Here is a 71,928-nt window from a genome sequence, read left to right on the forward strand (position 1 = left end):
ATATACAGTTACAGCAACCATAAATGGGGGATAATTATAGTTTCATAAAAATTAATGTTGAAACTGTACTGTACTGAAGCTGCATGTGTTTTTATTGAGACATATGGAGGAGCCAGGCTGTAAGGTGATTAATGAAAATTGAATTGAAAATATGAATAATGGTGGTATGCATTAACTAGTTAAACAAGTGAATGGGGAATTCCCAATAATAGCTGGAACAAAGTCTACATTTTAGGATTTGTTGTTAGCCATTTCAAGCAACTAAAAAGACAAAGGATTGAGTGTTAATCTCATTGTCTCAAAGCTCTAATTTTCTCACTCTCTACAACCAAGTACCGTGCAAGAAATTAAAGCTGCATAAAATATAAAGGGTGCTTTCAATCTATTCTATAACATGCTATTCTATTTTTTATTCAATTATTTATTAAAAATTACAAAACTATTGTAGAGATTTATTAAATAAAATGTTATCCAAAAAATTTATAATTTATTATAAAACTTAATTAAAACATGTGTTAGTGAATATATTAGTATTAATACTTCTGAAAATATTATGACTGAACAGTGATATAAATACACTCTTTAACGTAGTACAATATTTCTTTTAATGAAAAATGATAAAAACGCGCTCAACACATTTTTTAACATGCTTATTTCTATTAGTTAAATTTATTAGAAATTTCAATTTGGATCTCACATCTTAATTACTCTTTGTGCCTCCAAAATTTTGGTTCTTCTATTTTTTTTTTTTAAAGTAGGCATTTACATCATTATGTATTTTTTTTATATTATACCGTTATGTGTAGTTGAGTAATTAAAGTTAGTTTAAATGGAACATTAATATTATTTTGAATGAAGCATTATGTTTTACATGAATATGAATGAAATACTATAGTTAAGAATATTGTAGAAATTTGTAAATTAATAAATGAGAATAATATCATCCAAAAATATAAAATTAAATGTTTCTTAATAGGTATAAAAAGACTAAAAGACCTAAAGTTTTGGAATGGAGAGAATAATATTTTTTTGTGATTTTATATTTTTTTTAACTTAAAAATAACTGAAATTTAAATTTTTTAAATATAAATTAATAAAAATAAATATATCATTTTTTATACAAATTTATTAAAATAGTTTCACTCTCTCAATAAATATATTACTTTTATTGACTATAAATATATGAATGATGTAATTTATGCTGAGAAAAATTAGAAAAAAATTATATTACAATAAAAACTGAAAATATCAGTTATTTTTCTTTTTTTAAATATTAAGATTGTAGTTTTTAAACAGAAAATATATTTTAAAATAAATTTTAACCAATAAAAAATACATTAAAAAACTGCGTACTAGGAGAGAGTGTTATTACCACACCTATTCTTTTAATATGTTTTGTATTATTGATTAAAAAAATTTAAAAAATTATTTATTTATAAAAAAAATTATAAAAACAACAATGATCAGGATTGATCTTCATATGATCTACTCCAACTCCTTTCTCCCTAGTTGGTATGCTAATCCTGTGGTTCAATGTTAAAATACTTGTTGAATATGAAATGAGAGTACTAATGCATAATTTTATGTAATTTGAAACAAATTTAAGTGAATAATAGGAAATGGTGAAACAAATGTCAGAAAGTTTATGATATTTCTCTTAAGGATTATTGTGCAACCACAAGGCAATTATTATAAGCTAATGGCACCGGCAAATAGACATATAGGTCTCTGAAAAGGAAACAAACTGATCAGCGATCTCTATCATGAGGTAAAATGGGCAAACACATGCTAACAGTTCAAGACTAACTCAAAATTTTCACCCAACTCAAATTCTAGTTATAGGCTAAGAGAAGTGTATTGGAAGAAAAAAAAAAAAAAAGAGTTAAATGAATTTGTCACGTTCAAAGTTAAATATTTTATTATTATTTCTCTTCTCATATTTTACTTTTTGAAAATTAATCTTAAATCAAAATAAATATAGCAGCTTATTGTTTTTGTTTTTGAAGTAATGACAGACAGCATCTTAAGTTTGAGTTGGAGTTCCCGACGATAGATGACAGAAAAGTTAGAATATGCAGAAGAGTGTACAGGTTTAAATATAATTACAATTGAGGGTGCGTTTAGATTCATGTCAATTCATAGGAAATGCAAAGTGGCAACATCTGAGTAACGTGCTTTCATGTGCAAGGTGCTTCTACATTATTCTTCTATCTAAAGGGGATTCACTTATTGGATGGTGGCTGTGGTGTTCGAGTTAAATAGGTAGTATACCATTGTCCAAATTATATATATATATCGTTCATAAAACAATAAACAATTCAAGGGTTGAGATGAAGCTATTGTTACCTGTTTTATTTATTTTAAAGTATAACATGTTTTTCACCTTTTTCCCTATTAGGTTATTGACATATTTGTCCCTTAGAATTTATGTTATTGACATACTTGTGCTTTAGGATTTAGGTTATTGACAATTTGGTGAATATATGGCTCATTGTTTGTCATTTGTGGCAGTGATTTCTTGAGGCATAGGTAGATGTGGTGGCTGTTACCGAAGTGGTTCACGGTGTGTCGTCTGAGGTCTTCAAGATATTCTTCGATCCTTTTATTTCTTTGTCGTAGGTAGGTGTGTTCATCGTGAGGTCTCATTGTCGGTCTTCGTTTAGTGGTATCAACAATGGTAGTCTTTGGTCTTCTCACTTGCACATTTACGTGTGATTCTCCTTATGGGTTCAAAATCTTACAATATGCTGCAGATTTTTTAGAACAAGTGTAGATGGTTTCAATGGATATATATATTTAGCTTTAAGCAAGTAAAAAATGTGTAGATTTCCACCAACAAAGTCTAAATCCTACAGCCTTCGTAAGGATCTACAACATCCATTAGTTTAGGTTTAGATGGATGGATTCACGATCATTTTTCAAAATCTCCAAAACACAATTTTTATTTTTTTTATTGTTTAACTCATTAAGGACATTTATTCATTAAGAGTGAAAAAGTCATTAACATTTTGTTATTAAAAAAACAGAAAATGAAAATGAAAATAACCTTTCCATTGAAGCTGCTATATTATATTTGATCACTTCGTAGTTAAAAAAAATTAAGACTCGCTTTTTAATTATTTTTTTTATTATAATTGATCTAGAATGTTAACACAATTTCATTTCTTTAATTATAGAGCACAATTTTACAACAAACTTTTTATTTAATAAATTTTACTCACAATTTTATAATGTTTAACTATTAATAAATGATGTGTTAAAAAAAAGTTAATCACGATAAAAATAAATTACAATCCAAATTAAAACCTTTAATATTAGCTCATTATAACAAAAATTATTGAGTAAATATCCATTTTGATTCTTAAAAGATGATATAAGTGACTAATAGATCTTTTAAAAATTTTAATCTCTTTATATAAGTCAGTCATTATACTCAATTATCAATTATATTAATCTTATAATCAACCAATAATTAATTATTATAGTGATACACATATTTTCTTTGAGTTAACATAAAAGGTCATTATCATTAAAGATAATTGAGACAAAAAATTCAATTACAGAAATTTTATAAAGTCTAACAATAATATTTCATTTTAATTAAAGTACCTATAACCAAAATATTTAAATATAATAAAGTATTTATTATTGATTAAAAAATATCAAAACTTTGCATAATTCATACTACAAGAAAAAGTCAAATTTTCTACGGATTATTTTCCACGGACCAAAATCCGTCGAAAATTTCCCACGGATTTAGATCTGTGGGAAATTTCCGACGGAATTTCCCACGGATTTTTACATGAAGGAATTTTCGACGGAATTTTCGACGGATTTAAATCCGTGGAAAATTTCCGACGGAATTTCCCACGGATTTAAATCCGTCTGAAATTTCCGACGGAATTTCCCACGGATTTAAATCCGTCTAAAATTTTTGACGAAGTTTCCCATGGATTAAAATCCGTCTGAAATTTCTGACGGAGTTTCCCACGTCTGAAATTATTAAATAAAATTTAAGCCAATTATTTTTCAAATGCAACCAATCCTAATCGCATCAATACACACAACAATGCACTATATAATATTTTCATTATTATATGGGTGTTTTCAAAATATAGATAAGATAAATATAAATCAAAGTGTGTGAGGTATGACTTATATTACCTATATATAATTATATGTTTAGGTTATTATAAATTATAAACTAATTAGCGTAAATGTGTTTTTTGTTACTTATATTGAAAAATACCAACACATGACGTTCAAATTTAAGAATAACACATATTTTCTTTAATTTTTAAAAATCACTCATCTCTTTGAAAATAACGTTATTAATTAAATAAGGGGGAAAAAAGTTAAATTATGTTCTGCAAATCATATATATGTATCTATCATTTATTTCTAAATTACATCCAATACTATGTCATTTTGATGAAAACTTTCATTGATCTTCAATTTTGAAAATAAGATTTTTTTCAATTCATTTTTAAAATTATTACTTAAATTTAATATATTTTTTTAAATCACAGTGTGCATGATATTTAAAATAAATTTCAAAAAAGTTGAAATAATGAAGTAAGAGATCAAATCTCATTTAATTATTGATATTTGTATTAATAAATTATTTTCTCTTAATAGTATATAAACAGTATTATCTTATATAAGTAGTTGTATGTGCCACTTAAATAAATAAATAAGAAAATTAATACTCACTTAAAAATTTGAGAAGAGATATATGTATGACGTTATTGAGAAAAACTTCAAGTAGAGGTTAATGAAATTTTTTCTAGATTAAATCTTCTTTATTTAAAACTTAAAACATTAAAGTTAAAATAATTACACTAAATAATTATTTTTGTTCCTAATAATTTATTGATTTAAAACTCTCTCTTTAAGTTGTAGTAATTTCTTAAATTTACATTTTATTGATTTCTGAATTTTATATTTAAGTAAATCAGTAAAATACAAAGTAACGAGTATAAATATGAGTATTTAAAAATTCAATGAATCTATATATTTAAAAATTCACAAATTGATGCATGGAGATCATTGTGGTTGGCAACCATCAGAACTGTGTGGTTACATAGAAATAAGGTCATTTTTCAAGGAGCTCCGTTCAATCAAGATCAAGTAACCAAAGACATTTTGTGCACATCTTGGCAGTGGCTGGATTCATTTACCAATCATTTTAAGGTGCCTTTTTCTTTATGGATCACTAATCCTGGCTTAGGAGTCATGATGCAGTGAAATTGAATATAAAATTGTATGTTGGTTTGATTAATGTAATTTGGTCCATATGGGTTAAATTACACTTAATCAGCACATTGTAAATATGGGGTTGAGGCACCCCTAGTGCCACAAATTAAATGAAATTTGCTGTTTAAAAAAAAAATAAAATAAAAATATAGAAAGTAGAGATAAAGACAGAGAAAATGAATAGAAGAAAAATAGTTAAATATATAGTTGTTTGATTATCTATAGTAATAGATAAAGGGAAATATACGTCATCTTGTAACTGATTTTGTCTAAAAAAATAATAGATAATCATACCCTTAACTAATTTTTATTTTATATATTCTAATTTTATTTGAAATAATATGATTATATATTTAAATAGTTTAATTTTAATAATTTTTTAAGTATATTTTTGTCTTTTCACTTAAAATATTTGAATTTCTATATTTTAATTTGAATTATTTTTTAAGTATATTTTTGTCTTTTTGTCTTAAATTTTTGAATTTCTATATTTTAATTTTAATAATTTTTTTATTTCTATTACTTATTAATTTTTTTTATTTTAAATATTTTATAACATTAATAAAATTTTATAATTTTAATCTCTCTAATTTTATCTTACTTTTTATTTTATAAATATAATTTGGATTATTTATTTTATAATTAAATTAAATTTTTTAAATTTTTTATGAGTTTACATTCTAAGAATGTATTGAAATTCCTCAATATTTAATTATTAGATAGCAACAACATGGATATTCTGATTATTAGACATTATGTTATAATTCTACTACTGATCGTACTATATGTTATTTTTAAATTTGAACTCCTAAACTTTATTTGTTATGTATGACATTTTATTTTGTATGAATGAACTTGTTTTGATTTACATAATTATGATTGATTTAATATCTTTAAATAGAATAATTATTTAATAAAATTTTGAATTTTAAAAAAATAAATTTTCACAGAATTTCCCACGGATTTATCCGTAGGAAATTACGCACGGACAAATCCGTGGGAAATTACCCACGGATTAGTCCGTGGGAAATTACCCACAGACAAATCCGTGGGAAATTACCCACGGATTAGTCCGTGGGAAATTACCGACGGATAAATCCGTGGGAAATTTTGTGAAAAATTATTTTTTTGTAAAATTCAAAATTGAGGAGTTTCAATACATTCTTAGAATGTAAACTCATAAAAAATTTTAAAAAAATTGATTTAATTATAAAATGAATAATCCAAATTATATTTATAAAATAAAAAATAAGATAAAATTAGAGATTAAAATTATAAAATTTTAATAATGTTATAAAACATTAAAAATGAAAAGAATTAATAAATAATAGAAATAAAAAAATTATTTAAATTACAATATAGAAATTCAAAAATTTTAGACAAAAAGACAAAAATATACTTAAAAAATAATTCAAATTAAAATATGGAAATTCAAATATTTTAAGTGAAAAGACAAAAATATACTTAAAAAATTATTTAAATTAAATTATTTAAATATATAATCATATTATTACAAATAAAATTAGAATATATAAAATAAAAATTAGTTAAGGGTACGATTATCTATTATTTTTTAGAAAAAATCAGTTACAAGATGACGTATAACTTTATATTAAATGTGAATTTTGTAAATTCAACCGTTAAATTAAAAATATTTTACTCTTAAATCATATATACAAAATGTTATATTAATCGAAGATGATTTCTTATAAAACAAAATTAAATCTGTTGAAAAATTTATATTTTCGATGAGAAAATTTTTGTAGGAAAAACTATATTATTGATGAAATATTTCAGACAAATTTATATTTGTCGAAAATGTAAGAACTGATTTTAAATTTGATATGAAAATATTATGATATTATTAGATAAGATTTTAAGTTAGTATTTTATTAATAGTTGATAATTAAAAAATAAAACAAGGATAAATACATTTTTTGAATTTTATATGTTTGATTTAAGATAACTTATAAAATAACTCTTTGGTAAAGTTATTCCACTCAGTAACTCATGGCGTGTGTTGAATTTTATCGATCTAATTAATTGTTAAATTAAAAGTTACTAAATTTTACTAATAATTAATATAAAAATTAATTAGTTTTGGAATAAATTATTTGTGAATTAACAATATAATTGAAACATTAATTATTTTAAATTATTTAACTAAAATCTTATTGACAATTTACTATATGATCTTAATATTTTTGTATAATTAATATCTGGTTTTACTATATGATCTTAATATTTTTGTATAACTAATATCTGATTTTAAATTTGATATGAGAATATTATATATAATTAGATAAGATTTTAAGTTAGTATTTTATTAATAGTTGATAATTAGAAAAAAAAACAACAAGGATAAATACATTTTTTGAATTTTATATGTTTGATTTAAGGTAAATAAATATATTAAATTAATTAATAATTTATTTAAAATATTAAAATTTAATTTATAAGTATGTATTAAATAAATGTTTATAATTTTTTAAATTATATTATCATTATAAATTATAAAATTAAATAATTTAAATTATAATTTTAAATAAAAATAAGTAGACGTTAATTATAAAAGTAAGTACATATAAATAAATAATAATTAAATATATTATTATTATTATTATTAATTATTATTATATGTAATATAAAATTATTATATATTATTATTATAATACAAATATGAGATTGTATGACTTAAATGAATTAATTTGTACAAATTATACTGACAACATACATATACATTTCGGTAGCTTACTTATAAGAACTTCACAGTTAAGCGTGCTTGACCTGGAGTAGTACAGGGATGGGTGACCTTCTGGGAAGTTTTCCAGGAATTGCACAAGTAAGGATAAAACACACTAAACAATGAAATATCGTGAAATAGAACCGTTGAGAGGCCAAATATGAGGGTTGTTACATTAATAAATTTATTAAAATTAAAAAAAAATTATAATTTTCGGTAATCCGTGGGAAATTACCCACGGATAAATCCGTGAGAAAATCCGTGGGAAAGTTACCCACGGATAAATCCGTGGGAAAATTCGTGGGAAAGTTACCTACGGATAAAAATCCGTGGGTAAATTTCAGACGACCAATTTACCGACGGATTTGTGTCCGTCGGTAATCCGTCGGAAATGCCTCATTACCCACGGATTTTGGGCATTTCTCACGGATTTTTGCCGTCTGAAATACCGAATTTTCTTGTAGTACCAAGTTAGAAGAGAGACAATAGTTAACTGAGAAATAAAATATGTGTTAACTTGTCACTTAATTATTAACTATTTAAGAAATTAATAGAATTAATAATTGAATATAATAAAATAATTAACTTATATAATAAAATTAAAATTTAAAGATTGAAATATTATAAAAAAAATATTTCAAAAATTTATCAATTACTTCATTCATCTTTCATGGAATAAATTAAGTATTTATTTAAATATTATTTCATTTGAGACTTTAAATTAGATTTTTTTCATACTAAATGAGATTAAAAAAAAATGGCGAAACAAAATCAGACACCTCACGGAGTAATACTCGAGTATCTTTCCAAAAAGGTATGCATATATAATACATCACCTATATACTATCGGTATAAATTTTTTTTACATAAACAACTAATTATATCTTTTAATTATATCATGTCATTGTTAAAAATAAATATATTTATAATAATATAACACAATTAAAAAATATAATTAATTACTAGTATAAAAAATTTTATACTAACAATATATAAATGATTAACTCATATTATAATGTGAGACCATACTTCAAGCAACGTTACTTCATTAAAGTATACCAATTGAAATAAAACTACGCGCAACTAAACTTTTTTTTTTTTAGGGTAAACTTTAACATAAATGATTAGAACAATATTCTACTTTTTGATAAATAATATGTTTTGTTAAAATTAACTTCAACTTTTTTTTTATTTAACTTAGAGTCAATCTAGAAGAATTTTCCAAGATACACCTAAAAGAAATTAAACATTTTCATAAATTAAAATTGCTTAATACACTTAACTTTTAAAAATATTAAACGAAAAAGATTTTAAAAATATCGAAGTAAATAAATTAATTTTAAATCATGAAAAAGAATCAAGGCACTTTTTTTTCTTAATTTCTTACCTTGTAACTTTTAAAAAAATATTATCTCAATCAAACCTAAACCTAAAAAGGTAAGTATTATTAAACTAACATGTATTCATGATTCTCATCTTAAGCGTTGAGCCTAACAATCTATATTCTGAATTCTCTTTCTGGACGGAGCGATGAGTGCGGCGTTTTCCGCCACTCCTTCCGCCGCGCAAGTCCTCTCTCTGTTCCGCTCCCTCTTACGCGTCGCGCGCGAGTTTCCCGATTATAACATCAAGGAATACACCAAACGCCGCACCATCGATGCGTTTCGTGAAAACGCCACCCTCTCCGACGCTTCTTCCATTTCCTCCGCCTTCTCCCGCGGCGAGTCTCAGCTCGCGCTCGTTAAACGACAGGCCTTCGTGCACTCTCTCTACGCCCCTCCGCTTCGCAGCGTCATGGAACTCCAACAACCCTCCTTATAGTCGCGGTAATTCGTCCACAACACAGGGTTTAGGGTTTAGGGTTTATGCCTCTTTTTCTTTTTGTCGATTCACCACTTATTCATTATTGCTAATTCGCCACATGTAATAGGTGTAGTATGTCAAACTTGCTAAGAATAGTTTTGTCTTGCTATTGCTGCAGGTTCTGAGTATGACTCTGTTGAGCAGAGGACAAATTGGAAATGTGTGTTTCCTTACTCTGCTTTCGCTTATCGTGAAACTCTCAACGATGTGAAATCGTTTTGAGCTTTCATCTTTCTCTAGGAAAGTCAACTGTCATCTTTTTAGGACAAGTTTATGTATTTTTTTTTTTTTTTTTTAAAGTTGAGTGGCACTCCCTAATAATTGGCAAAACCGGTTTTAATTTGTTAGAATGAGTTTTTTAATTGGATGACATGTAAATTTGACGTTTTGTTTGATTTTTTATATGACATGTAAAGGTAGGTTATTCTGGTATTGGCTTTTACATTGAACTAGCAAAAACACTATGAAAGATTCCCATATTCCGTTTGACTTTAGTTAAGCCTGTAATCATTTATTTCACGGCCAATGGATATATTATGTATGTATGCATGTATGTTAGCCTGATGTTTCTTTTAGGTAGGAACTTGTGTAGTTCTTGTTCAGAGAAGTAATCCTGTGGTTTTCATACAATGTGAGTCTGATTAGTAGAAAAATCAAAGGGAGAAATTGCTATCCCTATGTTTTACTCTAGTCTATTCTCCGCGCAAAACCTATAACAGAACTAGAGACTCCAACAGAATTAGCTAGGCTTCTTGTTGTTATAAGGCTGTTTTTGTTATGTGAGGCTTCCGTACTATTGTTTTATATAATTAGTGTATCAATCTCTGGATAAATTTGTGGAAACTCAAATTAAAAAGTTTAAAATACTAGCTTTAACTAGAAATGTCTGGTATCTGATTAATTAAATAATTTTTGAAAAAGAAATAGGAGGGTAAAAAGATAGAGAAGTATATTGAGTCGAAAAAGATCTAAATATCAGGTGTTGTTGAAGATATTGTTGGGAGAGGTTGAGGAATCAGAGGCCAGGGATAGAGGATCACGCCAAAAGGATGGAGGCAGTTACTATTTTGAAAACCAAACCCACTTGCCGGTTAGATTGGAAAACTGGTCAACTGGCCAAGTGATTGGTTCTAATACCATTAAAGCAGTTTAGGGTTTAGGGTAGAAAGAAAGGTTGACGAATCGAATGGGGGAGGAACACAATAGCAGTGTTGGATATAGGTTCTAACAAGACCTTGATTGTTGTGATTCTTATGAAAGAGATTAAAAATTTCAGATTGACTAGTGATAAGGTCGAGCAAAGTATACAAGTGTTGAATTTTTTAATTGCTGATTGACAAGATGAACTGTGGTATCCAAGTAAACAATCAGCTTCTTTATACCACTAGTCTTGATGACTTGACCAACCTCTTTTATAAGCATTATAGCAATCAAGGTCTTGCCAGAGCCTGTATCCAACATTGCTTTCGTGTTCTTTCGCTCTGCAACTTCAAACACCTCTATTTGATACCATCCGGAGGGAGTTCAAGTAATCAAGTTGGAAAATGTGGATTCTAGACATGTAGAATCATCAAATCTTGGAGTTTTCGTGTTTTTTATTCTGGTCATTGTTATGGCATGATGAATCATCCATGTCGAAATTCATGCTCATACTAGGACCAAAATAATAAATGAAAGCTTCAATATGTTGATGATTTTCTATGCCTGAAATCAGCATTTTCCATCTTATCCTAAGAGGTTTCAGATAGAAGGTATTTTTGAAGTTGCAAGGGGAGGAACACAATAGCAATGTTGGATATTGAATTTGACTAGACCTTGATTGTTGTGATGCTTATGAAAGAGGTTGGTCATGCCACTAAGACTAGTGATGTTCAAGAATTTGATTATTTACTTAGCTCCCATAATTCATCTTGGTAATCAACAATTCAAAAATACAAAACTAACTTGTATAATGAGAATTGTATTCCTTCTCCTTGCAACTTCAAAAACACCTCTATCTAATATCTTCTTGGTTTTCATTTATTACTTTAGTCCTAGTATGAGCATGGATTTCAACATGGATCATTCATCATACCATATTTGGGACCAAAGTAAAAACATGTAAGCTCCAAGATTCGATGATTCTCCATACCGGAAATTGCTATTTCCAACTTTAACTCCATCAGGTCTCAAATAGAGGTGTTTTTGAAGTTGCTAGGGGAGGAACAGAAAACAATGTTGTAGAGGCTCTGGAAAGACCTTAATTGTTGTGAGCTTATGAAAGAGGTTGGTCAAGCCATCAAGACTAGTATGCAAAGAATGATAAGGAATTCAAGGATACTAACCCCAAATATTTCAGCAATCAAACATATGCTTATCTAAAATCGTGTTTTTTCGGGGATATGGATCCTCTATATAGTTGAAAGAAAACCATGGAGTGTAGGTCAGTCTTCTTATGTACATTTATTTTATTTTATTTTTTCTATTAATATTTTATTTCAGTAAATATATATTAATGGTTGAGATTCATGCATTTGCAGAAGATCCTAATCCCTCTTTTCGGCTATTCGCCTTCGGCCACTTAAGTGTCGAATACATCCGACCATATGATATGAGCACCAACAATTGGCGATCCAAAGGCAACCTTTCCAAAATTTTAGAATCACCTTCAGTTTTAGAAGGAATTTTAAGGGTTTGCATGGTAGATGCATCCCAATCAAGGGTTTTTAGATTCATCAACGTAAGTAATCTATGTGCTTCATATACAACTCCGACGAAATTTGTTCCCATTTGGTAAAGTACGAGAGAAGCTCTCTCTTTGGTTGACTATGAGAGTAGGATACTAGCATGTAACCAACTCAAATGAAGATAATAGGGTCTCTTTCTCTCATTGCCAAAATCAACAAATAATTTTGTTAAAGAAATAGCAAGAAATGCAAGACTTGTGTGACCAAAATTGCATTTTCTAGATAAATAAAATCATTGTAGCTTGGTTTATGTTTTTAATGACTGTCTCCTACCCATGCTAAATACTTTTACTCATCAGAAAATATATTGATGGGTATAATTGAAATTCTCAAAACAATTCAAGTTATGAGAAGGCAAAAACTAATCTCAAATCACACAAAAAAGGTTAAGGGCTACATATGCTAATGCAACAATAATATTGAAGAAAGGAAGAAAAAGACTTCAAGTTATGGTAAAGAATGAATAGAACAATAAAAGTTGAAGATAAATTAAAAAAAAAATGTATTATTTTAAAATGAACATAAATGATAATCAAATTCAAAACCCAGGATGGTCAGTGTTAAGAATAATAGTAGCAGAGTAAAAAAATATATAGAAAACTTAAAGGGTGAGAGATACATGCGGTGAGTATTAAAAGCAAACAATTCACATTTCAATGTCGAACCTCTCGCAAGTCTTTTTTTTTTCTTTTTGGTATCCACTCGGTTAGCGTCGGACTCGTTAGATTTGTTTTAGAGAATAATACATACCTTCAGAGACTTAATTAAGGCTTTTAAGATATAAGTTGTTAAAGGCTGCTAATGCTAAAGTAATGTCTTGTGTTAAGGTCAATGGTGTTTAATAGGTTAAGCGTACAAATATAATTTGTTACATACTTGGGCCTCTCTTACAGTCTTACCGAGTTACCGTATCCAATGACAAGTGTGTTACATGAAACTCAAGCATGGAAACAACTTGCAATTTTCTTCCATAGTTTTTTCATGATTACTGGGTGTATCCTTCTGTATCAAACCAATTTTTATTGGTTGGCATAAACAAATAAAAATTCCTTTTCTCGCCAAATATTCCCTATCTCACTCTATTTTTGAATAATTCCATAGTGCGAGGAATTCCTCGTTGTTCATGTTATCATCATCATGCATGATTCTACAGTAAGAGCATGTTAAATGTTTTTCCTTTTGTTCTCACCTTCTCACCGTGGGTAGCAAATCACGTCGCTGAAGTATTCACTGGAAGTTTTTTGACTACAATTGGTAGCTGCAGAGAACCTTGAAATCAAGACAGAACACACATCTCTGAGTCGTAATTATTCGAAGCTTGCTTGTTTAGGATTGCATTGGCTTTCTTTGGTTGATTATTGAAATTGAAATTGAATGAGTATATTTCTAGAAGGGTGGATACACAAACTTGTATATCTCACTGGAACCAATTATGGTAAAATAATACTAATACTTTAGAGGAACTAAACTGTGCATCATACCAATAAAGTGTCGCTCAATTGATTATGCTGTGTGAATATTATAAAAGGACGGTCTAGCTGTTATAAAAGGAACGGTCAAAACAGGATAGACAATGGATCTTTAGTTCAAAACACTCCTATGAATCTTGAGCAAATAAATTAGTATTAGTATGAAAATACAATGATGCAAATATAGTTCCTTTTGTGCAAGATCTCCATAAATTTGCTAGGACATTTGATTTTCAAGACACAAATTTGATACAATTTTGCATCTATTTTTGAGACTTGATACTTCTGCGTCAACAATGGTTAATAAGCGAGTGATGAAAATGTAATCACTGCTGCGCAATGATAATTTTAAGATAATACCAAATTTTAATTTTCTTATCAGTCCCTTAAAACTTCATTGACTTTTATCAGAACCAACAACCAGTTAGACACTCAAAAGAACTCTACCAATCTGAAGTCCAATCAAATTCTCCTAGATTACAATTAAACAATACAAATCAAACAGAAACTCAGTCTTACATGATCCATGCCATGGTCCTTCACGTCAAAATTTTCACACCTTTACTCTTCTTCAAACCACTTCTGTTTTCCATCTTAAGAGGCAATGGAGCAGAGAACAGGAGCCTCTCTTGGTTTGCTTGAAGCTGTCCTTTCACCACATTTCTGCCATCATTTTCAAGAATAATTCTAGTATTCCTCTCCCCATCATCACTGCTTCGCGGCAATGCTCCACTCTCCACCACCAGCACTTCCTCATCGTCCTCAGCACCCTGAGAAGAATCCACACCATCATCAACTGCACCACCCACATTCTCCAAAACCTCTCCTTGCTCATCACTAGATGAACAAGTTCCATCTGAACAAGTCACATCCCCACTATTATAAACCTCATAAATATTCCCATTCTCTGCAAACCTCACACTCTTCTTCACTCTAGGCTGAACCCCTTGCCTATGAAGGAGGACCCCGTTCTTGTTTGGGGACACCTCATTCCTTCCACCAATCAAAACATTGGTTACTCTTGCCCCATCATCACCACCATCATGAATTCCCTCCTCAGACCCTGAATCCTCTTCATGATCAGCAGAAACCTTACACAATTTACTAAGCTTCTCAACCCTACCCCTCAAATTCTGCAATAGCTTCCTTCTCTCATCATCACCAGAATTTCTTGGTTTGTGAAGAACTTTCTTACCAGACCTCACAGTCTTTGCTTCTCTTACACAAAGCACGTGCCTTTTCAAAGCAACCTCTTCAATTGAGTCCAAAAACCGAACCAAATCTCTGCTAATCGATCTTTTCCCATCCACAATCATTGGATCACAATCCTAGAATCAAAATTGAAACTTTTTTTTTAAAAAAGAACAAATTCCTAAAAAACAAAATTGAACCATTCCCATGTTGGTATTACCTGAATGGAGTCGAGTTCGAGGAGCAAGTTCACGGCTTTGAGGGAAAGGGATGCGAAATCGACATGAGTGTGGTCGGAAAGTGAGGACTTGAGAGCGTTGAGGGTGGATTTGATGGAAGCGAGGTGTTTGAGGTGGGTTAGGGTTCTTGATCGGCGAGCGAGGAAGGAGCGAAAGTGGGTTTGGATGACGCGAGCAGCGGCGTGGCGGAGGGAGTGGCGGGTGTAGTGGTTGAGAGAGGCTTCGAGGGATTCGATGCGGTGGAGGAGGGAGGAGATGGTGGAATGGGGTTGATGTTGGTGTTGAAAGTGGTGGTTTTGAGTGTGAGTGGAAGATTTGGTGTAGTGTTGAGTGGGAATGGGAATGGGAATGGGAATTGGAGTAGGGTGTGGTTGAGGTTGAGGTTGAGGTTGAGAGAGGAGTGAAGCAATGGCTTGTAGAAGGTGGTGTTGGGGTGGATTTGAAAGGGGTGTGCAGCAGGTGTAAGAAGGGTTGTAGCAGTGGCAGTAACAGTGAGTGGTGGTGGGAGGAGGGGTTTGGTGGTGGCAGTGAGAGGCCATTCAGGAGAGAAATAAGGGTTTCTGTGGGTTTTGGACTTTGGCTGCTGCTGTTGGTGGCTGCCTACTTGGTCAATTCAAAGGATGTTTTTAAAAGACTCTGATGTACTGTTTGGTTTAGTATGACATGTCAAGAGTTGCTATGCAGTCATATGTTTAAATTTTACTAATTAGCTTCATTACAGATTACTTGTGTTAACTTATTTATTTGGTCGTTATAATTTTTTTTTATTTCATTTCTTTCTTATTCAAATGCTTATTTGCTCTTTTTTATTTTTTCAAAATTTGAAGATAATCAAATAAAGAATTTGATAGGAGTTTTCTTTATAAAATCATAAAAAAATGTTTTCGACACTTATTATGAAATATTATGGTTGAGGAATATTTGTGAGTATAACAATAATTAAAATATTTTATTTTAAAGTGAAAAATGAAGTTTAATAAATTAAAATTTAATATACTACTATAAATTGATTCAAATATAAGAGAATATTGAGTTTAAAGATAAATTTAATTTATGAAAATAAGAGATAAGTTTAATTTAGAAGCATCATTAAAAAAAAGAAGAAGGAAATAATGAAAGATGCGTACGATATGTAGAATTATTATCAGAGCACCTTCAATGGAAATTGCTTAAGATGTATCTTAAAGACAAGGAACATTACTTACAAAATTGTCATTGGAGTAATTTGAAGTGACAAGAAAAGTTGAAAACTTTTTAGATCTGTTGCTTCCAGAAAGAACAGTACTTAGGTTTCTGAAATGCCAAATGGAGGGCTGTTAATGGTTCATCCTCCAAGCTGAAAGCTTCAACAACACGTCTCGGACAACCATGCCTCAAACGCCTCGACAGCCTTAGAACTACATAGAGGAGTGCAGTTCAGAACGGAGGAGCACAACGTCCCTATCGTCGGAGAAAGCCTTGGTCATGATGCGCAGATGAACTTCTCTGGAAAACCCACCTTGGTATCACAAATTTTGGAAAGGAAAAAAAAGGAAAGGTGAACATTAAAAAAAATGGAGGAAAGTATGGTAATAAAAAAAAATGAAAAAGTGAACGTTGAAAAATTATAATTTTTTTATTTGTTATTCATATTTATATATTATTCATAACATTTGTTTTTCTTTTAATTTATCAAAAAAGTATAATGTGAGTTGTCATAAAGTGTAATATGAATTGTTAAAAAGTGAAGATACTAAATAATTTTTATTGAAGAAAAATTGTAAAAATATAAAATAAATTACTTATAAATAACATAATATAATGAAATTTATTTAAAATAAATAAGAATTATTTATAAACAATTGGCATTACAAATGGTCTTGAGATGTTAAATAGTCATAATGGTGGGGAAGTTGGTGTCCACTTTTTGGAATGTCGTACGTGTGACTGCATAATCGAGGAAGAAAAGGCTTCTGTAGTAATGGCCAACGCTCACATCATCCAATAATTTTCCATGTGGCCATTGGCACTATCATTGCCTCAAGCTAAGTTTTTTTGTTATTATTATTATAAAAATCTCTTCCTAATAATCAGAAACTAATTTATTATGAAATATAGATATCGCTGAAGTAAATTTTTATCTCAAATATTTGAACTTGTGATATTTTTAGAAAACTTAACTGAACTTTGTTCATTGTTCTTACATCAAGCTAATATGATGTTTCTGATCTGATTGTTCCTTGTAATTTTTCTTACCCTACGCTTTGAGTTTCATTTATTACATTGCATTAAAATAATCCATAATAATAATTGGTCAAAAATCGTGAAAGATAATAGTTTTTCAATCTATAGAAATTACTAATAAAATTAAGTGGCCAACCCTAGTAATTTTATGAGAGATATAATATTAAGGTCGTTTTATGAGAGTTATAATATTATAAGTGTTTGTAAGATATTTTAATACATTTTTTATTGGTTAAAGTTTATTATAAATAACAAAATTATAAACTTGACATATTAAATTAAAAAGTGAGACTTACAGAATATTTTTTTATTTATGAACATCAACACACAAGAGAAAACAATAATTAAACTTTTAAAAAAATATTATTTTTTAAATAAAACTAAAATGGTGCCATACTCAATTTTATATTGTTATCTAATCACAAGTTATCATGAATAATAATTTTATTAACTTTTATAGCAATTATCTTAAAAAACATAGAAACTATAATTTTTTATTAACAGTGTATAATTTTTTTTAACCGGCAATGTATGACCATTAAATCTTAAAATTAATATGTTTAATATATTTTAGAATTTATTTTTATTAATTATGTATAAAAGATTGTAGAAGTGTATAACAATGGCATTGCAAGATTTTGTTCTTAGTGATAAAGTTATGATGGATCTCAACTCATAAAAGAATGCAGAAGTGTATAAAATCAAATGAAACTTTTAAGTAATGTATATTCTATTCAAATGTAGAATGGAGGTGCTAAATAAGTGATGCTCTTAAATACATGGGGAAATTCAACAGGCACTGGATTGTGTTTGATCAGCTGCTAAAATAAGTGATGGTTGTGCTGCTTTCTTCTTCATAGCAGCATGCTTTTGTCCTACAAGATGAAAATTATAAACGATATCACTATTACACACCACATTACATATAGTACATATCCTAAGTGCTTCAGCTGCTGCCCCACCATCAATAACCCTTTTTTTCTTTTTATGTAAACCCTCTACAGTTTCAACTGTTTTCCTCTTACTCTTATTCCCACTTGCAGATTTCTTCTTGTCGTTTGGTAATTGGGGTCCTATTATAGGATTAGATGGCTTAGATGGTTGAACTTGGGTTGGTGCCAATGATTCTCTTAGTTTACCCAAGTTCTTCTTGTGCTTCTTTCCTAATTTATGTTGGTCCAGTACTTCCTTGCTCGTGCATTCTATCTTGCAAACTTCACAATATGCAGATTGCACAATCTTAGTTTTAGCTTTCTTTGGGTTTTTCTTCCTTGTTCCATTGCCATGAGGTTGAGTTGTGGTATTAGTCTGCAATGTGTAGTTAGGAATTGGCATAACCAATTGTTGTGAGCCATTGGATGGCATAGGGATTCCCTGCATGGTTATATGGATTTATTTCCAACTCAAGATAATACACAAAGCAATTAAAAAAAATGAATGGAGCATAAGGGACTTGCATAAAAACTTTTATGAACTCCAATGTACTATTCAAATCTTCAAACCAACAGAACAATATTAACAATAACTAGTATAATCAACCCAGAGTCCAGTCAAAGATTTTCTTTACAGTGTTAAAGAATTGTTCAGCAACCAGATTTCAAATGCATGTTGAATGTAGAGGAAGGGAAGGGCAATAATGAACTTCCAAATAAAGCTCAAGCAACATGATACCTGTTGGCAACTTGAATAAATTCAAAACCACTAACAACTCATTTTAAAAAATATACAATAGAATGAAAATTTACATTCCTTTAAATTTGTTGTGTCACCCTTGACTTCTGAAGCTGATGTCTAGATAACATTTCAAAGCTTTACACTTTTTCCAATTTACTAAAACAATATTCCAATTTACTAAAACAATAACATCTAAAACACACATTATGTTTATTAGATCCACACCAAACACAATCAATTGTATATCATAATGTCATGATCACGAAATTTTAACACATATAACTACACTTACATACAGGATGAAGTATAAGTATGCTCTCATAAGAGGAATTTATCATGACATATAATCATGAATGGACAGTGAAAATTAGATTCAAGTAAAACAATGTTAACTATCTATGTATGGTTGCATGGTCAAGATTAACTCCTCTCATACTCAACGACCCTGTATATATGTCCAAGGTCATTTCAATATCTGAAATACAATACCATTGATAATATGCAATCTCGCTATAGTCAACAGTGTACATTTTAATAACAAATCAACATCTATTGGTCACTGTAGGAAAATAAGAAGATACAATAAGTATGTCGGAGCATTCAAATGATCAACTCTATAAATTCAAAATATTGACAATATTCTGTTTTCCTACTCCAAATAAAAATCCATGTTTTTCATAAGCATCAAAGAAGAAGAAAAGTTGAAATAAAAAGTAACTAGAAGGAAAAAGTTAGGAACATAAATTGAATAGCCCAATAAAATCATTAAACCAGGCTCCTTTCAATTGGAATATGGTATCACGCAATTCTATATGGATTCAACACAGTCCATGAGCAAAGCAAAGCAATCATCACCAACAACATATCAATTTTACACAACACTTCAACTAGCTTCCCATAGACAAGAACATGATCATTCCAATTTTGATTTTCAACAACTTCATTAAATTACTTTGAATATACAAGCGAAATTTTAAAAAATGGACCATCACCATGATTTTGGGGCCAATGTCAAGGATTCTGTGTATGTTTCAGAAAATTAAATTGAGTTGAACTTAAAATTTCAAATCAACTTTAAAAGAAAAGCAACAATCTTGCTATTAATCGAGATTTCTTTGCAATTCACATTAAAGACAACGAAAAAAAAAAGAAGCTGCCCAACATTTACTTGCTGCGTTTGAGATCAACTAACAGAGGTTACAAAACAAGATGCAAACGTGTAACCAAACATAGCCAATTGTTATCGAATTTGTCCACAATTTTCCGTGATATAAAGGATTGAACAAAAACCAACGTGACAGCAACAATTATCAAGAAAATAAGCACAACTCTAATCCCTGTCCTAAGCACAACAAAGAATCAAAGTCATCCACCAACATTATCCAATTCCACCCTTTCCCTCTGCATTCCAAACCCTTTTTTCTCTATCACAGTCGTTGACATGCCCACATAAAAAAAATCAAATTTTTAGCTGAAAAAAAAACAGAAAAAGCGACTCACAGGCGCATAAACAGCGGGATCAGTGCCATATTGCCTGACAACGTCTCTAGCAGCCCAATCCTGGGGCAAGTAATAGCCAGGAGGCGTCACCAACAAGTTGGAATCCGCGACGACATGGGTCTGAGGGTAGGTGAAATTGGGAAGGGGCGCATGATCGACGTAGGAGAGATGGTTGAATTGGGGGGTGAAATCAACCCCGGGAGGGTTGAGAGGAGGAGAAGGTTGAGAGAGAGAGAAAGGGGGTTTAGGGTTTTGAAGATGAGAGTTAGCGTAATGGACAGTGACAGGTGGTGGAAGAGGATATGGTGAGAGTGCTGAAGGTTGTGGGTAAGAAGGGAGTGGGATTTCGGTTTGCAGCGAGTCAGGCCAATTGTAGTGTTCCATGCCTTTCTGCCTTTCAATGACATGAACAACGAGCCATTGAAGATGGTGGAATCTATATATATATATATATAACAACTTTAAAGAAATTATTATTATTATTATAATTGTAATAATATGGTACATAAATTTTCTTTTACTAATATATATTACAATACGTCTTGAATTTTATTTATTTATTTATTTAAATTTTACCTAGCTCCATTACGTGAATGGTTACATTGGATTAACCGATTACTATACAAATAAATTGGTCCTATTGGTCAGGTTTAACTTAATTTTAAATATTATTTTAGGCTGTTTTTTTTTTCTACTTGAAATACATGATTTAGTTTTATTACAAATTTTAAATATAAATATTTGATTAAATAATATGAGATTTGTTTCATAACCGTAGTTTTGGACCGTATAAAATTTTCTTTCAAGAATACTATGAACAAAAAAATTAATTACAAGTAAAATTGCTATCTGTTATAAAAAATTTTCCCACACAAACACACATAAATTAATAAAAATATTATATGATTCATAATTATTATTATTTTTACCAATATTATAAGATTTGACCAATAATTGTTTTAGTAATGTTATTTAATCAATGAGTCATTGGTGAATATTTTTTTTTATGTTACCAATACCGTAAGATTTAATTTGTACTTGCAAGATTATGTTCGAGCTAAAAAAGTTTGGTAGTTGTTGTAGCACGAGAATGTCTCTTTATTTTATGTGATCAAAATTTTGATAGTCAAATGATAAGTAACTTGCGAAAAGTTTTTTATGGAAGGTTGTCAAATTGGTCTAAAACTTTTGCCATTGCCTATCATATTTGGGGGAGAAGAAATGAAGCAATTTATCATAATCATTGGAAAAACAATTTTGCAAATTGTTAATGGAATTTATATTGTCATTTTAGATCTCCATAAAGTCAAAAAGCATTATAGTGTGTTGGATCATATTATGAGTACAAATATAAACCACAGTAATGGGTGTTGGAAGAGCCTTCCTCATGGCATTCTCATGATGAATTGTGATGATGTTGTGTTTCATTCTAAAACTATTGTTACTTATGGGATAGTTATTAGAGATGATAGTGATAATTTTATTAAAGCTTTCTCTTTCGAATCAGATTTAAATCGATTATCAATACTAGTGATGGGGAATGTTATATGACTTCAAAATGGCGAAAGACATGAAAGTTGATGCCATTATGGTGGAGTCTATCTACCTCATTGTGATCAACCTTATCAATGATAGAAATATGGAGATGAAGGAGTATTGTGATCGATCTTCTAGTGGAAATTAAGGAATTGAATGCAGTTTTCAACTTCTATACATTCATGCATGTAATGAGTAAAGTGAATATGTTGACTAACAAATTTGTTAAATATGGGGCTTCTCTTCGATTTGATTGCTTTATTTTTAATAAGGTTCCTAATTAATTTGATTTGATTTGATTACTTATATGGAAGACTAGACATATATTGTTCATTAAGGAATTTTAATTAATTTGTGGATTTGGAAGTCTTTATCCTATCTCATTCATAAAAAAAATAGTTAATGATTAACTCAATAAAGTTAGTCATGAGTTATTCATGAATCATTGATTAATTTTTATAAATCAATGTCTTATATAAAATTTTATATAATATATAAATTTGCACATATATTTAATTTGTCACAAATATAATAAAATGTAATTATAACTTACTAGCAACTCGTTAACCTAAGAGATCAAGGTTCACTCAATAACTAATTACACCAAATTAACTCAATTTTATACTAATGATCACAAGGGTCAAAATTTCAAAACACTATTTTGAATATATTTTTTACTTGAGATAAATAATGTAATTTTTTTTAAATATAAAAAATTGATCCAAATTGATAACACACAATTCTTTGTTGATGATTAAAGAGTTGAAGTTGGTGGAGAAATTCAAATATTTGAATTTTTTTGTAGAGTTGACTTAAGATCACATTAATTATGAAATGACTATCATTACTAATGAGTTCTTGGAGCAGTGAAGGATAAATGGTTGCAGGATCTGAAATTATTGAAGACTAGAGATGTGTTAGACATTAAGAAGGCAATGGGAATTGAGTTGGGTGGAGATGAAGACTAGTGAAATTATTGAAGACTAGTGATTATTGGAGAAGCTTACCCATTTGTATATATCAGGGAGATAGTATGGTTGCATAGAGTGTCTTTCATTATTATCTTAAATAGGGTACAAAGATTCACTTTTAGGTTTTGACAAAGTTTATACTAAGCATTGGAGACAAATTGAAGTTGAGTTTTGTTTATTACTCACAAACAGATGGTTAGTCAAAGAGGATTGTTCAATCATTGAAAGATTTATTGAGAGTCCGTGTTTTAGATCATCTTGGTAGTTAGGAGGAGATTTTTCATTTGGTGGAGTTTACTTATAACAACAATTTTCATGCTAGTATTAGCATGACACCTTTCGAGGCCTTGTATGGGAGAAAATGTAGAACTCCTATGTGTTGTTTATCTTTTGGATGTATTTGATGTATATTGTACATTTTTACAAGGATTATATGTAACCACTTGAGGAGCTTTATATTTTCAATTGTATTAACAATAATTGTTTTAAGATTTCTACACCTCATACATATATTATTGTATGAATGTCTAAGTGACTATTACATGAGAACTCTAGTGTAGTTGAGTAATTATGTTTTTTGCTGCGTAATTATTGTGTTATATTAAGTGTAGTGATCTATCATGTCATTATATTCCATCTCAAATATTAATTAAAGTTATACATTTAAGTTCAAATTTGAGATCACAAATTAACTTGGAATGGTATTTTGTCAATTAATCCACACACCAATGCTTAACTTGTTTAGTTCTTTTTAATTTACTTACTTTTTTTAAAGACTTACTTTCTCTAAATATTATTTCTCCTCTCTAAATTTTAACTTAACAAATTATAAAATAGTAAACAAAAATATTTTTTTATAAAATTAATTGTCATTAGAAGACTTATTCAATCCGTTTGTTTAAATTTTAAAAAATATTTTTTTAATAACTTATATGTGTTGTTTGATGCTTCTTAAAAAAAGTAAAGAGCCTCTTATTTAAAAAAAAAATAGACAACACAAAAAAATTAAAAAAAAATACTTATTTTTATTAAAAAAAAACATCTTTTGGAAAGAAAAAAAAAACATACTCATAAAAATAATAAATAGTGATTAATGTTAAATTCATAAAATTTGAGCTATACTCATTTGAATAATATAGTTTAATCTTATATTTAAGATTAATGTTGAGTTAGTAAAATTTGAACTTTACTCATTTGAATAATATATTAAGTCTCAAATTTAAAAAAAAATTATTCAATTAAATAAACGAGTTTCATCAAATGCTAAATGTGTCATGTTTGAATAATTCAAAAATAACTAAAGCTTATTTATATGTTTAAACAAATCATTGAATCAACACTAACCCTCTACATGATACAGATGATGAAGGTGAGTTTGAGGGGGAGGAGGATGGATTAGAATATGTTTATAAATAAGACAATCGTGATTGGTAGTGGTGAAAAAAATGAATTTTGAGTGAATATATGATAGGTCTCTCATCCATAATACTTATCATAAAAATTGGGGAAATTAAAGTGGATTTTAGTTTAAAAATTTTAGTACCCTCCTGTCTCTTTAAACTACCCATCTCCTTCTTTCTCAAGTGTTTGAAGATATATATATATATATATATATATATATATATATATATATATATATATATATATATATATATATATATATATATATATAGTTTATTCTTGTAATAAATATATAAATCTAGATTTATGTATGATAAAGTTACACATTTATAGGTGAAAGATAGGATTTGGTATGAATATAACCGGTTATGATTCCAAACGAAACAAACCATATTTGATTATGCTCAACTATATTCTATTATGAATATCTTTATTGTGTTTCTTCTTCAAATATGAAATAAACCATATTTGATTATGCTCAATTATATTCCATTATGATCATATTTATTGTATATCATATTCAAACGTTTTGCATAAACACCATTATTATGTATGACATTTGAATATGTTCCGTAAGGCTGATCAGCCATGCGAGACGCCTTGAAGCGCAATTCCCATCGAGCGACGGGTAGAATCCTTTGCAGACGACTTAAATACGCGACGGGGTATTGTAAGTGGCAGAGTGGCCTTGCTGCCACGATCCACTGAGATTCAGCCCTTGTCGCTCTGATTCGTCTCTCCCACCTAAAATAATATCTAAGTTACTTGCATGTCCTAATATTGAGGTTGCAATTTTTTTTGTGAAGGGACATGACTATACGATTGGCGGCACGTGTTTGTTGCCTAAGTCTTTGGTGGATTGTTGGTGTGCCCAAGTCATGTGTTATTACTGTTTTGTTGATGGTGTCCCAAGTCATTTGAGTTATTATTGGTGGGTTGATGACTTCCACAAGTCATGTGAGTTATTGTTGGTCTGTTGATGGTTCCCCCAAGTCATGTGTGTTATTACTGGTGCCTTGACGGTGTCCCAAGTCATGTGATAGATTGTTTTTGGATTGATGCTGCCCCCAAGTCTTGTATGGATTATTGGTACCCAGGTGTTGTGTTATTGTTGGTGGATTTTGATGGTGGCCCCAACTCTTGTGCGGATTATTTGTACGCAAGTGCTGTGTAACTATTGGTGGGTTGATGGTGGCCTCAAGTCATGTGGGTCATTATGGCTGGTGGGTTGGTGGTGCCCCCAGGTCATGTGATTTATTGGTACACAAGTGTTGTGTGTTACTGTTGGCAGGTTGATGGTGCCCCCAAGTCATGTGGGTTATGGTCGGTGGGTTCATGTTGACGCCAATACTTGTGTGGTTATTGGTGGTGGGTTCATGATACTCAAGTCATCTGTGGGTTGAATGTGGCCAAGTCTTGTGTGGGTTGAATGTGGCCAAGTCTTGTGTGGTAAACAAAGGGAAAACCCACGATAAATTAGATCCTAAGAGCATAAACCGTCCTTGGGGTGGGCTGGGCAAGAAAAAAGTAGACTAGGTTTGGTGCAATTTTGGGCAAGGATTATGAACAAAGGGAAAATTGGTTGGACAAGAGAAAGGGTAGGCCATATTTGGTGCAAATTCAAGCAAGGATGGTGAACAAAGGGAAAACCCACAAAAAATCAGCTCGTAAGAGCATAAACCGTCCCTCGGGTGGGTTGGGCAAGATACAAACTAGGCTAGGTTTGGTGCAATTTTGGGCAAGGATGATGAACAAAGGAAAAATGGGCTGGACAAGTGAAAGGGTAGGCCATATTTAGTACAGATTCGGGCAAGGATGGTGAACAAAGGGAAAACCCACCAAAAATTAGCTCGTAAAAGCATAAACTGTCCCTCAGGTGGGTTGGGCAAGAAAGAAAGTAGATTTAAATATAGTCATGTATATCCCTTTATGTTCAACTATATTTGAATATGTTTGTTTATAATATTTCATCATATTACAATATACTATAATTGTATTACATTATATATATGAAGAATGGACCAACACATTTACCATATTCCAATAGATTATCACCTTAATACATTATGTAGTTAATAAACGTAAGGATAAAATACTAATTTTATATATTATTAATTTTTTACATAAAATCTAACTTACTAAAATATAATTTTAAAATATTAATTCACTTCTATTTCTCCCCTTATTTCACTCGCCAATCAACTATAAATTTCACTCTATTCCATTCTATCTTTTATCTATTTCTTATCAAATTAATTTTCATTTATTATCTTCGTCCAGCACTCTACTTGGCAGAGGGTATTACTAAGAACGTGAAATGCTTTAAGCCCAAGTTTTATGCTTCAGATGTCCTTTTTACAAAGGCATCTTACAACACTCTTCAATAAAGGAATTATGCAGCTTTGTCAAAGTAAACTTGTTTCAAAAGTACATAATTAATTAAAGGAATATTGATTATTAATACAAATCAAATTTTATTTAAAAATGGATTCAGATGTTGCGCCCTTCTTGCCACCTTATTTTCCTTTGAACCGTTAGACTCAAATGTTTCTTGTAAAATTACAAAACTTTCGCAAATATGATATTAAGAGAATGATTAATCAAACATAACAAGTTTTCCTAGTACATTCATAACAGAGTGGAGCACAAAGCAGAGAAGAACATAGTGACTCCCTACTTCCCCACCATTTATGTCAACTATTATGAGAAAGTTAAGGAGTAAAAGAAAAACTCTTACAAAAAATAATAAAGAATCAAACTGGCTGCCTCAATACTTGTCTGATGTTGCAGTGTAGTTGCTCAATGATCTTATCTTATGCGACAGCAGGCATGTCTTTAAGCCATGGATCCAGTGGCTTACCAATTGCGTAAACTATGAAGCCAATCTCCCTTAACTTATCAGCATCCACAATGTTTCTGCCATCAAAAACAAATGCTGGTTTTTGCATGTTCTCAAATATCTTCTGGTAATCAAGAGTCTTGAACTCATCCCACTCGGTCAGAATGCAAAGGCCATGTGCATCCTTTGTTGCTTCATATGCATCCCAAACCACACTCACTTTCTTCACAGTGGTGGGACTTGTCGGCTGCAGGTGAATAGGATGGTCCCAATCAAACTTGTTCATGGACAGATCCCTTTGGATTTGGTCCTCAGTAACTTGTGGGTCGTATATGCTCAAATTGGCCTTGTCACCAAGTAGCCCTTGGCACACATCAATGGCTGGGGTCTCCCTTGTGTCCCCAGTGTCTTTCTTGAAGGCAAACCCCAGAATAGCAATCTTCTTGTTTGAAACTGTGTTGAACATCGATGACACCACACGGTTCACAAAACGGCTCTTCTGGTAATCATTGATCTTGATAACTTGTTTCCAATATTCTGCCACCTCAGGAAGGCCATTGCACTCACAGATGTAGACAAGGTTCAAGATATCCTTCTGGAAGCAGGATCCACCAAAACCAACACTAGCATTGAGGAACTTGGGTCCAATTCTTGAGTCTGTACCAACAGAATAAGACACCTGTTGAACATTTGCCCCAGTAGCCTCACAAAGAGCTGACATGGCGTTAACAGATGAAATCCTTTGGGCCAAGAAGGCATTGGCAGCAAGCTTAGACAGTTCTGCTGACCAGAGATTTGTGGTTAGTATTCTTTCCTCAGGGACCCATTGAGAGTAAACATTCTTCAGTGCTTGAATAGCTTTTTGGCCCTCTGGGGTCTCCCTTCCTCCGATAAGAACCCGGTCTGGGTTGAAAAGATCTTGGATTGCAGTTCCCTCAGCAAGGAATTCCGGGTTCGACAGAATCTGGAATTTGATTCCCTTGCTATTGTGGGTCAGAATTTTTTCTATGGCCTCAGCGGTTTTGACCGGGACTGTGGATTTCTCTACAACGATCTTGTCGGACTTTGAGACATCAGCAATCATGCGAGCAGCACTTTCCCAATATGTCAAATCTGCTGCTTTGCCAGCTCCAAGACCCTGAGTTTTAGTTGGGGTGTTGACAGAGACAAACACTATGTCAGCCTCAAAGACGTGCTTCTCAACATCAGTGCTAAAGAATAGGTTCCTGCCACGGCATTGCTTTACAACACCATCAAGGCCAGGTTCATAGATAGGAAGCTGGTCACTGTTCCAGGCTGCAATGCGGGATTTAGAGATATCAACAACAGCCACTTCAATGGATGGGCACTTAAGTGCAATGACTGCCATTGTAGGACCTCCCACATATCCAGCACCAATGCAGCAAATCTTCACCATTTTGCTTTTCTGAATAACCTATCCAAATCATGGTTCAAACAGATCAGTAAGAACGCTTGCTTGCAACAGAAGCCAATTTTATCTTATACGACTATCATTTTGCAAAATAGCATTAACACAACATAATATAGAAATGACTAGATTTTGCAAATTGCAACTATTATCATCTTGGAGAACAAAGGAGACACACGACTGTAGATGCTTTGTCTTAATGAGTTCAAAGAAATATTATAGATTTAATTATTCTTTTAGTTCCTATAGTTTCATAAACTTCTTCACCTTTTAGTCGATATAATTAAAAGGTTCCATGTTAGTCCCTATACATACCATTTTTGGGTCCTTATAGTCTCTGTTGTCTATTTCAAGAACTAAAAAGTAAAACTTGTAAAACTATAGGAGCTAAAGAAACAAAATGGTATATATATGGACTAAAATAGAATATTTTTAATCAAATGGATTAAAAGTAAAGTTAATGAAACTATAAGACCAAAAAGGTAATGAAACCAATATTATATTAACAAACAATATACATTAGGAATAGGCCAAAACTTCTACAGCAAGAAGGTTCCATTAAATTTCAATGAGTTCAAATGGTAGATTCACTTAATTTTGAGACATGATAGCAAGACCTGGCCACGAATGGCCAACAGAACTGCATGTTACAATAGTTCCAACAAGGAAAAGCAACAAGTACGCATTCCCAACATGTTGGAATCAACATCATGTTAACTGTTGTATATCAGAAAAAGGAAATCAGACTAAGCGGGGGTGGAAGATCTATCCAACAGATGAAAGTTATGACACATATCAAACAGGGAGCTATACAAGAGCTTATAAGAAACCAGATCTAACACACGCATGCAAACGTTGATGATTTGATGATGAAGCTTCAACATGAGTGTAAGTTGACCACTCATATCAAAGCGGATCTAGCACCAAGTGCAGAACCATGAGCTAAATGCATGTGATTTCAATCCCAAAACCCACTAATCCCGACAGATCCACAGTCAATTTACTTCAAAACAAGTTGACAACCAAAATCCCACAAAAGCATCGAAATTGAACAGAAAACAACATAACAAAGTGAAATTGCCACAGATCCGTCTCACTTTCATACAAATCAGAACCAAACCCACCAACCACAAGAAACAAGCATTAATAACAAGAAGCAAAACTCCACCACCACACACAAAAAAAGAAATACTAATATTCAAAGCATGAATGCGCGATACAACACAAAAAAAGCAAAAAATTTGACATGATACAAAGCAAAAACAAGAAATGGAAGTGTTGGAATTTCACCTTCGGAGAAGAACGATGAATCCCTTTGACTAAGGGAGAGAGAGAAGAAAATCGTGTTATATGGAAGAAGAGTGTTACAAAGGTTATATATACCCAACGAAAATCCACCTTCCCAACATGTTATTACTAAAATGGACACGCTTACGGTCGGTGTTCACAACCTTTCTATTTTTTTTTTTAATTAAATATTCATCTCAGAGAAACTAAAAAACACTGAAATAAATGCACATTAAATACCATATAATAACTACTGATATCACATGCTTAATTAGGATTAATTTAGGAAAAAATTACTTCTTCAAAACATCATTTTAACAGCAGGTACTATTTAATTGACAGAAAGATCTAAACCTATTATATTGGAAAATGAATGTATCATGTATGTGCTGAAAGGGAATATTATTGAGTAATGAACCAAAAAGAAATATCTCCCATATATATATATATTGTACTAGTTAAATTTGTTTGAATTGTTGTTATGAAAAAGGGTAAAAGTGGAAGTTGAAGTGAGTTTAAAGAAATGGGCATGGGTTGATGGTTTGTTTTCCTTGAAACGCAACTGGCAAAGAGGGATTTACAGCTTATTCCACGCGTTTTGCCTCCATTCCTTATTCTCCGTCAACTTCAAGCATCGGATGGGTCATGGGCTCATTTCATTTCCACATATTTCCATTTCAATCAATTAAATATAATCAATCCATTTGGATTGAAATTTTATTTAAATTCAAATTAATTTGACTTATGAACATTCTTTCTTAAAGCTGCGTTATGTCACCACTCACCACCTACTACATATCTCACAATATTCATGCCTAATTATTAATTTATTGGAATATATCTTTATTATAAGTACGATAACCACTTCTCATCATTATATGTATGAGTTTAGTTTGTTGTTTTTGGTTTTGTAAATAACTTTTCTGTGTCTATATTAAAAATATGGTTTCTGTTTGAGTTGTAAATTAAGTGGTGTTTGGTTTCCATTTTGTAAATCAATTTTGTCTTCTCTCCACGTCGAACAATAATTTTAGGTGAAAGCTATTATTTGTTGTTTTCAATTGAACGTAATTTTTCACGAACTCCAATGCAAACACGCACTAAAAAATTCCCGCGTTGGCTACAATACATTGTATTAGTTGTACCGCGTGCAAGGGAATGAAAGAATATGCATTAGACGTAAAGAGTGTGCGGTTCAAGTGTTGGATTGATAATGGATTATAAGAACTTTGGGTAAAAGCTACTAACTGATCATAAAAATAAATAAGTACTAAAACTCGAAACTTAGTCAACTTCAAGGGTGTTTATAATTTAATTTTTATTCACTTTGAAGAAAAAGAGCATCTTATAAGAAATCTTTTGTTAATTTATATCGGTTACATAAAAATATTAATTTTGAACTAATGTAATATATATCATTTTTCTTAAGTTTTGTTTTTATAAAAAGAGCATAACTTTTTATTGGATCTTCTTTATAGGGTAGAACAATATTTTCAATTATAATTTTGTGTTAAAGTTGGAGATCAAACTTTATTTCTTATTTAAGGAGAATAAGTGTTGATCTACTTGCATTAATGACCATTGGATTATATATATTTTTAGTCCTTAATTTTTTTTATTAATTTTTATTTTTAGTCGCTTGACAAATTTTATTTAATTTTAATTCCTTAAATTTCTTTCCATAAACACATTTTTTAATGCTAGAGACTATAAATGTTAATGCAAAAAGAAAATTTAAGAATTAAAAGTGAAAATCCACAAAAATTAGAGATTAAAATTAGTAAAAATTTTGTTTAAATACTAAAAATCAAAATTTTCAAGAGTTTAAGACTAAAAATATTTTATTTTTTAGTTTGGATTGAATTAATTACGGTCTTTGTTTTATGTTTTTCGTTGGTTGACAAATAAATGAAGATTTATTAAGTAGAATAAGAGTAAAGTCTTGAACCATTACATGAATTCTTCTCTTGCCTAGTTTTTCATTTAAGAAACAACACCCATTAAATAAAAAAAATATATAATGAATATAGGAAAACAAACTTGTTCAAATCATTAAAACTCGTTATAAATCAGAACTTAGAATAAATTATAAATTAAAGTTTAAAATAATTTCAAATTTATTTGAAGATAAAATAAGAAAGTTAATTAATATGTTTGCAATTCAGTTTATTATGAAACCAAAGATGAACATGAACTGAATAAAAATATAAGTTAATTTCAATTTTAATTTAATGGTTCAAGAATCAAGATGGTTTAAATCAATTGAAAATGGTAAACATTAATCAAGTTATAAAAACGAGATGTATACCGTCAATTCTTCAACGTCCTTAATCTTGTCATTCATCTACCACAAGTTTAAAAAATTTCAAGTTCTAACTTTTCTCTTACGTCTAAGTTAACAATATAAAGTACATCCATATTTTCCTTACAAAATAAGGAATAATAGATTATAATTTGCTTCATAAAAAAACAGTTAATAGTCACATTCACACAGCACAAGCTTCCAAGTATAGTCTAATTTAATTTTTGGTATTCCATCTCTTGTTTCTATTTCTTGTTTCTACTGGGTGATTTTTGTGTGCTTCGCATATAATAAGGATTTTGGTTTTGTTTTTTATGTCACGATAGAAGGAAAAAAATTAGTACAATTTTGTTTTAGATTTTCTGCATCTATCCTAATTCGGATCCAATTTACTCTAAAAAGAATTTTGATGCTAAATAAGTAAATATAGACATTTTCTCCGAATAGATATATTTTGAGAGATTTACTTCTTCTGTTGGACTCAATTCCTATTGATATAATGGAATTTAAATTATAATGGAAATTTTATTTTTATTTACTTATGAGAATTAAATAAGATATTAAAGAAATATATAACAATTTACGCGTTCTATTTTAAATAATTGAGTTAATTTTTTATATATAATAATAATAATATATTAAGACCTTTGATATTTAAATATGACACTGAAATTCAACTAATTTAATTTGTTTAGGTGAGATTAATTATCTTTTCCATTTTTTAATATATCTGCATAACATTATTTTTGAATACGTCATAATTTCTCTATAATTTTTATATTATTAAGAAAGCAATGATTTTTAAAGATGGTATTCAAAATATCATTATTGAAAGTGATTATGGAAGGGTTTTCATGTGCTTATGTATTGACCAAATCACCATAATAATTAAACTGCTTTTTCATCAAAGCAGATGGCGCAAGCTTCAAAACTAAGAATCAACTTTGCTTGAAAGGTTAGAAAATAAATAATATATTGAGTACATTTGAAGCTATAAAATTTAACAATTTCAATTTTATATTGTAAGAAAATAAATAATTCCTCAGATTGTCTTTGACGTCTTAAGTTAAGGAAATCACGGCATTTCCCACGTGAGTAGCAATTAAGAAAATGAAAAGCAAAATAACATAATATTAGACCAAAAATTATATTATATTCCTTAGTTGTCTTTTTTTTTTTTTTACGTCTATCCTTTTAATTTGTCCAAAATTTGATTCTTTGAAAAAAACAATCTTGACAAAAATATGATGACTACTTTGATAAAATATGGTCGTATATGAAAGTCATACATTTTTTTTTGTCAAAATAGGTCGTTTTAAATTTTTTAATAAAGTATTATGTTTATGTTAATGTTGTACCATTTTACTTTCATATGGAATGAAGGTTGGAAAGGAGTTATAACTCGTTATTAAATTAAAAAAAAATGTTGTTCCAAGTTTACTTAAATAATTTCCTTTTTTCTGAATTTCTATAGAATGTATCGATGGATTTATACATGGACCAAACCAAACACAAAACCTGTGGATTTGGCCCATAACGAAAACCATAATGATGAGCAAATGGACTAAAGGTTTTACCTAAGCCCAATACAGATTCGGCCCGTGACTATGACCTCAGTATGACTCAGACATCCAAGCCAATAGAATAAACAGATTAGTCGTTAAAAAATTACAATATTTCTCATATTAACTTATATGAATATTAAGATTATACCCAAGATCTTACGTCACATTTGGTAGAAGGAATGTATACCGTATGGTGGCCGACCAGGCCGAATACCCGAACTCGTGAACGTTTAGACCGAATACTCGAACCCGTGAACGCTTAGACCGAATACTCGAGCCCGCCGACCACTCTTAAAGTGAATAAAACACGTCGGTGTGGTCGGCCAAGCTCAGCGCCTCCGCCAGGATGATTATGGAGAACGTAATTAACATAATGCATCGGATTAGCTCCCTAATTTTCCGGGGCCCAATCCCTAATCGCGGCCCAATAAGAACCACTATAAATAGGACCCCAACGAGGTATGTAACTAACTTTTTAACTATCGCATTTAATACGCTGAGCACTTACTTTAGCGTTGGAGTGTCTTTGCAGGCACCCCCCTCACTTCGGACTACTCGGAGAAGGACGAGAAGACCTAGACCCCGGACCCGACCCGCTACAACAAGAATAATTGAAGTGTGTATCCTAACACAGGAACATAATGTTTTACCAAGAAAAATGGCATGAGGATAAAAATTTTCAGAACAGAATAAATATTTTCTTATCATAAATAATTCCTAAACAATTTGTAAAATTTTCCTATTTTTATAGGTGGGAAAATAATTTTTTTCCAAAGTGATTAATCGTAAAATCACAAAACTATATCATGTCAATTAACTATATATATATATATGTTAAAGTAAACTAATAAATAAAACTATTTATAATTATTTTCATAATTCCTATTTGAAAAATATAATTTCCAAGAAAATAATTAACAATTCAATTAAGAGTAAAAGATTCCCGAATGATATTTTATTTATCAAATTATATTTTTGCCTATCCATTTTGATTTTTTTTTTCATTTTTATAATGCTCGTATCTCAATTTGTTTTAGTAAATTTAATTCTCACTATTTTAACAGTAGAACTTTAATTCATTTGTGAACTTAATATTTGTTATTCAACGAAAATATTGGCGAAACAATACACTCAATAGATGAATAGGATGTCATGTTTCTAATGTTGTTTTGGTTACAATGTCATGTTACTATGGATGTCTTGACTCTTGACGTGACTGTGTATTAAAGTATTAATTACATCAATATTTTGTAAAATAGTGAATCTTAAGATAATAGATGAATAAAAATCAATACATAATGAATAATCAAATTTGTAAAAAAGAAATATTGATTTAATTTTTTAAAAAAAAATATGAAGAAAAAAATGTTATTCAACTTATGGTTAAAAATATTTACTCACAAATTTATAAGAGAAATGTTTATTCTATTTTACATGTGCACAATATTTATGGATAAAAATATATTTATATTGATATTTAATTATCAATTTTAAAATATTACATAAATTATATTCATAAAAATTTTAAAAAATTGATTGATAGAAAGAAAAAAAAAAAGGTAATGAGAAAAGGAGTTATGTAAAAAAGTAAAAAAGTTTCTTGCATGAAAAAAGAAAAAAAAAAACTTTTAGGCGAAAATAATAAATATCTAATTTGCAATAGTGTATATGAGTGATTTAGGCATTTAATAATAATCGGAGCAACGCATGATAATTCAACGGTCAAAAACAAAATGATAGAAATTAAATAAAATAATAAATAAAAGCAGAGAGAGAAAGAAGAAACAGGAAAAATAGCCGTTAGAAGGGAGCCTGAAGTAACGTTCCAATTTGTTTCCCCCTTTTCTTTCTCTCTTCACACAAACTTTCTCTGTCACACATTAAACAACTCTTTCTCTTCCTTTCTCCGATCGAAGCACCCCCATTTTCCGATGGCCGCCGTAGCATCGCCGACGCCACGTGGCTCTCGATCCAAGTCTCAAGAACCATCCAAAAACCTCGAGAATTTCGACCCTAACAAACAGAGCCCTGTTCCCAAACCCTCTTGTTCTTTTTCCTCTTCCTCTTCCCCTCTCGCCAGATCAAACTCCAAGAAACCCAACGCGGTTGTTAGCTGCTACTATTCCCCTCAGAACAAGATCCGCCAGAGGAAGTTCGTCGTGGCAAAGAAGAAGAAAGAGAAGGAGGGTGCAGGGCCTTGCAAGTGCAAGGGAAGGGATGGTGCAAACAAGAACAGCGACAAGTGTGTTTGTGTGGCTTACAACAACCTGAGAAAGTCCCAGGAAGAGTTTTTCAAGAATGAAGATGACGGTGGTGATGATGATGATGATGACGATGAAGGGGTTTCAGAGACCGAGGAAGAAGAAAAAGAAGGAGGATTGGGAAAGGGTGATGTGGTGGTGAAGCGTAGGAGGGAGAGGGTGATGGAAGCGGCGAGGAAGAGTGTTCCACAAAGTGGGTCTGGGAAGGTAATGCATTTGGTGAAGGCTTTTGAGAAGCTTTTGACTATTCCTGCAGAGAAGGAAGATGAGGAGTCTCAAGAGAAGGATAACAACAAGGTGGGGAAATGGGCACTGCCAGGGTTGCAAACAACACCATCTGAGGCTTCGTTTTGCCCACCAAACTCAAATTGTGTCCTCACATCACAAAACCTTGGCTTGGATCCTGGGGCATCCGTTTCCTCTTCCTGGGACAGCAGCCGTGCAAGGTTAGGATTCACTTTTCAGATAAAAACAACTTTTTTATTTGCTTTTTTGTAATGTCATTTTGGTTAACATAACTTGCATGCAGAACATTAGTTCTTCTGGTATTGTTCTCTAACCTATACTGTTAGACTTTAATTCCAATATTTGTAGGGAGGGAGGGTTTTCCCGCCCATAGTAGTCCTATAAGACTCTAATAGGATTGACTCCAATGGAGAATACAAGTAGTCCTATCTGATTCCAACACGATTGCCTCCTTGCAAAGTATTGAGTATCTAAGAAACTGCATCTAAGTTATGTTTTATTAGAGTTTAATTTCTTTGTACAATTATTGTTGGTATGAGTCATAAGTTAGTTAGTCTAGAGTAATTTTTACACTCTAAGCTAATCAGAAATTATGTTGCGATGACTCCTTGAATGAGTTTTGTAAAATTCAACAAACTTACTTGCTGTTTGTGATTGGATTATTAGTGCATAGATTATGTACTCGTTCAATTATAAGTTTTTATGAACATACAATACGATCCAAAACACATTAATATATGATTTTTATCGATTAATTTTCCTTGATAGCGTTAATTTCAGTGTTGTATTGATGTTTGGTAACTTTTTATGCGTTGCAGTGTGTATAGCAGGACTTCTACTGGGGGTAGAAGAAGCAGGAGAAATGTAAGACTTGAATAACAGTTACTTTTTCATAAGAGTATTGATTTTAATGATATTTATCAATTAGAGTATTGATTTTAATTGAACGATTTATTTCAGAGTCTGGAATCATCAAGCACTTTACGGAGAAGGAGGTGGAAAAAGCAGCAGCAGCAGAAAGTCACCAGCCAGAAGCCATTCAAGCTAAGAACTGAGGTAATTGCTGGCAATTGATAGATAGATTTGATAATTTTAATGTTCATTTTTATTTTTATTTTATTATTTCTTCCAAACAATTTAGATAGTAACATTTCTAATGGAATGTCAATGCAGCAAAGGGGAAAGTTAAAAGATGAGGAATTTGTAAAGAAGATACAAGAGATGTCAGCAGAAGAAGAGAAGCAAAGGATACCTGTTGCACAAGGTCTTCCTTGGACAACAGATGAACCAGAGGTAAGTTCGTTTTGCTGTGGAATGAAAGTTATCTGTTTGCACAGCTTATGACCATGTTTGACTGTTTGTGCTCCAAAACACTGAAACTCATTAATCGAATCACACATTTTGTCCCATGTGGTTATGTTTGCATTTGCTATAATTATTACTAGGCATTCTTTGGTGTTACTATTTCATTGCTACTATGTGATCCAAAACGCAAAAACTCATTAATCCAATGACATATTTGATCCAATGTGGTTATGTTTGCAATTGCTATAATTGATTGCAAGGCATTCTTTGCTGCTATGATTGTGGAACACAAAAACTCATAATCCAATGACATATTTGTCCCCATTTGGTTATTGATTACTTGGGATTCTTTTGCTACTATTTTCAGTGCTTGGTAAAACCTCCAGTGAAAGAAATTACTAGGCCTATTGACCTGAAACTTCACAGTGATGTGCGGGCACAAGATCGCGCTGAGTTTGACCATCAGGTGCCTCTTTCAAATCTCATTTTTTTCTCATTATTGATGTTCTTGTTATTTCATATTATGTCTTTTATTGTGACATTGTTTTTCTTAGTTTTGCCCAAGTACTTGTACTTAAAGGTCCTAGGGATAATTTTAGCAGCTGATATTGTAGACTTGTCAATCTGGATTCTTTCATTTTTGGAAGAGCGGGATTGTAGGAAATGGAAACAAGATTTGATGAATGTTAAATCATGCAGGTGGCAGAAAAGTTGAACTTAATAGAGCAATACAAATTAGAAAAGGAGAGACAACAGAAGGTGCACTATTAATATCCAGATATTACTGCTCTGATTTTACAATGCTTCCTTTCATTAAATAATAATCACTGACTTCTTGTATGTTACTCTACTGAAGTTGGCCGAAGAGGAAGAAGTAAGAAGGTTGAGGAAGGAACTCATTCCAAAAGCACAACCCATGCCATATTTTGATAGACCTTTTATGCCAAGGAGGTAAGGATTGATTAATTCAATGATCAATGTGTTCTCTTCTCTCTATTGAATGTCTGTCTCATATTAGTTATTTTGTATATGCTCAAGGTCAATGAAGAGTCCAACTATACCTAGAGAACCCAAGTTTCATAATCACAAGAAAATCAAGTGCAGCTTATCATCATGGAGCGATATGAGCAGCACCTACTCCTCCTCCTGCCTTAACTAAGTTTCCAAATATTATTTGTTGATTGAAGATTGAATTGTGAAGTGAATAATAAATATTTTTTTTATTCCTTACCCCGCTTCTCTGAATGAATGATCTTCAGTTTTCTATGCAGGCAACTAATTTAGTTGCACATTTTTCTCTTGATGGCTTTTGGTCTTTTTTGTACAGTGTACTTGTTTGAAAGATTGATACCTGAGCAAATTGTCTTCCAAAGAGAATCATCAATTCACACAGTGAACTAATTTAATTGCATATTCTTCTCTTTTTTGCTTGGTTTTTGTAAAGTGATTGATTTAATTGCAAACATTCTTCTCTTGATTTTCAACAAGGAGGGAATTAGATATATTCTTTTATCATTAAAATGAAATAATTTTAGTAAAGCAAGAGAAAATAGAAAAACTAAAGTAAAATAAGAGAAAATATCCTTATTCGTCTTGGAATAAATATTGAAGATATTGTCAGTATCAATTTCCGAGTAACAATTTCAGTTTGGACCAAAATTATCCAAATGTTTGACATGTGGTCCCAAAGCAACACTCATAGTTGGCTGTTTCTTGTTAGGAATGGCTGCGCTTTAAAAACAGCCTGATTCTGGTTAAAAAAAAGCAACATTTTGTTGCTTCTGGTTTTTTTATGATGACGTGACTATGTTTTGGTTGTTGGTTACAAGGGGTGTTGAAAATCAAACCATTTTAAATGAAAAATTGAAAATAGATTCAAAAAATCAAAAATAGATGAAAAATGATAAACTAACAGTTCAGTTTGATTTGTGGAATCGATCCAAACTAAATCACATTTATGTATAAATATATATTTTTTCAAATGTATAGTACAAATATACGACATTTATTCATAACATAAAAAATGTTTTATAAAATTGTAAGCTAATAAAAGACTCCCCCCCCCCCCCCCCCCCCCCCAAATATATTAATTTAAAGGGTAATTTATAAAGTTATAAACTATTAAATTGAATTTTAAAACAAGACATTATAAATCATTTATAACATTTGAAAATAATTTTATTTTAAGTGTCAAATTATATATATATATATATAAGATAAATATATATTGAATATGATAATTAAAATTGTATTACGAAAATATTTTCATTATAATAAAAATCGGTAATAAACACATTGAGTGATTGAAAATTTTAGTATTTATATATTTAAAATTTTATTTTTGACTTACAAGTCTTAATAAATAACATAATATTATATATATTTAGATGATTTTTAAATAATAAAATTTTAAAACTGTAAAAGATTGGTTTGAATTATATAATACATTTAAACTAAATCAAATTTAATTTTCTTGTTTGTTTTTGGTAATTTTTAAGTCAAAAATTGAACTACGTTACACCATAAATACCCTTAATTAATCTGTGTCTAGAAATGAATGAGTGGAGACACAAGTTAACTTAAGATTGTTTTTGCTTCTTTTACACTACTTGACGTGATTTTCATGAAATACACACGTAATGAATGTAGGTCTGACCATACTATTTGTGTGTTTAAATTTAATTTTGTTGGAATACATAAAATGAAATGCAAGGTTAAGAGGGATTTCTTCGCGAAATTCAAATAGGCCCACAATGTGTTTTTTTTTTTTTTTTTATAATCTTTGAAATATACTTGGATTTGAAGTATATTTTAAAATTTTAATATACATGGATTTTGATAAAGTTGAAAGAGATTCTCATACTCTTACAACTACAAGCCCACAATGGGATTGTCTACAGTAAAGAACTACGTGTAATTTTGTTAAAAAAAATAAAAGAAAACATGTATTGCTCTATACTTTAGTGTCCAGTGGTACAAATTTTAACTAAACAAAACCAGCACCTTAATTAGATGATAGATGCATCTTTGCACTACATTTTGGGTGTTAGAACAAACTACTCTAAAGAAAACCAGCCCACAGAAACTCCAGATCTATTATTGTGGCAATTGTCTTTTACATTTTACAAGATAATCTTGCACCATCCTCATTTTTTGCATGACTTTCGTTACAACTAAACCAAGATCAAGATCAGCAAGTAAATTCAAAACCTATTCTTTTATATGTTTTGACTTTTGAGTTTAATTTTGATACAATGCAAGTATAAGGATTATTTTGAAATCATAAATATAAATTTAAACTAGTTACTGTGTTTGAAAAGTTAATTATTCTCTTTAATATAATTTTTTTAACATATTCTTTGATTAGGTGTAAAAAAAAATATTTTTTTTATAAATCACAAATGTTTGTAAGTTTTTACTTTTTATTTAATAAGTCTCTATTTTGATTTTACATGTTAGCACTCATTTTGTCTTTGTTATCTTAATTTTCCTTTTCTCTTTCATTTTATTTTTTGTTTGAATAAAATAAGTAAAGAATTATATTGACAATACATAAAAATTAAACTCTTATTCCTATTATTCTTAAATTAAAAATTAAATTTTATTTATAAAAGAATTTAAGCATCGATTATACATTCAAGTTGAAATGTGGTATCCATATATAATAAAGATTTCTAATAGTACCAATTGTGCTAGCCTTCTTCATTAAATAACTTTTATGAACAATTCATTGCTAAATTAGAAATATTATTTGCATATTATTATTCAAATCCACACTTATTCTACCTCACTCAAATAAAGTTGTCTTTATTAATGAGAAATAGATGTAGTATAGATTAAAAAAAATATTATTCAATTTTTTAAATTAATAATAATATAAAAATCTTAATATGAGTTTTGTCATTTAAAAAAATTAGGATATTTAAAAAATATGTGTTAAATTTTTTATATTCTTAATAATTTTAATTACTTTTTTAGTCCAATAATTTTATAAATTTTATTTTTTAATTTTTATAATTAATAATTTTCTATTTTAATCTATATACATTTTTCTTCTTCTTTTCAATTCCTAAAGTTATAAACGCTGTCTCTTTTAATTTTTATAATTGCTTAAACTTTTCTTTTTAGATCATATAAAAAAAACAAAAGAGACTAAAAAAAGAGAATATAAATGATAAGAGTAGGAATTAAAATGAAATATTTTTAACAATAGAGACTAAAAGATACAAGTTATAAGATTATAAAAAAAAATTAAACCTTCTTAATATAATCAACAATTCACTTTCTAAATATTTTTAAATTGAATTTTTACAATAATTATTATAAAGATATAAAATCTGATTTTAATGATAATTTATGTTAAAAAATAATTAAACCGTAATACATCTTAGTTAAATTCATAAAAATAAATGTATAATAGTTTGTAATTTTATTCATTGATAATTTAACGAGACAAGACAAGAAATGAATGCCAAAGTAGTGTTGTTCCGAGTTGGTTGAGAGTGACATTGATGTTCTCATTGTTATCATCGAAGCCTCAGTGTTAAAATCAGTGTTCCTCCTTTGTAATCTCCAACATCCTTGCATTCAGTGTTTCCCTTTTCTCTTTTTCATTCCTCGATTTCATCGCCTTCACAAACCCTTATATTCCCACTTTTCCATTTCCACCATTTCTTGCAGATCACAGCGCCGTTTTAGCTCTGAAGCCGGAAAAATCGGTTTTTGATTCGTGGGGTTGGTTCCAAATGGCGTCGTTCACGGTCCCTTGCCCCAAGTGCGTTCCTTTTGCTCGTTTGGGACTGAACTCTCAGACCCAGCAACGGAACGCGCCAATGGTCTCGTATGGGAGCGGGTTGGCCTTGAAGAAATCACTGTCATTTGGATCTTCGAATGCACCAAATGGGATTCAGGTGTGTGGATTTGTGAAATATGAATCTGTGTTTGAAGTTTGGATTAGGAATACCATGTTGATTTGTTCAGATTTTGGAATGTGGTGGTGGTGTCGCTTTCTGTGATTGATTGTTTCGTGTGTGTGCTTGTATGAATAGTGTTTGAGATTTTTATTGTATGATAAAGAATCCTTGTGTTTTTGTTGAGTGTTATTGTGTTGACAATATGTTATGTACTGCAATATGAATATTTCTGTTATGATGCTTGATTTACTTTCAGCTACACAAATTTTCAGCATGTCATAAGCAGAAGTAGTGTATCATTTCTATGTATGTGATATTCTGAATCACTGAATACTATTAATAAACTTGTGTCAGAGGCTTTGCAGCTATATATTTCTTCCTGATTTTTATGTTACATTGTTATTGTCATGTCCTGCAGTGCCTTAACAGGAAGCAATTTTCTGTCTTGAAATCTCAAGCAAAAAAAAATGAGGTCAGTTGACTCAGCTCACGTAGAATTTTACTTTTGAAGAAAACTGTCAACAGTCTGCTAATCCTTATGAGCAAATTAGTTCTTCATACGATTAAATTAACAATAACCTTAAGTTACCCTGCTCTGTGTCATAGGCCGTTACTGTCGAAAATTCAGCACCTGTACAGGCAAATGGACCTAAAGTTGCTTCACCAGAAGAGAAAGTTGACCATAATGGAAAACCCTCTGGTCCAAGCACTTCCATTGATGCATCTTCAATTTCTGCATTTATTAATCAAGTTTCAGATCTTGTTAAGTAAGACTAAGCTGCTGCGCTTTGCATACATTTGCATGTTTGTTTTCTGTTCTTAAATCAACATTAGTATATGAAACATTTATATATTCTTATGAAAGTGGATTTAGACCTAACTCAACCTTACACACTATTATATTATTTCTGGGGGCAGACTTGTGGACTCTAGAGATATTATGGAGCTGCAACTTAAGCAAGCAGACTGTGAGCTCGTGATAAGAAAAAAGGAAGCATTACAGCCTCCACCAGCTACTGTTATGGCTCCAGTGTCACAACCATATCCATATCCATATCCCACACATCCTACGCCAGCACCACCACCACCCGTTGCTGCTTCCACTCCTGCAAGCCCTCCACCTTCAAAAGCCTTACCTGCTCCCGGAAAAGCAAGCACATCGTCTCATCCAGCGCTGAAAAGTCCAATGGCAGGAACCTTTTATCGAAGTCCAGCGCCTGGCGAGCCTCCATTTGTCAAGGTATGTATCAGTTTTACTTAACAAAACATGTAATTTAAACAGTGAACTTTTTTTGAGATGTTGATTTAGAAATCATTCTATGGGTATTTACTATTTACAACTAATTATTAACATGCTTGCTGAATAAAATAATGGATAGGCTTATTCTTTTGTTTCTGTTTCTGTGTTTCAGGTTGGAGATAAAGTGCAGAAAGGGCAGGTCGTTTGCATCATCGAGGCTATGAAATTAATGAATGAAATTGAAGTATGTGTATTATTCTGCTTTTCTTTCTACTTTTACTAGTATTACTATCTTATTTTGCTATTCTCTTTACTTTGGAGAGAAATGCTTCTGACACACACTTTACTATTAGCTGAAACTTCTTGAAAATCACAAATGTATGGATCTTATTTCTTATTTAACGAGTCCAACTCGTGATTTTGTTATTTTCAATAAATTTTAAGCAATATAAGAGAGTATGTTGCTTAGTAGCACTTCTCTATTTTGGATGATAGTGTCATATTGTAAGATACATAGATCCATATAAAAGGCATCCTCAGTATAGCATACACAAAAAACAGACATTTAAAAGCTGTATGAACAATTGCACACAGTTTCTGTTGCTTACATACTTTCATCTTACTCAGCTGCATTAGCTCTAGTTACTTATTTAACCAATAAAAATTGTAATTACTTGATTCTCTTTCATGGTTTTCCAGGCTGATCAAGCAGGAACAATAACTGAGATAATGGCTGAGGATGGTAAAGCAGTCAGTTTAGACACGGTATTCTCTCTCTCCCTCTCTCCCTCTCTCCCTCCCTCCTAACATTTTGCATAATTTCTCTAACTGAAATGTTAATTTGTGCTTCATGCAGCCTCTTTTTGTAATTGTACCATGAAGTACCAGAACTTCGAAGTTGATGGAAACCTCCCTTGTTGGATAACATGCCACAAGATGCTCATAATGACCCAAGTTTTTCATTATTCAAATTTCTTATGCTATAATATTTGTCCCGTTTTAGGAATTCCTTCTTTAAAAAGACAACCAAGACATAAAAGCCCCAGCATATCAAAAGGAATATTGGAATTTGTAGTTCTAAACAGTTTTGTTTTTTTGTAGTGTTATAACTTATAAGTCATGCATTTGGTTTCTCAAGGATGAACCTGCTAGCAGATTTTACAAGAATTTGTTTTAGCATGCTTATGTGGGGGTAAAGGATGAATTATAAGTAAAACAATGTTCTGATCCGGATTTCAAAACATTGTTGAGTTGATGACATCAACCTGAGTCTAATGCATGTCAGGTATGATAAAAGGGTCACATTGGCTATAGATTTGATTTCTAGTTAGTCAAGTTGATCCAAATTGAGTTTAATAATATTAGGAAAATGTAAACAAATTCTCTCAACATATAATAGTTATTTTAAACAAAAGGATTTTTAAGAGTTACTTTTCGGTTAGAGTGTTTTTATAATTTTTTTAATGAGAACATTTTTATGATTTTTTTTCTGTAATCTTTCCTCTTTCTATTTATCCTTTTTAATTTTATTTCTAGATTGAATTTTATTATTTTTTTTATCAAAAGTTAAAAATAACCTTATATCCTAATATGAAATATTTAAAATAAATTTTAAACATAATTTATATATTCAAAATATTTATTTAATATAAACTTTAATTATAATATAATTTATATATTTAAAATATTATTATAAATTAGTCAAAGAGAAATATTTTGTATCTTTATATTTATTTATAAAATAAATAGATATGTGGTCTTGAAGTGAAGAGTTGAAGTGAAGAGAAAGAAGAGAGTGCATGCAATTAAAAAGTGATAGAGATTTATGTTGCACGGACACGTCATGGGATTGTCATGTTCCTATGTCTGACACTCTTTAGGAACGGACATGTCATGAAGGCGCCTTGGACACTTCAAGAGATTGTGTCTCCATCTTTATGTATTATTTGATACATGGATTCGAGGTATTTAAAAAAAAAGAATAAATCTTGATAAAAACAAAAATAAAGAAGGGATAAAAAAGAGAGGAGAATTTAAGATTTTTTTTAAATAAAAAAAAATCTTGATAAAAATAGGAACAGAGAAAGTAAGATTTGACGCCGAGCACAAGTAAAGTGGTGCCTAGTGTTGGCAAGATAGACACTCTCTGTTAAGATGGTGCTGGACATAAGTAAAGTGGCACCGAATGCTGGTGAGATGAATGTTCTTTGCCAAGATGGTGTTGGACGTAAGTAGAGTGATGCTTAATGTTGTGTAATCTTCAATGAGGGCTTTTTTTCTTCACTTTCACATGTCTTCTCTTGATTAGCTTGCTCCAAATTCACTTCAAAGTCAAATGTTAGACAAAAAATGAGGATTAGTAGTATAATTAAATAATGGTAACTAATATCAATTAATTACAAAAAGAAGTCATTAAAAGGAGGATTATGCTAGTTAAAAGCTAAAGGAAAGTTGATTGTTAATGTAAAATGACCAATAATTATAAATAAAAATTAACATTATCAATTGTTTTGATACATCTAGTTTTTATTTGATTGATAACTTAAGATTTTTATGTTTTAACAGTTTGAATATTTGTGTGTGTAAGTCAGGTGGTTATATGGTAATCCCACTTAGGAATCTTCATATTTTAAGTTGTTTACTTCTTGCCCAAATATCCAATTATTACTTATATGATATCTTATATTAGTAAATATTTATGTTTTTCGTTACTTAATCATTAGATATAACATATTTGTGTCATGTGACTTGCACATGACTTTTTTTAATTAATTTTTCCTTCCAAAGATATCCTTCTCCTTATCCATTAAATTGGACATTTTTGAAAGAAAAAGAATTATTAAAAGTCATGTACATGTCGGATGACACAAATATATTAATAAACTTACATTATATATGAATCGAAAGGATAATATAATATCTTTTCTATTTTTAAGAAAACTCACTGTAATTCTTAAAGACGGAGAAACTTGTAATGCAATTTTGAAAAAATATAACCAATGCAAATGTAATTTATTCAATTTTTTTTATGGTATGAAACTATTACGGAATTTGTTATGACAATGTGAAACTGCTATAAAAAGTTTTCCGTGTTCTTTATTTTACTCAAAAAAATTATTGTAAAAATAGAAAACAATTAATGCTGAAATTTGAAGAAAGAGAAAGAAACATGAAGAAAGGAAAATTTCAAAGACAAATATTATTTTTAATGTTTTAGAATACTAAATTAATACTAAATAAAGGTTAATAGCTAAGCACTCAACGAATCACAAATTTTGGTTAGTATGACTATAACTTTTAAGTAGTTTTTATAAAATTCAATAAATTTATAATGATAATATGTTTTTTATTGACAATTTATTTTTATTTTTTTTTACTTTCAACTATTTTCTCAAAATTAATAATAAAGTTATATGTATTCATGAATTAAAATGTAAAATATGCCGTGATCGAGAAGAAGAATCCTATTATAAATATTAATCTAGTTTCTTTGACAGAAATTATTATATATAAAGATACGTTACACATAGGAACGCGAAGATACGTTATGTGTATATATATATTACATTACATGGATACGTTATATAAAGAGGAAAACCATGTACATTGAATAAATTATTAAGGTTATAACCATTGTGGGGCAACAATTAAGCAATAAATTAACTTGAAGATACCGTGATTTTATTTTTAATTTTAGGTTAATAAAGACCATCATTATCTTGACATCGCTATGCAGCTGCAGGAATCGTTAGTGATTTTGTAAATTGTAATTAAATTAAAATAAGCAAATAATTATACAATCGCAATTCATTTATCGATTTACTATAAAAATGCCCCACAAATCAAGCTTGTATGGCAACAAAAAGTTATTTCCTTATCAGCTATTAAAACAATGGCTTTCAAATATTCAAATATTAAAAATCAAATCTGCGATATTTGTTTTTGATTAATTTCCTGAACTGATCAGTAGCATGTAGATTGTAGCATGTAGCAGTAGTCCCTCTCCTTTAAATACCACTCATTTTTCATTAACAATGGTTAATTTTATAATCTATCACTAACCTCCCATTATCACACTATAGTCATGGTCATGTCTAGATTTTACTCTTTGGTTCCCTTTGTCTTTTTCATGGTTCTCTTTGTACCACTCTTGTCAAAAGGTCAGAACCACCATCATCTTCATCTCTACAGTCGTCGTGGTCATAATCCCAGTCCCAGTCTCGGCAGCAACTGGAAGCTTGCGCATGCAACCTTCTATGGTGACATGCAAGGTGGAGAGACAATGCGTAAGTATAAATTAAAACATTCCCCTTTGCTACTCTATCTAAATAAAATCACAATCAATATTCTCATGATCTTGTTTATATTTTTCATTATTCGAAATTGAATTTTCGCATACGTAGTGGGTGTAATTTTTTATTTTTTATTATCTTTATCAATGTAACTCATGTGAAAGGTTGAAACAAATTAGTGTAATGATTTATAATAACAATTAGTGAGTAGTTTCTTCATGCCATCTCACTTTCAATTTTCTTCTTCTTATTCTTCTTCAATTTTTTTATCTTATCATGTCTTTACGTTTTCTTTTTACCCTTTTCCTTTTCTATTGAATATCTTTTCTATCAATCTTAATCCATCTTTAAAATAATTTAAAAACTAATTTGCACTCAAAAAATTTAAGCAAAGTGAACAATATTAAACAATCAATATTAGCCAACATAAGTAATAATATCTTGTGCTCTTTAATGAAATTGTATATTATTTAAATTATGATTCAAATCTTGGTCTTAGATATGAAATAAGTTATATTGAAAGAAAAATATTTATCTTGTGTATATTCACAATTCTTGAAAGAGTGATCTTAAAGGTGAAGTAAAATATGTTTGATGAGGAATATCAATCTTTTGTACATTCACCATCCTTGATAAATATTAGTGATCACTTTTAATCATGAATACTTTGTACTAATATTATATTTATTAAAAAAAATAAACTTAAACAGGGATATGATTATTATTATAATTGTCATCCTTGTCAATACTAATTTGTTAAAACAAACACAATTGTATTAATTAATTTGTGCGCGCATACTATTCTCAGTAGATATTAGTCATTATTTTTAATTGTGAATTCTTCAAACTAATATTATATTTATTTTAAAAAAATGTGAACTTAAACGGTGATATCTTTATTATTATTATTAAGGCCAATTTCTTAAAACAAAGATAATTGAATTAATTAATTTGTTTTTTTTTTGTAATAACGGTTAAAGGATAAGAAAGTAATGTCAAAGAAAATTATATTTATGAATCAAAGAGAAATTCAATAACCGAAGGAAATATTGATTTTATGTGAGGATTCTTCTTTTTCTTGAAAAGGAAAAGATAAACACCATATAACTCTTATATTTTCTGTATCTCTCACTTCATTTTTTTTTTTTTTATCACATAATCTATCGTATTTATTAGTTTCTTTCTATTCATCTATTTTATCCATCTGAATGATCGTGAACTTTACTCATGCCGAAAGTCTAAACAAAGTAAGCACCAAAAATGAGGAGATCTCTTTTATTATATTAAAGATTAGAGATATGATTGTGTTAATTGATTAGATTTATTTAATTTTAAAATGAAACATGCAGAGGGTGCTTGTGGTTATGGCGATCTGTTCCAACAAGGGTATGGGCTTGAAACCACAGCCCTAAGCACAGCTCTATTCAACAATGGGGTGAGTTGTGGGGCATGTTTTGAGATCCAGTGTGTGAACGACCCCAGTTGGTGCATAAAGAACGGAGGCACAATCAAAGTAACGGCAACAAATTTCTGTCCCCCCAACTATGACCCTCCAAATTTGGACCATTGGTGCAACCCTCCAATGGAACACTTCGACTTGTCCATGAAAATGTTCACCAAAATCGCCATATACAAAGCAGGGATCATCCCAGTTCAATATCGACGTGTCCCATGCACCAAAACCGGTGGTGTCAAGTTCCAACTCAAAGGGAACCCTTATTGGCTCCTAGTTTTGATCTACAACGTTGGCAACGCTGGTGATGTTACTCAAGTTAGCATCAAAGGCTCTAAAGCTAATTGGGCTTCCATGTCACGGGCTTGGGGACAAAATTGGCTTACGGGCTCTAATTTGGTGGGCCAGAGCTTGTCGTTTTCGGTTACTACTAGTGATGGTAAAAAGTTGAATTTTGATAATGTTGTTCCTTCCAATTGGCAATTCGGACAGACCCATGAAAGTCCCCAAAACTTTTAGCCTACCAAAATCTAATCATATGTGACCAGTGATGTCGTGTAGCAAAAAACAGTTATAGAAATAAACGAACCAAGTTAATTGATTGTATGCATGTTGAAGTTTCTTTTTTCTCTTCCTTTTTGAGACCTGAAATTTGGACACTTTTTAGTACGGAAACACTCTGATGACACCCACTATAAGGCAAAATCAATCTGTCTCAGAATTAAAATATTAGTTTAGTGAATAAAAAATGAAGTTTAGGAGGGAGGAATTAATATTTTAAAGATGTTAGAGAGGTGTTTTAATCCTTTTGTGAGTGTGAAAAAAAAAAAAACACATTTGTTTTTATTTGATAGCATGCGCTATGTAGTTTTTTCCTGATTCAATTAGTTGGTAGTACTAACATATCTATTTTAATATATAATAATTATAGCAATTAAAAAAATTATGACCTATACCGTTTTTATGGTTTAAACATTCAAACTAAATGTATAATATAAATGTATATTTTGCTTCAAACTGAATAATAATATTAATATATATTCAAATTCAATTTCATATCATATTCCGATTAAGAAATCTTATATAACATAAATGTATAATTGGTGATTTAAAATTTTTAGACAATATATATAGGAATAATTGATGGTATTCTTTATGGCATCTTCAATGAAAGTAACTCATTTGAGTTGTTTTATGCGTTGAAAAATGAAAAAAGTGATCCTTAGTATGTCATATCAGCATTAAGAAACTTAAACACAAATTTACTTCAATGATAAGAAATTTTAAGAAATTCAACTTTTAAATTGTTTTTCTAATTATTTATGAACTAAATTTAAATTTTTATTAAAAATGACAATTGCACTACAATGAAAGAAAATAAATTACAAGAAAAAATATATAATAAGTAGATATTAAAAATAAAATAAAATAATAGTAAATACATAAATATTATACGAAATTAATTTTTATCATTATTATTTCTGAAACGTTCCAAAATATGTTCAATAAGATCTGCTTGAAATCTGGTAAGGAACGGTTGTTTGAGGAAACAACTTTCTCTCTTCTTCAAGCAACTCATGTTGCCACGTCAAAGTCTTCCAATGACAAGAAACCGGGACTTTAATTACTTCATGGGACAAACAACTTCTATTAAAATTGCTCTTAATATTTCGAAGAAAAAATATTAGTAATCACGTCCTTTTTCTTTTTCTTGTTAAGATTGAAATGGCACAAGTTATTTGAAAATTTTCACCAAAATGGTGAAGTGGACAAATACCTGAAAGATTATTATTTTTTTTTTGTGAACTTCCCTTCTAAGTAAAATCTAATTAGCAGGGTAAATATTCAGATATTGTTTTGGTGATATTATTTAATTCACTGTATTATGTAACAATGTATATTTCTTATTTATTTATTTTCTTTATGATTCAAACATAGGCTTTTTACCTTAGGATTGTTCTATTTCTACGGGAAATTTTGGATTTTTGGTTCTTCTAGTATTATGTGGTGTGAATGAAATACAATTGAAGTATTATCGAACATTCGTGATTTGAAACGTAAAATCTCCCTTTCCGGCAAATGTAGAAAGAAGGGATGAGGTGGATTGTTGCAGAATTCCAAACATACACTAAATAATTGACCACGGTTAGAATAAATTGTGTTACTATTGGAATCTAGAAAGACAAAAAATTATTTTGATTTCAAAGTAGCGTAGTAATTATTTATAATATATAAAGAGTTGGTTATTATTTTCACCCCTATTTTTATGAAAGCGATAATGTATAAGAGCGAATTCAAATATTCTTCATGTATATAACATTCATTTATATATATATATATATAAAATGTAATCATTAGTTTTTTTTTCTTTCTTTCTTAATAGTCATGAATTGTATTCGCTGAAAAATGTAATTTTATGATCAAAATTAAAATTAAAATTAAATGTGTTATTTACGAAATATGCTACAGATCATGTGTATCCATTAAGTGCTTATTTAATCGAAAATTTATATTTAAAATATTTTCACATTTTAATCTAGGTGTTAGTTTTTATTTATCTTAATTAAAAACAATCAATTAGTTTAGAAGTAATTTATATCCAACATTACTAACAATCACTTTTAATAACCACTATGTTTTACAGGGTATATAAATTTTATTTATATAACTAATTTACAACAAATAAATACTTTTTTTATTGTATATTATACTTAAAATTTGTAACAAATAAATAGTTTTAAACATATAAATTTAAGCTTAAATTTATGATAAGTAATTTATATAATGATCCAAAATTGTTTTATTTTTTTAAAAATAATTAAAATAAATATGAAAATAATATGACGTGCTAGTGTACAAGCTAAAAAGTAAGCCATTTATTTGAATTAGAGAGTATTTACATACTCCAAACACACAAGATATTAACACCAACAAATTGCGCCAATCGCTGATGCTTGACAATAAGATAGTAAACTTTGCAATGCACCCATATGAACAGACTAGTTAACATAAAATCACAATGTCCAATTACTTTTGCTATAATGATGATGGGGGGAAATCACACCGAACATTTACTTCCAGTCAAGCATGTCCAACAGCCACAAGACTTCTTCCTTGGAATTTGCCACATCACAGAAATCCATTTGGATCCCAAATACATCCATGAGATCTTCATTTCTATCTTCCATGAATAGCAAAGAGATCCAGGCACGGATGCCAGACAGAAAAGGGTAGCTAGGGGATATGTCTAGATAATCAAAAGCCAGGGCCCTATATGATGAGCGATCAATGTAATCAAACATGGACTTATTTATAATGCGAGCAACCTTACTTGAATCCTTCCTCCCAACCATGACAGAGACACTAACATTCTGATTTTGTCCTGATGGGATAGTAAACCTAGGTTCCACAGGAAAAGTCATCTTGTATTCAGAACCTTCCAGTTGAAACTTGAGCATGTCACAAACTCCAGATGCTGGAATTTTAAAACCTACTTGAAGGACAGAGCCAGGCACTACTTCTGAGAAGAGTAATGTGTTTTCAGCCCAAATGTCAATGAAAAACTCCAAATCATCAAAAGAAATTCTTGGAGGGAGAAGAGTTCTACGATGCAGCCGTTTATAAAAGGTTTTGTATAACTTGTAGTAGGTTAAAGTTGGAGGGTTAGGTTTCTTGCAGATTGAAGGCCATCTCTTGCCACACAAACATTTCCAAAAGAAATCATCTTTAGCTATGTCTTTCCACTGCTTACAAACACCCATACAAGAAGCAAGATCAACACCCTCCAGGAAAGGGAAAACAGCCTTCAGAACTTCTTCAGATGCCATTGTTAGTTCCAAGTTGCAACAAAAAATTGAATATACTCTTGATTATACACTGCAATGAAGAAGCCAAAAATGTAAACATCTTGGGAGTTCCCAGAAAATGAAATAGAACATATGAAAAATAAAATATCAAGACATTTCAAAAGCAGGGCTCGGCATAAACACTTCAATACGAAAACCTAATTCCCACGTCAAATAAAACTCATAATGATTCATTTTTAAGGACTCAAACAGCATTCTTTCCTATCATCATGAAAGAGAAAAAAAAAAAAAAAAAAAAAAAAAGGAGCCAGATGTTTTTTTGCATAAAAATGTTGATATTTTTGGCTATCCTTGTTAGAAAGTGAATTATGTGTCTAATTCAATCTTACAAAACAGGTTTATAAAATAAAGATTGTCTCTACTTATATTCTCTAATTTGACAACATCACTAATCGATGTGCGATCTCCATAAATCCTCATCTTCACAAACTTCATGTTAATTCAAGAATAATATGAACAAGTAAATAGATACAGAATTTAGAGCTTTCGCATAAATAAAGGACAAGCAACAATCACACAACTCTTGCAACATCCATCATGAAATCCTAATGACTGCTAGATAATCCTTGAAAAGATTCTGCTGCTTCAGTATATAAAAATACCCAAATATTTTCTTTCCATATACAGGGTACGCTTAGTTGTGCAAGTGGAAAGGAGGAAAACAGGTTGAAAAATAATTTGCAACAAAAAAATGAATATGAAGAGAATTTTAGAAACAAAACCCTAAATTGATACTCCAAGGCACAAGTAATCAATTGCGACATAAATAGTCCACAGATTTTTGTAACCATATTAGTTTCCTAAACATCTAAACATCACTGCATTCATTCTCATGAAAAACTAAAGTCAGAAGGTTCAGTATTTTGTATCTTTGAGACACTGATTTGCTGACAAATATAGTTAAAGAACTAAAACGGTAACATGTTGACACTTGAACCATCAATCACGGATTTGCTCATTTGTATTCATTCCACCTTCTTGTATTTATATTTAGTAGCAAAATTGATTTTCGTTGCTAATGTTTCACCTTCATAATTCGCAAATACTCATCTTGTCACACTAGAAGACATCCTAAAACTCAATCCATCAGCATACAACAACAACATCCATGCCTCGAAAAAACATTTGATATATAAAAAACAATTATAACACCCTTTTGTATGCTGTTTTAGTTTTACATGAAACAGAGCAATGAAAGAAAAAAAGCACTTCACATAGAGATTGGGAAACTGATGATGCTACTGTATAACGATATCAACACAAATTAGAGAGTAAACAACATAGCCATATTGTAACTAGTATTGAGAAAACATGTAGGGACATGCCCTGGTTGAAATGGAACGTGGCGAATTGGATCATTTTTTTTCCCTTTTTGAAAAAAAAATCCCTACCCTGTGTTTGATGGGTTAGAACCTAGCAGATTCACCCTCTTATGCAATTAAAAATTTTGAAAAAATAAATTAAATAAAAAAATCTTAAAAAAAAAAACAATAACAGAATATGAAAATAGGAAAATATCAGGAAACACCTAAACTAAAATAAGAATACATATACAGTGTACGAAAGGAAGCGATGAGAATGCTTAGAAGGAAAACATGGAGAAACAATGATTTGATAACGAAACGATTAGAACGCTAAATCAACATAACGAAAATTATAAAAAAAAAAAAAAAAAAAAAAAAAAAAAAAAAACTAAGGAATGAAGAAAAAGTATTGAAGTGTGGCAGCGCGAAAAGGGAGTTACCGGCGTGGAGTGCAACAGAAGGCGGCGCGTGGAAGGTGACGCGCAGCGGAGGATAATAGGTGAGGGAAGTGGGAACTAGATCTGATGAGAGAAGACACGGTGAGGGAAGGTGAAAGAAAATGATTGAAGAAAAATATTAAAATAGACAAGTTGGGAACGGGTGAAAATGATAGAGGCCCAACATCAGGCCCAAACTCTTGTCACCCATTTAAGGCCTTTCTATTCCCCCAACGTTTCCATTTGGGAGCCCAAGGGGGTGTCCACTGTCCATATTAACTTGGAAAGTCGTTCATCGGGTTTGTCGCCTTTTTTTTTAAATTAAGTTAATAGTTTTATTAATTGAATCGATTTATTAAAAATTTTATAAATAATTTTATGATAAATATTATTAAGAAATAAAAATTATAAAATTAATAATAATTTAAGTGTTTTAATAAATTCATTAAAAAAAGTTCTATTCCAATTACAGACTCGGGAAACACACCTAGAATGAAGTTTGATCCACTTCGGCTTCTAATGATTTGAAGTTTGGATTTCAGTGGCTTGTAATCAGAGAAGAGAAAATATTGTACACGAGAGTATATGTCAATAATATAAAATAGTTTTACAATCAGCTAATAATAAATTATTATAATAAATTTATTAATTTATAAAATAATTATCTGAAAAATTATAATAATTTTTTTTTTATTAATTAATCATATAATACGTTATGCTTACGATGCATGACAATTAAAATTATTAAATAATAGTAAAAAGGAGCGGAAAGCCTTATAGCATCCAAAAAAATAATATTACTTTACCTTTAATTATTTACTAACTTAATTAAGTAATTGCATGACATTTTACCTGTTTTTTTGTGCTCTTGACTTTTTTTTTTTTTTTTTTTATAAATAATTGAGTTATAACTTTCTACAAGTCGATCTATATTAGGAGCAAATTAATATTTTTAGTTATAATTTTGTCTAACAATTTAAGGTAGGAATTAAATCTTAATTCTTGGTTAAAAAATATAAATATCAAACTATATATACTAATAATTTTTGGTTTCTTGACATTTCTATATTTAATTGTTAGATAAATAGAAATTAGATTTTTACATTTCAATTTGAAAATTAAGCCTAAACAACTAAAGTTGTTTATAGTAATTTTGGGTGTTTTAGGAATGGTTTATCATATGCAAAAGTTCTATACGGTTTTTTTTATCTCATTACTTGACTAAATTAAGCATTATCTATAGTTCTATAAGTAATAAATTTGAGTAAAGGGATTTTGATTAAAAGAATTGAGCTTAGAGTAATTTTGTATAATTGAATTACAATTTTCATGTTATTACTTATATTGGATATGAATTTAATAGTGTATATAGGAAGATAAGGAACAATATTTTGTCTTAATCTTTTGACAATCAAATTTTGTCTTAGTTGTTGCTTTTAATTCTTGCACTTTAGAAAAAAAGCTGTTATAGTTATTTTTTTTTATCATATCACCTAATTATGCCTTTGAATATTGGTTTAAAGACAAAATCCACAATGGTTCATCTTTACAAATAGTATATGGTAGACCACTTCCATTTATGATTAGATTAATGTTATTTTCATGTTTACACCTTTCACACTAGATGATCCCTTCTTCAAAGTCTTCTACTTGTATCACTATTATATTGTACATGTAGGCTTCTCAAAGTTCGTCTTACAATCCATACATTCTTCCTTCATCATTATAGAAAAGAGAGACAAAATAGAACAACTACACATAAAATCTCTCATTTTAAATACTAGAACCTCAACCAAAGGAACTCTATTCAAACAAAAAATTACTACATGAGATTCCAACTCCAAGTTTAAGAATAACCCATTCTTCAATTATCATTTTATTATAGATGGAAAGAAAATGAATAACATGCAAGAGAAAGTAAGTGAAAACTATAATAAATCTGGGAGACAAGGGGAAGCATTAACTTGATGATAAAAAAAATGTCTGAAATTGGAATTTGGGTGACGAAAAGGAACATTTTTTATTCTTTCTGTGTAAAATTTGCTTCTTTTATAGGACTAATCGACAAAATACAACATTATTATTATCAAGGTCCATTATTTTCAAATATTCTTTTCAATCAAAAGAAGCCCCAATAACTAAAAGAAAATCTAAAAGAGTTAAAAAAATATTAATTTAATGAATATAATGAGTCTAACACCAATTAGTAAATATGCTACAGTAGGTTGAACTTTATTTGTATGGTTTACTTAGTTTTTGAGTTTAAAAGTTTCTTAAGATTGTTTTTCTTAATCTTAATGGTTTTTCATATTTTATTTTAATTAAACAAATTCAAATGATTTTTCATATTGTCTAGGTCAATTTTGAGTATTTTTAAGCTTCCTAATGGAAAATAAATGTTAGTAAGACTTTTATTTCCTAGTGGAGCTTAGTGAAAAGTTATTACATGTAAGTGAGAAGTTACTTATCTTAGTTTATAAATAAGAGTCTATTGTAAGCATCCAAGGTGGAATTGAAGATTAATCAAATTGTGAGTTTTTCATTGTGAGAATTTTTTCTTTGTTATTTAATAAGAACTTTATAGTGTTGATTGTACTGGCGAGTCATGAACAGGATCATGTTTATATTAATAACTTTAGTTTTACTAGCAAGTCGCGATTAGAGTCAAGTTCCTCTTTGTTACTTTATTTGTTTTTAAGATGATCTCATGTTTTAAAAATCGTATTAGTAACCAAGCTAGAGGAGTGGTGGTGGCCACTAAAAGAGACAAACTAGCTAGAAGGGGTTGTCAAAGGAATTTAGAGAAAAATAATCTAATATGAAATGTCTAAAGTATAATCATGAAAGTTAGATTAATCTAACGGTGAATAGGAATGGTTCACCATAGACCACTTATGAAGATGGTCCACCATAACCTTTGTCTAGTTTATATTGGTAGACTTGTCAGCTTGTGATATTTTCAACAAAATCTATAATAGTTTCACTTAAACCTTAACACTAAATTGTGCATGAAAACTAATATTGGCCCATTTCTTTCAATTACAACAATTTTCCACCTTTTGTTTAATTTAATTTGCTTAATATGTTATATTAAAAATTAAAATAATATAATTTAATTGTTTACTGTTCAACTATAGTTAGGTGGTTGAACCTTTAAATCAAGGAGAAGATATAAGAAGGTAAACTTTTGATATAATTAATTGTCAAGATTGGAATAAAATGTTCACATGTAAAAAGTTACAAATATATATATATATATATATATATATATATATATTGTAATAATTAAATATCAGAACAAAATAAAGGCTTGAATATATTTTAATCTCTTAAATATAAGGTTAATTTATCTTTAATTCTATAAATTTTAAATTAAATTCTTTAATTCTTTTAATTTGAAAAAATTATGATTTTAATCTACCTGCTCAAATGTTATTAGAAAATTAGTCAAATATTATCGCACACATTCTATTTACTAGTATCTTTGTCAATAAAAACATTACATTAAGTATAATTGATATTATATAATTGTCTCACTAGGTCATTGTAAATTTTGTTTTTAGTGGTTTGAGAGACTAAAATAATTTTTTTTTAAATTATAAGAACTAAAAAATTAATTTTAAATTTGAGAGCAAAAAGAAAATTTATTCTAAATTTTATAACTAAAAATATATCTAAGCCAACAAAAATATAAATAATTTTTTAAAGAAATAAAAAATGTATATTTACATTAAATGTATATATTGAAGGTTAAACATAACACTTGTAACGACCCATCATGGTTATTATACTTATGAATCACAACTACTAGTAGTGAAACTATCTCATAATTAAGGATTTATACTCGAAATACTTGGATATGCAAGTTATAGCATGTATATAAATATAAGCAACTAAAAATAACTCTCCAATTATGTATAGCATATGTACAATCATCTAGTATAAACATAGAATAAAATCCTAAGTGTTGATCAAGCACAAGTATACAAATCCTTCAAAGACTAAATTGCCAACAAAATGGCCCACAAAAACTCCACATGCCCAAGTTCAGTTAACTCTATCTTGCTCCTATAAAAACATGACCATTATAGTCTAAATCACATGAAAAAAATGCAAGGATAAGCTAAACTTAAAAGAATACAAGTATATAGAGAAAACATCTATACTACCATCAACATCCACATGTAAACCATCTATAAACACCTCATGGCATACAAAATCACCAAATCAACCTGATTGAAAGCAATACAATGAGCAATTCAAAACATTCACCATCATCATAACATACAACAAGGTAATCACCAAGTACATATGAACAACAATCAACTTAACCCACATCATATGTACTCACCACAACTAATGTGTCGTCACGCATTCACCTATAAAAATCTCCTAATACATCCTAGTAGTTTAAGTGGTCTGGTCCTACCGAATCAACCCTAATTGTTTTCATGTCATATGTGCCTACTAGACCCACGACTAAATTGGGATACCACTCTTTCCTTTGATTTCTCATGTATCGTCACTTACATTAGGAAAGTTCGATTCTACAATCAGTGGTAGTATAGTTAGGTATATGTGTACCATGACTTTATCATGCATTACCAAGTCACATATAGAGTTAGTTCACTAATTATCCGTAAGGAATCACATAATCTTTTCAGTAATCAGTCAAGGGTAATAACCCTCAACTTCATACCTTACTCCACATTGACTAAGGACTTAGAGGAATTAAGCTCAACAAAATTCACTCCAAGAGTTTTACACCTACTCAAGGAAGTTTTCAATAATTAGCCTCCTAGAATGCCAAAACAAGATTTCCTACATGGGATCTTCACTTTCTAAACAACATTCTCTCCTCTAGTCCTAAGTCAATCAACATATTTTAATGCTCGCAACATTCTTAATATCAACACCTAAACATACATCTTCTATATACATTACCTCAAGTCATCAAATCACACCAACCATGTATAACATACCAATGTTTGATACCTCAACCAAGAAAAGCATACCAATACTTAACAATTCATCCAAGTATAATATATTAATGTTCAACAATTCATTCAATAATAGTATACTAATGCGTATTCAACACTTCAACCATGCAATTTATAGCATGTTAATCATACATAGCATAATAATACTCATCACCATTTCAACTACATAAATATAGCATACTAATGCTTATTATCATCATCCTACATCATACCACATGTAATAAACACAAATATTTTATTCATGCCCACCAAATTCACTCATCATACAACATGTATTAACATATAACTTATGAAAATCAATTATCGTATAATGACAACTTCCACATAAAATACCACATAGAGAGTTATACTACTGTAATCAAACTCATTCTTATCTCATATGAATGATAAGAATATTATATATAACTCTTATGAAGACATCAAGTTCTAATTTTCATCATCTACTATACTACAAATTATAAAAATTACAACATTTTGGACTAATGCTACTAGCTTGAACTTTGCTCACTAAAATTTTTATAACTTATTAAGTTCTATACCTCATTTTTAGGTGATTCTAAAGTCATTGGAAAGCTAACATCCAAATATACAACTTTCATGAAAATCTCAATAGTTAATTTGACTCGTACAAGGACTCTCAAGACAATCACGATCGTGACAATTTTGTTACGCTCGTGAGAGACTCTATTATGCTATTACACATGTTTTTCGACTTTAGGCCATAAGGATCATGGACATGACCACTGAGTATAATGCCCATGATTGGCTTTGTTCACTTTTACAACATTTTTTGACCTTTGATAGTGCTAATCATGATCATGACCCCTAAGTCACACTCATAATGGCTTCAAGACATGGGGTTACGAACATGAACCCCTCATGAATGTTTCCAATGAATTCCAAATCATCCCAAACTCATCTATAAGCCCTAAAAACAGATGAAATTCATCAAATCACATGAATCTCATCCAAAAGACTCTAAGCAATATATGCAACATGAAAACCAATTCATATTTAACATGCATGCAATCAACGACAAGAGATCAACCACCTTGGGTATGGGTTCACTTTTCTTGAAACCCCAACTTTACAACATGGAATTTATGTAAATTCAAAATTCAACCACACTATCACATTTTTTATGATGATCCAACCACATGCCTCAAAATGTAACAATAATTCAAGAAAATGCTCCAAGCTTCCACAAGTTTCACGCCAACTCTACCCTCTAATGCTTAGTTAGGCTTCAAATCACAATCCATACCAATTGTTATAACTCTTGTAAATTTGAGAAAGAGGCGGAATAAAAGTTCAACAAAAAGTCTTACACATCGGAACAATTACGAGAAGGAAATAAAGATGAATGTTTCTTGAAAATAAAAAGAAAAGAACATCTCCCTTATCTCAAGGCTTACACTCACTTCTTGCACATCACATTATTAACACTTCTAAAAAAAATGATGAGCTCAATCTTCGATGGCTAGAAGAGTATCACAAAATATATGTATGTGCTTATTGAATTGAAAGAATTAAAAAACATCATTAAACATAGTATGGGTCTTATATTTGAACTCTAACACCATCAATATAATCTTGAATCTTGATAGGTAAAGAAAAAATTAGAAAAAAAATGCGACAAAGGATGAGAAGCCCCACTAAAGTTTTGAGTATTCGTCTCTAATAATCAGTTAATTAATAAATAAATATACTTAACAACAGAGACTAAAAACATTTTAAAAAACTAAAATTAAAATTAGTCAAAATTTTATATAAAAATTGATATAAAATTTAAAACGATATAACCACCTAAAAATATATTTAATGCTAAGAACATATTTAATCTATACGTAACAATCAACTTATATTCATGGGACCCGGTTAAAAATTGTAGAAGATGACGCACGCACACAACCCCATACTTCATTCTCATTTTGTTTTAATTTAGTCCGTATTAGTTTTCGTTCTTGTCGAGTCTTTATAATTTTTAATTTTGTTAATACGATTTTATTGTACGTTTATAAGTATTAAATTAAAATATTTTTATTCTTTATCATTTTATTTATAAAAAAATAATTTGTACCATTTTTTTCTTCATATTTCATCTTTATACCCATAATTTATTATTTTCTTCTTCTTTTTATTTTTTTTCTTAATCATTATTTTTACTCTTCTTATTTTATTTATGGATAAAATTTAAGTATAATTAGTATTGATCTTTAATCAGAAATAGAATTTTAACTCTATGATAAATGAAACTTGTACAGTTACATGTGTATCCAAATTTTGTCACGTGTGTCTGCCAAAAAAAATGGAGATCATTTTTTATATTCAAACTTATATGATCGAGGAAATCGCGAATTTGCAATCACGAGTACACAGTTAGCCAAAGCCACAAGCTGTCGGGTATCGTCGGCAGCACAAAATTAGCACAACATGATCAATTATATATTATAATTAGCCATTATTTAATATGGTTCTGCGAAATATCACCCACATGTATCAATTTTATAGAACTCGCAAAGTTCATAGAATTACTTCGTGCGGATGAAGGTTTCACTGGATTCAAAAAAAAAAAACAAAACATCGTTATGCGAGACAAATAAGTAAGAACACGTACATGGTAAATTTTTGTATTATTACAATAATAATAATAATATATAAGACAGTTAATAAAACACAACTTTGATTTCCACCCTTCCTTATTATACTTTCATCCTAATTTAATTTTTATATGTAAATTTATTTGTTAAATATGTGATTAATTCCATTGTTTTATTGAGTCATTAATGAAGCTATAGCATTCTTATTATTCCTTGGCCCAATTGATAAACTTGCTGAGATTCTGATCACCTTGTGCTTTGTTCTTGACGACCATTTCCATCAAATTGGAAGACCTACCTTTAATTTCTTCATCACCAAGTATATGCTCCACCTTCTTTTTTATCTCTTCCCTCAATATCAATCCATTTTGATCCTTGTCAAATCCCAGTCCAACCTTCCACACATGACAAATATACGTCTTGTTCATAAGTTGGTCACTGCAGAATGGCCAACACAAGAAGGGTACCCCATTGTACACACCCTCTATAGTTGAATTCCAACCACAGTGGCTAATGAAACATGCTGTGGCAGGGTGGCACAAAATCTTCTTCTGTGGTGCCCAACCCACTATTTTACCTTGGCTTCCCTTGAATTCACGAGGGTACTCATTTTTCTCCTCTAAACCATTTCCTTTGCGGACAACCCAAATGAAAGGCCTTTTGAGGAGATCAAGTGCAAGGGCTAGTTCTTTGAATTGGTTTGGTTTCAATGACACCATGCTGCCAAATGAGACATATATGACAGATTGAGGTGGCTGCTGATCTAGCCATTCTATGCATGTTGTGTCTTCTTGCCCTAGTGAATTTATGTTGTGATGATCATGTGCAAGTAATGGACCGATTGGTAGGAGCTTTGGTGAGGTGGAAAATGCTCCAGATTCAAGATCAAATGTAGTGTTGCAAAGCCACCACTCTCCTTGATTCAAGTTTTGCATCTCTTGCTTCATGTGAAGGAAGAAGAAGGCATTGTTCGAGCAGTACCATGGCATGGCAGTTGCCTCCATCAAAGGCAAATGAGATGAAAGCTGGATTTGCTCATTTTGGGTTGGGAGTCCTGAAATGTCAAAAGACAATTAAGAAACAATAACTATGTCAGTTGTCAGTGCTGCAATATTAAGTATCTGGGAATTTGAAACAACAAAGTGTATGGGAGGACCAAGGTCCAAGAACTATGTCAGTGCTGCACTATTAATTATTTTATCTTACATATTTATTCAATTTTTAATAATAAAATATAAATCAAGGTTGCAGATTTTGTGCAGTTGAAAATGATTGCAGAGAATCTTAACTGGAAAATGTTAAATCATATAGGAAATTAAAAAACGTCTATGGATGAAAGCTAACTGAAAAAGAAATTGAGGGTATGAAAGTATTACAACTTATCCAAACCCGTGTGGGATACAACTATATGGTTAAATTAACAGTTTCATCTTTCACCTGTCATTATTTTTTATTTAATTTCCTGCACCAAAAAATAGTATATTTAGGTTGCTATGTCATTAGAAAAAGCATTTGTCTCTGTCATTGCTGAAGTTTAAGACAGTACTAGATTTTGCTGAAATATCATGCAATCAACAAAAATGGTGGACAACCAACAAATGAACAAAATCTGAAATTGTTATAACTTGACAAACAGTCATAATATCTAAGCAATTTTTTCATAAAGGAGTTAATAATTACAGTGCAGGACACTTTCATGTAAAATATATTGGTATCAAGTATAAAGTCTAAATTTCTAATTTAATCTATAATTAATTCCAAAAGTTAAGCAATTAAGGAAGCGAAATAATGTTTGGTATAATATAGAGAAATCTTATATCCTCCAATATTAGACCAGACTCAACACAACACAAACAGCATGTGACAGAAACAATATTATAGGAAAGTACTGATGGGTTGTGAAATCAGAATAGCATGTGATTTATATTTTGAAATGAGTTTGATTTTCATAAGCAAATGACTAACAAATTATATATCTATTTCTTACCACTTTTAGAATCTACGATCCCTTCATCGACAAGCTTCTGTATGGAGTTAAAGGATGCCAATGAAGTAGCTGAGGCTGGCCAGAAAAGAGCCCCTTTAATTCCCAATTGGCGACCAACTTCCAAGGCCCACCCCATATTTTTAGTGACAATAATGCAAGAAACCTTGTTGTCAGTGTTGACAGCATTTATGTCTTCTATGAGCTTGGGAAGCTTAGCACGCATGGTGTTTATGGTGGTGAAAATAACCTTGGCCTGGTCCCTTCTGTCATCTTCAGGATCCACACCATCTGGCAGCGATACCAACTTTATGTGTGACTCCATCACTTTGCTATTCCCAGCACATTCACTCTTCAGTTTGTCGTAGGTCTCATCTGAACTCAAGAAGGTGATTTTGCAGCCATATTTCGCCAGAACCTGAGAGAACTGCATAAGGGGGTTCATGTGTCCTAGAATTGGGAAAGGTATGGCAAGAAAATGTGGGATGCCCATAACTGTTTCAGTTGGAATCTCGCAAATGGAGAAAAAATTGTTCGTGTATAGTATGTATGTGTACTTACTACTTTGTATTGAATATTGATCTTTGTAATTATGAGGTTGCGTGACTGGTTTTTTTACATTTTGTTAATGGTTAAAGACGTGATATATATATAATTGTATATGTCAAAGCTGCTGACTAGAGTTTTGCAACTAGATTTGATTTAATTTCATGATTACGTATATGAATGGGTTTGACGCATCTTGTTAATGGTCACATAAGCTTGATTTACTAACAAACTTTTGAGACAATCATCAGAAAATCATAGGTGAGTTTTTAGTCATTGTTTTTTATTTATAAGAATTACAATAATGATAATGACAAAGTTTAAACTTCAAATTTTATATATATCATCTCAATTTTTTATTACTAGGTTGATTCTAATTAATGATTTAGTTAAATTTTAGTCATGTGCATACAAAAAAAATCATTGAAAGACAACTAATTTTAATGAATTATGTAGATATTTAATTAGTTTTGATTATTGGGGAAAAATATATTTAGTGCATAGGAAAATGAAAATATATTCGTTTTTATGTTTTTGGGTTGAAATCAAACGTGACCAATGGGTTTGTTTTGTAGTAATGTGGACAAAAGAATGATTGGTATCAACTTGGACGCATGCACGGGTAACCTGCATGTGATGGTGAGGTGGTCCTCCATGTTTTCAATTTTCCATATTGACTTGGAATTCAAAACCCCAAAATAGGTGTGATCAAAATTTTTTGACGTGACTGAAATCGAAGGTAATTTACATGCATTTTTTTAACTTCGGACGGTCAATTTTGGATCGGACATAAGAATTAAAAGGCATATAATCCCTTTAAAATAGTCCCATAATTCCCTAAGAAAGGACCCATAATAATAACTTTACTGATTCAAATAGTTGAGCATAAAAAAGAAAAAAATTGTAGACCCAATTCAAATTAATTAAATAATTATTTAAATTTAAAAATAATAAAAAATAAATATATTGGGCCTAATATGATCCAATCCAATTAAATCGATCGGTCTAATCCGAAAGCCAACCAACCCGAATCACTGTAATGGTAAAAAATGGACTGATTTTTTTGTTTGGTCAATTTGAGCTTGATTGAATATTTTAAACCCGAACCCGTTGCTCAGACCTACCTCAAAACATGCCAAAGTGCCCTTACATTTAGTAAATAATATTATTTTTATCTATAAAAATTACCATCATAACAAGTAATGACGATGTCTAAATCTTTTAGTATTAGATGAACCCTAATATTTATAAATAATATTATGCTTCATATACGATAGTTTTCTTTCGACTTTGAAAATTCTGTTAGACCTGAACGCATAAATGACTTTTCTTTTATATATTAATTAACATACCATTACGTGCAAAATGGGTTTCTTTATGGAATTATGGTAACAGTGATGGGACTCTCCCGAAGAATATCCGGGTATTGTGTGAAATTAAAATAATAAATTTAATTATATAATTATATATGAATTAAAATTATAAATTAATTAGTAATAATATAATAATTTAAAGTAATTAAATATTTTGTATCTTTATTATTTAAATAAAATTTAATAATTTATACCTATAGTTTTTATTTCTTATCATAAAATAAAAAAGTATTTCCATTTAATACGCTCTATATATACCATCAATATATAGATGCCAATTTTCTAGACTTTGAAGACTTTATTATACCTAATGAATCTCATGAATCCATGATATCGTAATCCGAGCAACGCAGGTTTGTAAGTTACTTATTGCAAATGAATAATATAATTAAGATCGAAAGTTACTTATATTAATTTATTTAATTATAAAAAATGTATTTATAATCTTGATAATTCAAATATAATTTGATATTTTAAATTTATGTTTCTCATCATTACACCAAAAATTATTATTAATAATAATTATTTAATAATCATAAATTAATTAATTATTTTTATTATTTAATAAAAATACTAATAACTAATAAATAATAGCCACTGAAAATATATTTATAAGATTAATTATTAAAAATGATCAATTAAAAAGTGAGAGTAACTTATAATTCATTTTATTAGAAAAAATTTAAGTTTGACATCAATTACAAATAAAACAATTAAAAAATATATAAGTGAAAAATAACTTTTACTTTACAAACTTGTTTTCTATGATTGAATTAGACTTGTAATTAATTATTTTAAGATAATATTAGATCACACATCATTTACTCAAGTTTCATATATTGATTAGAAATAAAACAATTAAATAATATTCAAGTAAAATGACAACTTTCACCTACAATTTTTCACATTGATTAAAAATAAGATAATTAAAAAATATAAGTTATTACTCCTTTTTTAAAAGAAAAACTCAAGTGTATATATTTTAGTGACAATAATTAAAAAATATCAAATGTCAATAAAAAAAAATGTCACAAAACTCATATTTTTCTCAACTATTACAAGTCTTTGTTAGCATGTATAATGATTATGGGGCAATGTTTTATCAATACCGCAATGTAAAAATGTTCATAAAATATTTTACAACTGTTTTTATTATTATTAAAAATAATATTAAATTACACTAAAAATTCATTTTATTGTAGTGTTTGATCATATATAATCTTTTAAATTAAATATGTAAATACTAATTAATTAGTTTAACCTTTACATTAATTTATTCTTTTTTACAATAAAGTAATCAATATTTTTATATTTTAAAGATTGGTTTTTGTAGTGAATATAGTGTATCGATAATAAAAGTTAAGAACTAATCTTTTATTGAAGTATTATTTTCTCTCTTAAATATATAGTTTTCAAAATAAAGAGATTATACAAGTAATTTTTAAAAAAATTATCAATTTAATCGTTATTATAATATGTTTTACTAATTATTGACGTTGATAGGCTATTTAAAAGACTTTCCAATATTTTAAAGATTATGTAAAATATTTTAGGGTCTACTTATATAATTTAGTTACTTTAATGATTAATTAAAAATAATAATACTTTAATGACTAAATTGAGAGTTATTAAAAAGAATATAACTGAGAGAAATAATGTAGAATGAGAAACATTCAGATAAATAATTTTATAGTAATATTTAAATTAAAAATCAATTTAACAAATTACGCATATTTTTTATTATTTCATGTTCAATATACATTATACATGTTCTATTCATGGTATTTGGCATCTTGAGTGTTTAATACTTCAAGAACTTTTGGTTTATTCTTTTCAGTTGCCGCCACCTTTCACTGTAAATTCTGCACGATAATTAGATATTATATTTGGTCTTTTAAATACATTATCATTTTTTGCTTTTGCTTTCTTATAAAAAGAAACAAAGTGGAGATAATAAATATTATATAAGCTTTGATTAATTATATAATATGAAGTGGACGATTCTGTTGTGTGGCTCTGATCAACCCTCGATCACGATGGTTTCAATATCGCTGTGCATGGCTATGTAAAATATGTTGAATTATTGTTGGAACGTAAAACACCATAAAAATTGTCTGCATGATCGTGTAAGAAACGCAAAGAGATAACGAAAATGAGGGCATGTGGGAGTGGGACCACTGTGGAAGATGCTTTGTTTTTTGCAGGAAAAAAATTGATAACAAGAGAACGAGTGACGAGACATAAAGGTGATGAAATGAAAGTTTCATAGTAATATAGTATACCAAAATAAATAAATAAAATAGGAAATTAAGAAGGTGTCATGAATTGTTATGTAATGCGAACAAAGGAATAGAAAGGACTAGGAACATGTTGACCTGGCGAGACTGTCCCTTGAATTAATTGAATTTGGCGTACTCTTATGTCTCGAATCTCTCTTTGAACAAAAAGTTTGAATTAAAGTAAAATAGAATAAAAAGTAGAAAAGAATCAAATAGGAATGATATAATTAAAGAAGAAATGATTTGGGAAAGAAATGTTTGAATTGAATGAATGGAAATAAGAAAAGGAAATAGGAAGCGTTTCTTTTGTTTATTTGGATGCATAAAAAGGAGGGTAAAATAATTAAATGAATTTCAAAAATTATTTTTATAATAGTTAAAAATATGATTTTGAATATAATATTTTCCTAACATAAAAGTATTTATTACTTTTAAAACTTATATCATAAAATTTTAAAAATTAAACAAAAAATAATTAAAAAAATGAGAATCTTACCAATTTTTTTATGTATCTTTTTATTCAAGAAATAGAAAGTGCATCAGCTATGGTATTACGTCATTCTGAAAAGAGGTTACTTATTTATGTGAGATCTCATTCCTTCTACAAGTCCCTTCCACCTTATTCTCTTTTCTTTGACTTCCCACTTGCTCTCCTTACCTTCTTCCCCTTTTCTTGATATCTGAAGGTAGCTGTGCTGAGTGAGCTTGGATTTTGCTAGCTAATTTTCGGAGTTCTCTCTTGTTCTTCTGTGTTCGTTCAAGTTCTCTTTCGTCTTTCTCTTCCGTTCGTCTCGTCCCTAAGCTCGGATTTCTTCACCGAGGTAAGGGAAGCTAGTCCTTTGCTTTGTTTGGCCGAAAACGAGTTCTAAGAACTCTTTGATGATAGGGTGTTTGCTGCATTGGAGCTGAGAACGATTGAAATTGTTGATTTGGGGGCCTTTCGGGTTTTTGGGGTTTTTGAGAAATTTTGGGGAAAACCTTGAATCGTGATTGCATGTGAGAAATAAAGTGTTTTTATTGATCTTTGGTGAATATGGGAACCTTTGGCTGGATTGCATGCTGGTTTTATGTTGTGTTTTGCAGGATTTTGGGCGAATTTCGAACTTGGGGATGGTTGCTGTTGAATTCGCGCTGGGCGCTGTTCTTCGCGCCGGGCGCGTGACCACCAGGGGACTCCATTTAGGCGAGCCCGCCAGGCGCAATGCTGTGTGCGCTGGGCGAGCTTGCAAATAGGAGTCTCTGGTTGGCCCGCGCCTGGCGTGACTTGGGCTGCGCCGGGCGCGATATCACTGGTGACATGTTTTGGGTACTATGGAGCCGCGCTAGGCGCGGGGTTGGAGCCGCTGGGCGCGGAGGCTCTTTGGGAGTCTCTGCCAAGAGGGCGCTGGGCGCAATACGAATTGCGCCGGGCGCGAGACCATGGTAGGTCTCTGCCTTCCCCACGCTGGGCGCGGGTTAGGTCGCTGAGCACACGAGACTCCTTGAGTCTCTGCTTGGCAGGCGCTGGGCGCAATTTGGAATTGCGCCAGGCGCGGGAGAGCCTTGGTGTTCTCGGGTTGAGTCTCGCCGGGCGCGAGTACTCCTGCGCTGGGCGCGCTGGCCCTGGAGCTCTCGGGTTAAGCCACGCTGGGCGCGACCTCGAGTTCGCCGGGCGCGCAAGGAGATGATGACCTATATGATGTTGGCTGTTGAATTGTACCGAGATTGTTAATCAATGATGTTATATGCTGAACCAAGTTGTAGTCGATGAATATGCTGTGAAGACTAGGGGATAAAGCTGAGATAAATATGTTAGTTGTATTAGAGGTGTATTGTTAAGCTGAAATCAATGGATTAATAAGTGAAATTTTATAGTATAGCGGAATTATAGACTGTTGGGCTGAATTGTAGAAAATAATAATTGTGTGGAATTGCTGTGTTGTGTTATGCTGTGTTGTGCTTTGTTGTGATGTGCTGGGCTGTGCTGAGTTGTGTAATATTATAGCCACTAAGTCGGTGCTGTTGTTAGCCACACATGTGGTGCTGATTCTAACTGCTAAGGCGGTGCTGTTGTTGCCGCTTTGCGGTGCCGTTATAGCCACTCGAGTGGTGCTGTTGTTGCTGCTAAGCAGTGCTGATATTACCGCATTGCGGTGCTGATATTGTTGAGTGATATAAGCTGTACAAGTGTGCTGATAATTGTATCTGTTGTTTATTTATATTGATATATATATATATATATATATATATATTTGTATGTTGAATTTTAATTACACTAGCTTACCCTTTTGTTGTCTCCATGATGTTGGACTGCAATGATCATACTATGTATGGGAGCAGAGCAGGGATAGGTGGGCGTCTGATGATGAGTCTTCGGCGGACCAGTAGAGCTGATCGCTTTTATGATTTTTTTGATGTGTAGCTACTTGGGATAGTAGCATTTGATTGTAATTTCTTTTGTACGCTCTAACTCTAGTTGGATCGGAACTCTGTATATATTTATATTCTAGACCCTATAATTATATACTCGTTCTATTCTGTCTAGTGTTTCCGGTGTGCGGTGGTTGGAAGTGTAGTGGCCAGCCGGGTCGTTACAATTTAATTTAATATCTTTATTATATCAAAACGATTAATTT

At 30.3% G+C, this 71,928-nt stretch overlaps 8 protein-coding genes and 1 long non-coding RNA gene across 11 annotated transcripts; 4 read left to right on the forward strand and 5 right to left on the reverse strand.

The window, feature by feature from the left end:
• Positions 1-9,450: 9,450 nt before the first annotated feature.
• Positions 9,451-12,847, forward strand: LOC109801812 (uncharacterized). Of its 2 annotated transcripts, XR_014433403.1 has the most exons (4): positions 9,451-9,825; positions 9,981-11,962; positions 12,053-12,284; positions 12,382-12,847. It is a non-coding gene; the product is annotated as an uncharacterized LOC109801812 (long non-coding RNA). The 2 variants fall into 2 exon arrangements; XR_003804474.2 differs by having other exon boundaries at positions 9,981-12,284.
• A 1,574-nt stretch (positions 12,848-14,421) lies between these two features.
• On the reverse strand, positions 14,422-16,288 carry LOC109802180 (calmodulin-binding protein-like protein). Its single transcript, XM_020363419.3, has 2 exons — positions 15,469-16,288; positions 14,422-15,385 (listed from the first exon to the last, which is right to left on the reverse strand). Exons 1-2 carry the CDS (start codon positions 16,024-16,026, stop codon positions 14,597-14,599), a joined length of 1,347 nt encoding a protein of 448 aa, XP_020219008.1. The 5' UTR covers positions 16,027-16,288; the 3' UTR covers positions 14,422-14,596.
• Positions 16,289-18,422: 2,134 nt separating this feature from the next.
• On the reverse strand, positions 18,423-21,315 carry LOC109803066 (uncharacterized). The gene is made up of 2 exons (XM_020364532.3): positions 20,885-21,315; positions 18,423-19,084 (listed from the first exon to the last, which is right to left on the reverse strand). The coding sequence occupies exons 1-2, from the start codon at positions 21,266-21,268 to the stop codon at positions 18,500-18,502; spliced, it is 969 nt and encodes a 322-aa protein (XP_020220121.2). The 5' UTR covers positions 21,269-21,315; the 3' UTR covers positions 18,423-18,499.
• A 6,036-nt stretch (positions 21,316-27,351) lies between these two features.
• Positions 27,352-30,507, reverse strand: LOC109802029 (UDP-glucose 6-dehydrogenase 1). Its single transcript, XM_020363220.3, has 2 exons — positions 30,351-30,507; positions 27,352-29,066 (listed from the first exon to the last, which is right to left on the reverse strand). Exon 2 carries the CDS (start codon positions 29,046-29,048, stop codon positions 27,606-27,608), a length of 1,443 nt encoding a protein of 480 aa, XP_020218809.1. The 5' UTR covers positions 29,049-29,066; positions 30,351-30,507; the 3' UTR covers positions 27,352-27,605.
• Positions 30,508-36,019: 5,512 nt separating this feature from the next.
• LOC109802425 (microtubule-destabilizing protein 60) lies at positions 36,020-39,453 on the forward strand. The gene is made up of 8 exons (XM_020363795.3): positions 36,020-36,921; positions 37,540-37,585; positions 37,682-37,777; positions 37,895-38,014; positions 38,394-38,492; positions 38,726-38,785; positions 38,883-38,977; positions 39,065-39,453. Exons 1-8 carry the CDS (start codon positions 36,146-36,148, stop codon positions 39,183-39,185), a joined length of 1,413 nt encoding a protein of 470 aa, XP_020219384.2. The 5' UTR covers positions 36,020-36,145; the 3' UTR covers positions 39,186-39,453.
• Positions 39,454-42,448: 2,995 nt separating this feature from the next.
• LOC109802161 (biotin carboxyl carrier protein of acetyl-CoA carboxylase 1, chloroplastic) lies at positions 42,449-45,316 on the forward strand. Of its 2 annotated transcripts, XM_020363395.3 has the most exons (8): positions 42,449-42,591; positions 42,707-42,936; positions 43,358-43,411; positions 43,546-43,706; positions 43,858-44,179; positions 44,352-44,423; positions 44,879-44,944; positions 45,036-45,316. In XM_020363395.3, exons 2-8 carry the CDS (start codon positions 42,772-42,774, stop codon positions 45,057-45,059), a joined length of 864 nt encoding a protein of 287 aa, XP_020218984.1. In that variant the 5' UTR covers positions 42,449-42,591; positions 42,707-42,771; the 3' UTR covers positions 45,060-45,316. The 2 variants fall into 2 exon arrangements, with proteins under 2 accessions (XP_020218984.1, XP_020218983.1); XM_020363394.3 differs by lacking the exon at positions 42,449-42,591 and having other exon boundaries at positions 42,598-42,936.
• Positions 45,317-47,574: 2,258 nt separating this feature from the next.
• LOC109802456 (expansin-A25) lies at positions 47,575-51,367 on the forward strand. The gene is made up of 2 exons (XM_020363836.3): positions 47,575-48,465; positions 49,821-51,367. Exons 1-2 carry the CDS (start codon positions 48,264-48,266, stop codon positions 50,441-50,443), a joined length of 825 nt encoding a protein of 274 aa, XP_020219425.1. The 5' UTR covers positions 47,575-48,263; the 3' UTR covers positions 50,444-51,367.
• Positions 51,368-52,778: 1,411 nt separating this feature from the next.
• On the reverse strand, positions 52,779-55,694 carry LOC109802354 (F-box family protein). Its single transcript, XM_020363689.3, has 2 exons — positions 55,535-55,694; positions 52,779-53,800 (listed from the first exon to the last, which is right to left on the reverse strand). The coding sequence occupies exon 2, from the start codon at positions 53,749-53,751 to the stop codon at positions 52,996-52,998; it is 756 nt and encodes a 251-aa protein (XP_020219278.1). The 5' UTR covers positions 53,752-53,800; positions 55,535-55,694; the 3' UTR covers positions 52,779-52,995.
• Positions 55,695-63,145: 7,451 nt separating this feature from the next.
• LOC109802514 (UDP-glycosyltransferase 83A1) lies at positions 63,146-65,732 on the reverse strand. The gene is made up of 2 exons (XM_020363908.3): positions 65,119-65,732; positions 63,146-64,185 (listed from the first exon to the last, which is right to left on the reverse strand). Exons 1-2 carry the CDS (start codon positions 65,606-65,608, stop codon positions 63,338-63,340), a joined length of 1,338 nt encoding a protein of 445 aa, XP_020219497.2. The 5' UTR covers positions 65,609-65,732; the 3' UTR covers positions 63,146-63,337.
• Positions 65,733-71,928: the final 6,196 nt, after the last annotated feature.

Source organism: Cajanus cajan, chromosome 4, assembly GCF_000230855.2.
Source record: "Cajanus cajan strain Asha chromosome 4, NIPB_CcT2T_4, whole genome shotgun sequence".
In the NCBI taxonomy this organism is placed as follows: Eukaryota; Viridiplantae; Streptophyta; class Magnoliopsida; order Fabales; family Fabaceae; genus Cajanus; species Cajanus cajan.

Coding starts and splice junctions, on each gene's coding strand:
- LOC109802456 (XM_020363836.3), top strand. CDS start 48,264: ATGGTCATGTCTAGATTTTACTCTTTGGTTCCCTTTGTCTTTTTCATG. Junction 48,466..49,820: donor GCAAGGTGGAGAGACAATGC/GTAAGTATAAAT, acceptor TGAAACATGCAG/AGGGTGCTTGTGGTTATGGC.
- LOC109802029 (XM_020363220.3), bottom strand. CDS start 29,048: ATGGTGAAGATTTGCTGCATTGGTGCTGGATATGTGGGAGGTCCTACA.
- LOC109802425 (XM_020363795.3), top strand. CDS start 36,146: ATGGCCGCCGTAGCATCGCCGACGCCACGTGGCTCTCGATCCAAGTCT. Junction 37,778..37,894: donor CATTCAAGCTAAGAACTGAG/GTAATTGCTGGC, acceptor ATGTCAATGCAG/CAAAGGGGAAAGTTAAAAGA. Junction 38,015..38,393: donor GGACAACAGATGAACCAGAG/GTAAGTTCGTTT, acceptor TACTATTTTCAG/TGCTTGGTAAAACCTCCAGT.
- LOC109802354 (XM_020363689.3), bottom strand. CDS start 53,751: ATGGCATCTGAAGAAGTTCTGAAGGCTGTTTTCCCTTTCCTGGAGGGT.
- LOC109803066 (XM_020364532.3), bottom strand. CDS start 21,268: ATGGAACACTACAATTGGCCTGACTCGCTGCAAACCGAAATCCCACTC. Junction 19,085..20,884: donor ATCCCGCTGTTTATGCGCCT/GTGAGTCGCTTT, acceptor ATAACCATGCAG/GGAATCCCTATGCCATCCAA.
- LOC109802514 (XM_020363908.3), bottom strand. CDS start 65,608: ATGGGCATCCCACATTTTCTTGCCATACCTTTCCCAATTCTAGGACAC. Junction 64,186..65,118: donor GATCGTAGATTCTAAAAGTG/GTAAGAAATAGA, acceptor TTGACATTTCAG/GACTCCCAACCCAAAATGAG.
- LOC109802180 (XM_020363419.3), bottom strand. CDS start 16,026: ATGGCCTCTCACTGCCACCACCAAACCCCTCCTCCCACCACCACTCAC. Junction 15,386..15,468: donor TCGAACTCGACTCCATTCAG/GTAATACCAACA, acceptor TTTTGATTCTAG/GATTGTGATCCAATGATTGT.
- LOC109802161 (XM_020363395.3), top strand. CDS start 42,772: ATGGCGTCGTTCACGGTCCCTTGCCCCAAGTGCGTTCCTTTTGCTCGT. Junction 43,707..43,857: donor CAAGTTTCAGATCTTGTTAA/GTAAGACTAAGC, acceptor TTCTGGGGGCAG/ACTTGTGGACTCTAGAGATA. Junction 44,424..44,878: donor AATTAATGAATGAAATTGAA/GTATGTGTATTA, acceptor ATGGTTTTCCAG/GCTGATCAAGCAGGAACAAT.